Genomic DNA, 66,299 nt, shown 5'->3' with positions numbered 1-66,299 from the left:
TCCTCCCTCTCTCTCTCCCTCTCCCTCCCCTCTCCCTCCCTCTCCCTCCCTCTCCCTCCCTCTCCCTCCCTCTCCTCCCTCTCCCTCCCTCTCCCTCCCTCTCCCTCTCTTCTCTCTCTCTCTCATCTCTCTCTCTCTCTCTCTCTCTCCCTCTCCCTCTCCTCTCCCTCTCCTCTCTCTCTGGGCCGGAGTTTGGCCTAGTGGTAGCGTGCTTGCCTAGCATGCACGAAGACCCAGGTTCGATTCCTCAGTACCACATACATAGAAAAAAGCCGGTAGAGCTCTAGACTTGAGAAAGTCCAAGGACAGTGCTCAGGCCTGAGCTCAAGCCCAGGACGGGCAAAAAATAAAATAAAATAAATAAAAATAACCATCTCTAAAACGGACCTGCATTTTGAAATCGCTGGTTCTGGGGCATGGTGTGTAAAAGAAGGTTCCCTAAGCAGACACTGCCAGGAAAATAGAAGCACACTTTTCCCATGGCCACAGCCACCACCATCTTGTCTTTAGGGTTTCTAGGTTTCCATAGGCAAATATATCAGTTGATCCTCAGCGTCCCTCAGCATAGGCTCATTGAGAATCTGCACATGTGCACATGCCACGCGTGCGCGCGCACACACAGAGCTGTCACCCAAAGCTAAGACCAAAGATTTTGTCTTTTGTATACTTAAAATACATACACTATTTAAAGACAATTTTTAAGTAGAATAAAAAATACATACAGAAAAAGGTAATATTTGAGAGTCAGGTGAAACAAACTGCTGAGCTAGGCACTGCTTTTTGTAAAAACAGAGGCAAAGAGCATCAGCTGAGGGAGTCCTCAGTCCCCCAAAAAGGCGAGATTGGCCCAGCAGTCCTCTCGAGAGGGAGAGAAACCATGCTACGGCAGAGGCGTCTGGGAGAGGCCTGCTTGTAGGTCATCCAGACAAGGGGCGCTATCAGTCATTTTGACTGGAGGGCCTGGTCCTGTTCTGCCGCCAGGGGACCTCCCAGGAGAGAGCCTGGAAGCTTGATGGAAATGATTTGCCTTGGCTAGAAGACCTCTGGTTGGCCACTCTTTACCATTCTAATAAGGCCAGGACCTAGGGACAGAGATGAAAACCTTTTTCCTTCTTTTCTTTTACATTATTTTTTTAGCAAAGGAGATTCTGAGATGGAATGATTCAGACTGTAGAGTTACTATGCGAGGGGAGCGAACACATGTCAGTCCTTCATAGAAGAGCTTTATTTCTATAGCACCTGAGGTAAATGACATGACATCACCATGTGGGTGGCAGGGGAAGAAAGCATCCTGACACACACACACACCACACGAAGCAAGTGCAGAGTTAAGGCCTTTCTTACTGCTTTCTCCCTTCCTCTGTTCCACTACTTTTCATATTCTCTCTCCCCCCCCCTCTGTCTCTGTCTCTCTGTCTCTCTGTGTCTCTCTATGTCTCTCTCTGTCGCTCTCATCTCTCCTCTCTCTCTCTCTCTCTCTCTGTCTCTTTCTCGCCTCACCTCTCCATGCATGTACACATGTGCACACATACTGGGACTTGAACTCAGGGCCTAAGCACTGTCCCTTATCCCTTAGTTTGTGCTCAGAGCTAGTGCCTACTACTTGACCCACAATTCTACTTCCAGTTTTCTGGGGGCTAATTGATGGTAAGAATCTCATGGACTTCCTGCGTGGGCTGGCTTCAAACCGGGATCCTCAGATCTCAACCTCCTGAGTAGCTGGGATTACAGGCATGAGCCTACCAGAGCCCAGCTGCTTCACCATCTCTTAAAACAAACATGCAAATTAGCCAAGAACCTAGTTCTGAGTCTAAGACCAAAAAGCAAAAACAAAAAAATTAGAGGGAGGATGTAGGTGAGGAGAAAGGCATCAAAAATGTCTTAGTGAGGGGGGTGGGGGAGAGAAATAGGGACAAAAACACGAGAAGGAGTATCAATGTGTGAGAAGTAATACATCTACTATCTAGAGAGTATAACTGTAACCCCTCTATACATTACAATAAAAATAATAATAATAAAGATGGAAAGAAAAAAATATCTTAGTGGAAGATTCTCAGGAAGCCATAAAAATGTTTGGAAATGTTAATGGTAAAGAGAAATGCAGATTTACCTTGAACCAAGTTCTATCAACCCTGGCCCTCAGCTTCACTCTGTGAAATGGGGATAGTAACCGTGCAACCTCCTACAGTTGTTTGAGACAGAAATGATCTGAGATACATAAACATACATGTGTCACACTCCCATATATGAAACACAGTTAGCCCTGGACAGATGGTAGGTGCCATTATTGTTACAGTATGACTACAGCAGGTTCAAAAAAAGGAAAATGCACCAAAATATTAGCCATGGTTAGATAATACAATTGATAATGACTTTCATATTTTCCTCTTACTTTTAGGCAGGTACTCTACCTGCAGCCCTTTTAGCTCTGGGTATTTTTGAGATTCCTGCCCAGGCCAGAGATGGCAGGTGGGTGCCATCACGTGTAGCTTCTTCTGTGAACACAGGTTCTCATAGACTTACCTGCCTGGGCGAGCATGGAACCTCAATCCTCCTATTCTGAATCTTCTAACTGGTTAAGATTTTAAGTGTAAGCCACCTATACTTCCAAGTTTTTATTAAATGTTTGTCTTTTTTTTTTCTGATCTTGAGGCTTGAACTCTGAGCCTGAGCACTCTCCCTGACTCTTGTATTCAAGGCTAGTGTTCTACCACTTCAACCACACCTCTACCTCTGGGGTTTTTGTTAGTTAGTTAGTTAGAGATTGAGACTCAGGGACACGTTTGCCTAGCCTGACTTCAAATGGTGATCCTCAAATCTCAGCTTCCGGGTAAGCGAGAAATACAGACAGGTATGAGCCACCCGCACCTGGCTTGTATGCCAATTTTAAAACCTTAGTTGGAGTTAATTATAAATAAAGAGCCCCTAAAACATTGCTTTTGATCCTGACAGGGTCATACCTGAAAGAATGGCATAGAGAATCCCAGACAAGATCGGGAGCCAGAAGTGCAGCTGCTGGACTCTGAGCACAGCTGGTTTCCCAGGGAATCTGACCTGTGCCTCAAGGTCATCTCTCTTCCCTGGGATGGATGGACTTGTGTGGGCTGAATATCAGAAAGAGCCCTAGAGAGTGACAAAGTTACCAGACTTCAGCCCTCTCAGTCACCCATTCTGTCCAGGGTCCAAACAGACTTTTCCTTCTCTATTGGACAATATCTGTGACTCAGTTCCTGTCCTCAGTAGTGGCAGAGAATTAGAAAAATAGTCCAGAGGGCGCTGGAGGCAAAGTCTCCATGAAGGAAAGTGATGGTAAAAGAAATCCTGAAAAGCAAGAGCTTGCACCCCAGCTCTCCCTCCCAGACCTCCTTGCAGGGCAGAGGGCCTGCTGCTCTGTTTACACACCTGGGCTCCGTACAGGGGAGGGGGCAGGGCTGACCATTTGTGGGACCATTGCTGCTTCCAGGCTGCACTGCTACAGGCAAGTCTTCAAAGACATTCCAGAAGCCGACCATACGCCCTGTCATCACTTCATAACGCCGGTAGCCTTCCTATAACAAACAGGATGAAATAACTCCACCTCGCCAGGAGGGAGCCAGAGTTTCTCCCATCAGCCACCAGGATGGCTGCTGACTTGAAACACCAGCTCTGACTCATACAGACAACAAATGTCCTGCGTAGTTAACTCAGGGGTAAGAGAACCCTGCTCCCTGATTTCCACAAAGTATGAAGGGAGGAATGGGTGCAGTCACAGATGACCTAGCATTATTCTCTTGTTGAACAGAAAAGAGTATCATGTTTGAAAATATCAACCTTGGGCTTGGGAGGTTGGAATTAAACCAGAGGCAGGAAGTTCATCTACTTACTTCACCCCCCCCCCCCCGGGGTCTAGCATGAATCAAACGTTTTCCTCAATTGTGTTACAATACTGGGGATAGAGAAACCTGTTCACATTCTCACTAGAAACCCAGCTGAGTGATTGAGCCAGACCCAACAAGTAAAACGGTCACAAATACAACGTGATTCATTCCTCAAATCACAGCACTGATGAGAGTTCTCCGTCAAGCCTGTGAAGTATGCGTGTGTAGACATCTTCGTAAACATACTCAAACCCATCAGAAGTTACCATCTATCAGGCAGCCAAACACGGAGCAAAGAAAGCAGAATGCTCAGAAGCACGATATTCTATCGTGCATGTACTCAACAGAGCGGCCAATGTCAATCACGCACACGCTGGCATCAAACTGAGGCCCCCAAACTGGATCTTAGACAAGTTTGGTTTTTCTTTGGTTTTACACTCAGGGCCTCACAACTGCCACTTAAGTCACATCTCTAGCCTCCCCCCTCCCTTTTTGTCCTTTTTTTTTTTTTTTTTTGATCAGTTGTGTGTATTGAACTCAGCAGGGTCTGGGTGTTGTCCCTGTGTTTTGTGTTCAAGGCTAGCGCTCTACCACTTTTAGCCACAGCTCTACTTCCAGTTTTCTCATGGTTAACTGGAGATAAGAGTCTTGCAGACTTTTCTACTGTGGTTGGGCTTTGAACCACCATCCTCAGATCTCAGTGTCCTGAGTAACTAGGATTATAGGCATAAGCCACCAGTGCCATTTCCAACCCTTTCTTGTTCTCATTATTTTTAGAATAGGATCTCTCACTTTTGCCCAGGCTAACCTGGATTGTGATCTGCCTATTTATGTTTCCTGAGAAGCTGGGATGACAGATGCATGCCACTACACAGAACTTTTTATTGGTTGCAATGAAGTTTTCCTAACTTTTTGCCTGGGGTAGCATCAAACTGAGATTCTCCTGAATTCTCCTGGAATTATAGGTGTGAGCCACCATTTCCAGTTTACACACGTTAGCTTGTGGGCTTCTGTTATCTCATTTGTAAAATGTGATACTACTCAGGCCTGTCTCATAGGTTTGTCAAGAGGAACAAGTGAGGTAATATTTGTAAAACACTCAGGAGAGTATCGAGAAAGTACTGCACAACAAATATAAATATACACGAAATAAATAAAACACTATCTCTTCCTCTCTCTCTCTCTCTCTCTCTTTCTCTCTCTCTCTCTCTCTCTCTCTCTCTCTCTCTCTCTCTCTCTCTCTCTCTCTCTCTCTCTCTCTCTCTCTCTCTCTCTCTCTTCCTCCTTCTCTCCCTCCCTGTCTTTGCCTTTGCCAGTCCTAGGGCTTGAACTCAGGGCCTAGGTGCTGTCCCTGAGCTTTTATGTTCAAGGCTAGAGCTTTTTGGTAGTTAATTGGAGATAAGAGTGTCACAGATTTTCCCACCTATGCTGGCTTTGAACCCCAATCAGCAATCTCAGTCCTTTGAGTAGCTAGGATTACAGGCTTGAGACACCAATGCCTAGCAAAGCTCTCATCAAGAACTCCACTTGGCTTTCTCTTTGTCCACTCACTGTTCTTCTCTGATAGACTCATGACCAGTAAGCCAAGAAGCACCTACATTCGGGGTCTTAACAACATCCCCCCCCGTCTGTCTGCCATTCCTCCCTGGTCCAGGGCAGACCCTGTTAAGCAGGCTCACAAGTATTGTGAGCAGCTTCACAATACTTGTCCAAATAGAGCCCCTGGCCGTGACTACTAATCAGGTCTAGGGTGTCCCTGACCCAAATCTAGCTTTACCGTGGGCCTCAGGTTGTTTGGCCGGTTGGGTACTGAGGTGGCCTTCCGAGTACTCCACTGCCTCCTTCCCCCTCACCCGCCCCTGTTAGGAATCGCTGTCAGCAGGGGATCCTGGAAGTGGAGAGGCTCAGTGGACAGTGCCTCCTCCAGCTCTGGTGCAGGGTTGACACACCCTAGGTGCTCTCATCACCCTCCCAGCTACACCACGCTGCTGAAACCGAGGGAGGGCTTTCTCTGTGCCCCCCAGCTTCACCCCTGCCCCTGGCTGCTCCCCTCTGACTCAGCCTTCACCCCCATCATGCCTCCTTCTCTACCACCCCTCAACGATCTCCCACCTCAGAGTTTGCCTCCTCTCCCTGTCTCCCTTCTCTATTTCTCCCCCTCTGATTGTGCCTCCTCAGCCAACTCTTGCTCCGCCTTGAACAGCTATCCTGGTCATTCCTGAGTCCACCACTGTATGCCCCTGTTGCCATTTCACTCTTCAGACACAGCCGATGCCTTGGCCCAGCCAACTGGCCCCTGACCCACAGCCCTCGTCATCCAGGGTGACTCTTCCTGGGGGCAGCGGTGAGCAGGAGGCAAATCCCTAACCAGCTTCTGGCCAGGCCAGCGACTCTCCCAGCTCCTTTGCTCTTCTTCTGTTTCCACGTTTCCACTACAGAGGCCTCTCCCGGTTCAGGGAAGAAGCCGTGAGCCCAGGCCACAGGGAGAGTGAAGGGCTCAGCTCTGAAATTCCCACCAGCCTCAGCTCATTCTGCGCTATGACGCCACATCTTTTAATTGCTCCAAATAAATATCGTGGGTAATTTGAAGAAAGCCATCTGTGGTGGCTTCCTGGGCTACCCAGTGTTATTGCCAGGGAGTGCTTCGGGGTATTGTTTGCTGAGAAAGGTGTGACATAAATTGAAACTCCTTCGGCTCAGAGCTGAGTCCAGAAAGTCCATGCAGTGAGAAGCATTTCTCACCGTGTACAAACTGAGAATTGCCTACAAAATTAAATTTTCTGATTAAAATCTGCATTCTTAGACCTCCCACAGTTGCCAGCATTTTGCTGACAGAAGCCACTATGCGTAATGGCAGCCTGAGAAGGCTGTGGTCATGGGTGGTAAACTGGCTTGGCTCACAGGCATACGAACGCTGACTGGTTCCTCATGTGTACATGGCATTCTCCATGCAAATCACACACAGCCAAGGTGAAGCATGTGTGCAGTGACCTGCGGGTCTCGGGTCCCAGTGCTGGGCAAGCAGAAATATGCCGGTAAAGACCGAAGCAAGCCAGTGCGTGATCATCTGCTGTATTTTCATTTATAACACTATTTTCCTCCACAAAAGCATTGTTCTTTGAGAGAGGAAGGAAGATAAAGGAAAGGATGAAATCTGGAAGGAATTCAAATTGACCCCTCCCACTACATCCAGCATGCCTACAGCTTTTCTTTGTAGGAACTTACTTGCTGTACCCCCCTCTCCTTTACAGCCCACCTCCAAGACCAGTTCTGAAGTCAGGCCAATAAAAATCCACAAACACCTCTGCACAGCCTTCCTGACAGAGGAGTCCAACCTAATTGCTTCATTTCACAAATGCAGAATCTGAAACCAAAAACCCAAGTCTTTTGTTTTATTTAGTTTTGCTTGGCATTTGTTTTTTGTCCTCAGCACACCAAAGACTGCCGTTTCACCTTTCATTCTGTCCAACTTTCTGATTACAAGTAAATACCAAAAACCAACATCAGCCAGAAGGACATACATATCTTTCTTCTTTTTTTTTTATCACTGTCTAACCATTAGAATAGATTGTCTTTCTATTTCATTTTGTAAATCACTTTGTTGCTTGGATAATACAAAATAGCTTTGACTTACAAAGAAAGGCACAGAGAGGGGAAAGATAAAAAAAAAAAAGGGAAAATTTTAGCAAATTGATTGATCTGTAGCAGGATGGCTGGTATTTTGATAAATAAAATGAAGCCAAATGAACAATCCATCTAAATACAATGACTCTTGCTCAGTCTTTTTTTCTAGAAAAGAACACCAATTTTCTAGAAAAGAACACCAAGGCTGCAGGCAAAGCCGGTGTGTTGGGCAGAAGACACAAAGATAGGGAAGGTGGGGACGAGGTCTACAAGTTCAAAGGCGTAGACCACTTGACAGGCAGCAAAGCAAAAGAGACCGGATCACACCCACACCTCCCCGCCCAGGACTCACAATGTCTGCTTGCAGCTCCTTTCCCCAAAAGTCACTCCCAAGTATTCATATGCACCAACCTCAGCAGGTCTTACCTATGAAGACCCGCCCCCCCCAACACACATATACCAAACAAACAGAAAGTGCCTCCATGAGAAAAGTCAGAGCCAAGAGTGATAGCAGACAATCCCAGCAGGCAATCCCAGGAGAATCATGAGTTTGAGGCTAACTAACTTAGGCTACACAGGAAGACTCAGTCTCAAAGTATGAAAGGGCTGGGATGTAGCTCAGTGGAAGAACACTTAACTGAGCATGTGAAAGACCTTGAGTTGAGTCCCCAGCATCACACACACACACACACACACACACACTCACACACTCACACACTCACACACGCACACACACACACTCATCAATAATGGAACAAACACAATGGGAAATTATTCTGAGCTTACTGGACTAGCTGAACCATCCACTCTGTGCTAATACCCAGCAAACGTGCTCACTTGGCTATGGGACAAGAGGACATGCCAGACTAATGGTATCGTCACTATTATCCCCTTAGCACCAGCAAGCCTCCACACCCGGAATCGCGAACTAAAGGGCAAATAGTAGGCCCTGCCCTGACATAGGTAGAGACTGGGACATTGGTAGAGATTCCCAAAGGGCATAAAAATACATGAAATTCCATAACAATTCCACTAGGCTGCAAACTGGGTTAAATCCCTACCCTCCTCTTCGTCTGTCTCTCTTTCAAGCCCCCCCTCCCCACACTTGGGCAGTCTGCATGTTCTCCCAGGTGCTCCCAAGGGAGCACCTTCTGCGCTGCACCGAGGTGAGAAGAAGTCCCTGCTGTAAATAACAAAGAATAACTAATACCACCACAATTTCCAAGAGATCCCAGAAGTAGAGCCTTCCTCCCAGCTCTGCCCAGGAAATGCCTCTGGTCTCAAGGCATATAGTTGGCCAGTACTAACTCAATTTCCCCTTGCATCTCCAAGGACAAAGGCCGATCCCAGCCCTTGATGAGGAAATCATTTCCCATCACTGATCTTGAAGGCTCCCCTTGGATCAAGCAAATAGGCTGGAGCTTCACTTTCCTCACCAGAGCCAGGCTGGGTGAGCAGCGCCCATCATTCACCAAGCAGAAAGAATCCAATGGGCTTGGCCTGCCATATTCACCCTTCATGTTTCCTTTCACTTCCTGACCTTCCCATTTTTCTCTTGGTATGATGTATCTTTTCTCCGTCGTCTACACATCTTTTCCCTAAGGTCTGGCACTTATTGTTGGGTTGGCAGACACCAGAGGGCAACATAATCTCACCTTCTTGCTAGTTCTTCCATTGCACCAGTAGAGGGACGAGTTTGAGAGAACATGTATAAAGACACAGGAATGATTTTGAAATATGGAGTAAATCAGTGCCACAGAACAGCTCTCAAAAGCATGCAGTGCCGAGGCATTCTGTTCCCATTAGTAAATAATCTGTTATGAAACTGTTTAAACACATATTAACTCATCAGAGTGCTACACTGACAAAGCTTCTGTCTAGACTGTGTTTTTCCATCTGAGCACCTGTAATGCCTATAATCCTAGCTGCTTATGAGGCTGAGATCTGAGGACCCTGCTTCAAAACTATTCCAAGCAAGAAAAGCAGTATCTCCGATTAACTACCATCAAGCCAGAAGTGAAGCTGTGACTCAAGAGCTAGAGTACTATCCTTGAGCAATAAAAGACAGTGTCTAGTCTCTGAGTTCAAGCCCCCAGTACACACACACACGCACACACACACACACACACACACACACACACACACACACACACACACACACACACAGAATTTCTCCTATGTGATACCTAAGGTTATATTCACAGAAGTGTCTTGTTCTTCAAGGCAAGATTCTCCACCCTCACTCATCATTGAGACTTTGGAGATCTGATTCTCATTTTGGTTCAGAAATCATTGGTAAGGCCTTTAGTCATGAGTGTCTGCTTTGGGCTGCACAGTGCTTTCAGCTGGGTCCATGCTTTAAGGGCACATATGGACTGATTTGGATAAGAGGCTGAGAGCACCAGAACTGATAAACCACGCATAGCCCTGGGGTGGTAAGAGCCCAAGTTGCCCCACTCAAACATGGTTGGGACCAGCTGAGAGCAAGCTTCACCACTCCCTCCCATTCTGCCAAGCACACCATGGAAAGTAGAGAAGGTTCTTTTGGGGAAAAATATTTGCAAGGGAATGACTCCAAAATTAAATTTATGCCACTGAGTTGACATTTATCCAATAATCATCCTGACCAAGTAAACATTGAAACTTCTAACAAGTAGACAACACAGAGCTAAGCAAACTGCTCAGCCATGGCAATTTGCTTTGACTGTTTGGACCTAATTACCTGGCCTGGAGATTTTCTGCTTGGTATCCCCAGTATTTGAACTATTTCCAAAGCCAGAGTTTTGGAAGCCAGAAGTGGTCTTTGTAAGATCCTAAGAGCCTGTGGTTCTCGCCTTCAGATGGAGTTTTATCCTAGATGCTGGATTTATCCAAATACCTTTTCCATTTTTTCATCAACCCCTTTCTCTGACTGATGACCATAAATGTGGATTCTTATCATCCTGAGGTCCAGAAGGAGACTTGAGCATTCCCATGAATGCTCATTTGAAACTGGGGCAGAATTCTTTCTTCTTTTTTTTTTTTTTTGCCAGTCCTGGGGCTTGAACTCATGGCCTGAGCAATGTCCTTGGGCTTTCTCAAGGCTAGAGCTCTACCACATGAGCCACAGTACCACTTACATACATAGAAAAAGCTGCGATACCAAGGAATAGAACCCGGGTCTTCATGCATGCTAGGCAAGCACTCCACCACTAGGCCAAACTCCTGACCCTGGGCCAGAATTCTTGATGTTCATATTTGTGACTCTGGAGCATGGACCCCAGACTTGCATTAAATTCTCAAAGGACTGCAAACCTTTATTGTCCCTTCATGGTGACAGGATGGAAGTTCCCAATGAGTGTGCCAGAATGGTACGCAGAGATGTGTGAGCTTCTGACCACAGCTCTGGGAGACTGAGCAGGGGCAGGAATGGCCATAGCTGGGCTTCAGAGCGGGTACATTCTGGTAACTACTCCCATAATTCTGCAAATCAATCCCATTCACTGCTGTCTTTAATACAAAACAAAACAAAAAAAACCCTTCTTTTCTCCTCTTCCTTTTTTTTTTGTCTTGTGGTTTGAACTCAGGGTCAGGATACTGCCCCTGGGCTTTGTGCTCAAGGCTGGCATTCTACCACTTAAGCCAGCTCTACTTCTGGTTTTTTTTGTGGTAGTTAGAATCTCATGACTTTCCTGCCCAGGCTGGCTTCAGACTGTGATCCTCAGATCTCAGCCTCCCAAGTAGCTACTAGTGCCTGATTCTTCCTTTCTTCTTACTTGACCTCTCTGATCGTAGACAAAGCTCTGATCTGAATCTTCTAGTCAATGCTTCATCTCAAAAATGTCTCACGTCTGGGAAGAGGCTGTAGCTTGGTGATTGCGTGTGTGTCCCGGCCTCTAGGAGGACTAAGCATAGTCACTCACAGGTGCTGCAGCATTAGCCATCTGTGTAAGATCAGGAAAGTGGGTTTTGGGCCTGCCTTGTGGGGGGGAGGGGCAGGACTTGTGAAAGCTGTCACTGCCCTGTAGCCCCAGGGGTTTGCAGAGTTTACTTTGCTACCAAAGAAAAGTCACAGCCCACGAAGAAATCCTTCCTTAGCATCTATCACTACTGACTCTTAACATCATAGATGAAAGTTTAGATTTGTTCCAACGGCAAATCCTTTAGGGAAAAAGTCAACTAGTGCCTGAAAATCACTCGCATTTGTTTAAAAAAACATTTTTTCAAGTCCTGGGGCTTGAACTCAGGGCCTAGGCACTCTCCTTGGACACTTTTTTTTCTCAAGGCCAGCACTCTGCTCCTAGAGCCACTTCCGGCTTTTTCTGGGGATGTGGTTCTGGGGAATTGAACCAGGACTTCATGCATGCTAAGTGAACATCCAACCATCAGGCCACGCTCCAGACCCCAAAAACATTTTTGTTAAATCATAATCTGCATTTAGAAAAAAAAAAAAAGCCTGCATGACAGGATCCCTGGACTAAACAATTTATACATACATATAAAATTTTATTACCTGTTCATTTTAGAAAATAAAATTATATATAGCTATGCAAATTGCAAAGAATTTCAATCTTGTTTCAATTTCAATCAGGTGCTGGTGGCTTATACTAGCTATCCAGGTTCAAAGCCAGGCCAGATAGAAAAATCTGAGAGACTCTTATCTCCAATTAACCAGCCAAAAGCCAGAAGTGGAGCTGTAGCTCAAGTGATAGTGCCAACCTTGAGGGGAAAAAAAACCAAGTGAAAGCGTAAGGCCCTGAGTTAAAGCCTCATACTAGCACAAATAAACAAAAATACAAATAACTTGCTGAATTTACAGAAAATGAGATCTGAACTATCCTTTGCATCCATGTGGTAATAATCCATCATTGCTGGTTAGAGTTCATGACTTCACAGTTGATCCTACCCAGGACCAACTTTCAACAGCCAGATGACTACATTTGGAGTAGAGGGAAATAAAGAGAGATTTGCAGCACAAACGAATGAACATAAAAAATGACGCACTCCCATTCACAGACCACAAAGTCAACATCTTGCTCATGCCTTAAATACACAGCTTTACCTTGATGAATATGTCCAGACCCTAGTTATCAAAGGCCTGAAAATTTATATATTACAGCAATGACTGCAAATATTTCTGATTGGGGCAACAGCAGCCATTTGAAAGAAAATCCTGTTTGCTTGAACTACCTGTTTGCATACAGGGTAGGCATTTCTTTCTTTTGTTTACTCCAGTTAAAAAGTACAATGTTTTCAACATCTTTGCATTTCCCTTTCAATTGATCTAACTCGGAAAGCTGCTCTCCTATGTATTCCTGTTGTTTGACCCTGTCAGAGTAGATCAGAAGCACTTTCCAGAGCTGCTGTTGGCATGGGTCATTGCAGAACACTTGCTGGCACGTGCAAGGTCCTAGATTCCGTCTCTAGCATTGAAAACAAAACAAAAAAACCCAGAGGACTATTTACTGACACTAACCCAGTGAAATTTTGGTTTGTTTGATTTTTGAAGCAGGCTGGTCTTGAGTTTGAGATCCTCCTGCCTCAGCTTCTTGAGTGCTAGGATTTAGGCATGTTCCACCATGCCTGGTTTTAAGGTTTCATTTGTGTTGTTGTTATTGTTAGTACTAGGATATGAATTGAGGGCTTTGCTGTGCTTGCTAAGGAAACAATTTACCAAGTGAGCCGCCAGAGTTTTTTCAGTTATTTTTCAGATTGGGTCTTGCTTCCCCCTTCCCCAGGCCAGGCCGGGATCAAAATCCTCCTACCCAGGGAAAGACCACAGGCACAGGAGACCACACCTAGCTTATTGATTGAAATGAGGTCTTGCCCAGTTTTTGCCCAGGCTCGCTTCAAACTGTGATTCTTGACCCATTGTGCTGGCTTAATCTGATCCTGACATAGTTTTCAAAGCTTCCTGAGTATCATCATGCCACCCTTTCCACACAACCATCTTATGAGGAGGCGGGCAGGGAAGAATGTAAAGCTACCGCTGTGGTCTGAGACCCAGCATCATGGAGTTCTACTCAGCTCCTGCTGACAGCCATTTATCTTCTAATACAGTTTCTCTCTTAAAATCTAGACACGCAATAAGAAAACTGAGCAGAGAAACAATTCCATGCATCAAATAGCTGAGTGCATTCCGGGACTCAGGCAGTGTCCAAACCCCAATTGTATCTTGCTGTTCCTGGGTCGAGTGATGTGCGTCGTGCCTCCTCTACAAAGCTTCTCTTAGCTTGGGCACCAGTGGCTCTCAAGAGGCTGAGATCTGAGGCTTAAGGCTCAAAACCAGCCCTGGTCACTTACTAGTCCATGAAAATTCATTTCCAATTAAATAGCCAAATACTGGGCTGTAGTCATGGCTCAAGTGGTAGAATGCCAGCCGTGAGCACCCAAGCTAAGCACAGTCCCATACTAATATGCAAAAATAAGTAAAAGGCCCTCCTCAGTCCACCTTCTCCCCGTTGTTCTTGGGTACCCCACTGAAACCCACATAACTTTCTATTGTCATGCCCATCACATTTGAACTGTGCATACTCATTGTCTTCTATGTTCATTCATGTCCTGGCTGTGGAACAAACTGAAGAGCAGAACAGAGCCTGCTTCCTGCCAGGCCACTCCCCAGCAGCTACTATTCACAATCACTTCTGCCGAAGAAGTACTCAATAAGGGCCGGGAGTTTGACCTAGTGGTTAAAGTGCTTGCCTAGCATGCACGAAGACCTGGGTTCGATTCCTTGATACCACATACATAGAAAAGCTGGTAGTGGTGCTGTGGCTCAAGTGGTAGAGCTCTAGCCTTGAGAAAGTCTAAGGACAATGCTCAGGCCCTGAGCTCAAGCCCAGACAGGAAAAAAAAAAAAAAAAGTTCTCAATAAATACCAACTGAAAGAATACTGATGTGGCTGCCCAACAATGTGGATTATGTAAAACCACTTAGTGGGGGTGGGGGTGGTAAGGAGTGGATTTTCTGGTATGTATATAATATCACAAAATAATTAAAAACATCAATCCCTCTTCAGTCAGTCTCCATATCCAAGCGAGCATCTTCTAGAGCAACTCATCATCCGGGCTCTGGCCCTCAGCCTGCTCCTTGTCCCTGCTCTCCCTTACACCATGCAGCTCTCAGATGTGGACCCCAGCCAGCTGACGCGGGCCTGGCGCCTCACCTCCCTCATTTCTACACCTTGAGTCTTTCTTCCTCTGGAAGCCTATGCTTGTGCCCAAATTCGCCCACCAAACTCCAATGCTCCCCCTAGAAAAACAGGTGAACAAGAAGGATGATTCCCCCATCCCCTGCTAAATAAACTTCATCTCCATCTGTTGATCGGACTCTAGTCTTCATAGTGTGCCAGCATCTATGCTAAGCACTTTGCTAGTCATCTTATTTAATCGCACAACAATAAAGCTAGTTTGTTCTTGTTGCCATTATCCTTGTTATAAAAGAAAAATTTGACAATGATGGCTTCCCCCTATAATCTTAGCTATTCAAGAGGCTGAGATTTGAGGATCGCAGTTCAAAGCCAGCTCAGGTAGGAATGTCCTTGAGACTCTTATCTTCACCAAAAATGCTGGAAGTCAAGCTGTGATTCAAATGGTAAAGCACCAGCTCTGAGCAAAAAAGCGAAGGGACTGTGTGCCCAGGCCTTTAGCACCAGCACACACAAAAAAAGGAAGCGGGGGTGGGGGGGGGTGGGGGGGAGGAGCGGCGCATGGGAAGGGATGGAAAGAAAGAAAGGGGAGGGGAGGAGAGGGGAGAGGAGAGGAGAAGAGAGGAGAGGAGAGAAGAGAGAAGCTTAAAGAGGCTCATCATTTTCATCAGTTTGCCCAAGGTCCCAAAGCCACGAAGGTGCAAAGTGTAGATTCACAAGAGGATGTGCCTTTGATTCACAACCTGTATTCAGCTACAATACAATGACAGACCAGAAGAAATCATCTGTAAACACAAGTCCTCCTGACACTGTCTTCATTTTCCCCCTCACTGATGTTGAAGTTAATGTTTAAGGGAAAAGAGAAAATGCTACAATCTAATGAAAAAGGGGTCACAAAAGAGCAGATGTAAACTATAAGCCCCAATCCAGGTAGAAACAGGAAGTCCCCAAGTGAGTGGTCATAATAGCCCACTCTAGGAAATTCTGAGAGCAGAGGCTCAAAGAAGACCATTGCCGAGTTTTGAACAACAGCTCCATTGGCCTGTTAGCTTTAAACCCCAGCATCCAAGTTGTGATCTTAGGAAAGCTTGTTAAGCGAGTTGGCGCAGGAAAGCAGCTAGGACAATCAAATTCTGGTCTTTCGCAGACATAGACCAGTAGGGCCAGGCTGCCTCTCCAGCAAGCAGGCAGCACATAGGTGTTTAATTTGGAAGTTGATAGCTGCCTAAATTTGGAGCTCTCCCGTAGGTGCACAAAGAGTCCTCAGTGACGGCTGGCAGAAATCCTTAGAAAAACAAAACAATCCTCTGGGTTGTTGAACTCACAAGGACTACTTTCACTCCCCACCGCACTGTCACTGAAGAGGCTGTTTTGATTTGAATTACAGGGGTCCGTGTGGACTGCCTGCAGTCCAAATGTGCATGTGACAATGGTGACAATAGACACTCCTTTGCTGGCTGTCCGGTGTTATTTTAGACACGGTTGGACAGATGGGCTCTGTTCCGAGTGGGGAAAGGCCCCGCTTCTTTGGAGAGGAAATTTTTTTACAAGCTTGTCATCTCTCTGCACACAAAGTGGCCCCCATCTCCTTACCAGAGTGGAAGCTGAACGGAGGAAGATTGATTCTGAATATGGGAACATCTCCCCCCCCCATCCCACCCCCACCCCCAGCATCCTCTTCCCAAGTCTCAGAGCCTGGGTTTAATTTCGGGGAGTTTGGCTGTGCCGGACCCCCTGCGAAGTCCAGGCTGCTAGCATGTGTAGCACATGTGCTTGCAGCCAGCAGCTGTTGGAACGTAGTAAATCCATTCACATACTGACATACCCCAAAGACTAATTCAGGCTTAGTGAGGAAACCCAGCGTCTGACAAGCAGAAACAACTGAATTACATTTGGAGGGGTGAGGAAGTGGCACCCGAGATGGGCTTGGTCTCACCATTTGGTTTGGCCTGGGGAATCCTGGCAAGCTCACTGTGGGAGGTCGCCCAGATGTCATCCTTGCCATCCACCAGCTCTGAGTCTGATGACAGGAAGAGCCGGACAGGTGTTTGGGAGGGAGGAAGAGGTGTAGGAGATGGTAGTTCTGACTATGCTGGATGTGAGTGAAAACCCAAAAACCTGAAGAGAGAGGCAGCTTCATCTGTGGTTAGCTATATGGGCTTTGGAATCAGACAAAACTGTGTTCTGATCCTGGCTCTACCACTGTTTCTATGACCAAGCTATATAGCTCATGCCTCTGTTTCCTGCTCTGTAAAATGGGCACAGAAACAGGATTCCCACCTAATGGGGCTACTTCAGGAATAAATAAGAACATCACATAAAGTACTCTGCACATGAATGGATAAAGCCTGGCTGACAATGGACTATGAATGATAGGTATTAATGAGACCAATGAATTTTGTTTCTTTGATTCTGTCAGTTGCAGGACTTGACCTTGGGTCCTTGGCGCTGTCCCTGAGCTTTTTTGCTCAAGGTTAGTGCTCTACCACTTTTAACCACAGTGCCACTTCTAGTTTTCTGGTAGTTTAGTGGAGCTAAGAGTCCTATGGACTTTCCTGTCCAGGCTGGCTTTGAACCGCAATCCTCAGATCTCAGCTCCTGAGTAGCTAGCATGTGTTACAAATGTGTGACCCATTAGTGCCTGGCCACCCCAGGGAATTTTAAATGAGGGAAAAGGTACTTTCTTATTCACTATGCTGATAGACATTACAGTAATCAGCCTAGCTCCTAAGATGGTGTGCAATCAGATGAAACGCAGGATGAGTAAGTTCAAAAGGTGTATTGTACAGCATGGTAACTGTAGTTCATACAGGATGTTTTCTTAGACACTCACGAGAGGAGTTCATTCATAAGTATCTCACTACAAAAACTGATACGTATGTGAAATAACATACACCTTTAATTCGTTTAACACAGCCAGTCAGCATATGTACACACCCCAAAATATGCTGGGCAACACAGACAATTTTTGCTTGTCAATTAAAAATAATTAAGACTTTAAAAATGCATACCACTCACTACCTAAACCATACTCTTCTCCTCCTCTCTAAAGCGGAGGCACCTTTGATCAGATGGGAACCATTCTTCTAGCTCTAGCTGGAAAGTGTTACTGGGACCCAAGTGAGCTCCATTCTGCAGCCCTCCCCGCTTCATGTGGACACCAGTAGGAGCATGTCCCCGTGGACTTTCTGTAAGACAAGAAGGCATCAAAATGCGTTATGCCCTTCAGCCACTGGGTTTGGGGTGTTTCAACTCCAGAATTTACTGGACTGGGCATCCTAAGATTATTCACTAGGAACAGATACTGTGTATTACACCAGCACAAAGAGCTTCCATTCCATTTGGACGCTTTGAGTCCTCCACCAATCCAAACCCACCAGTGCCCCCACCTCCTTCCAGGAGATAGCAGGGTTACCACACCCAGAATTTCATGGCTGTAGCACCTTATAAACAAGCTGACCAAATGAAAAATGAATTATCCACAACTAATAACCAGTAGTAAAGCGGAGCGAATATGGATCTGATTACGCGAAACAGGAAAAGTTGAAAATTCCCACATGCTTCATGAATGACTCCGCACAGCCCCCTCCTGCGGACAGCCCCGGTGGGCTATCGCCACTTCCCCCACCCCCTCCGGGGCCACAGGCGTTTCCACTCTTCTCACCTTCTCCCAGACCCCCTTTAGGCCTAAATATTGCTCTGGTGTTTCCTGTGAAATTCATCATTTCTGGGGTTTGAAATCCATATTATTTGCTGTCTTGTCAATATCAGAGTTGGAACTCATAGCCCTTACAGCTTACTTGCTCAGCTGGCTCTCTACTCCTAGAGCCATGCCTCCAACCTAGCTTTTTGCTGCTTAGTTTGGAGATGCGGTCTGATAGATTTTTCTGCTGGTGCTGGCTACGAATCTCAATTTTGACTATCAATCCCGAGTAGTTGGATTAAAAGCATGAGCCACTAGTGCCGGACTCCATACTTTTTTTTTTCTTTATGACAAAAACAGAGAGAACATTGATGTCTTTTTTTTTTTTTTTTTTCAGTCCTGGGCTTGAGCTCAGGGCCTGAGCACTGTCCTTGGACTTTCTCAAGGTTAGAGCTCTACCACTTGAGCCTCAGCACCACTCCCGGCTTTTTTCTGTGTATGTGGTACCGAGGAATCGAACCCGGGTCTTCATGCATGCTAGGCAAGCACTTTAACCACTAGGCCAAACTCCCGGCCCCATTGATGTCTTTTTGGTCCTCTCTGTCTCCCAGTGTTGCAATACATTTCCAGTGCCTGCTTGCTTGGCAGCGTCCCTGTCTCCACAGTCCCCTGCCTCGCATGGCTCTGCTGTGGCACATTAGGGAGAATGTGAGGACACATCTACAGATCTCCTTTGGGCCTTCCTCCTTCCATGAATTCTAACCCCACTGACTATCCACACCAATCACCACCAAGCTGTTTGAAGATGTAGGACAGAGGAAACTCTGAGGGTTGCAGTTTTCTGACACCATCATGAGAGCTGCCTTCAAGAATTGAAAGCAAGAGAATTATTGAAATATATCTCACTGATGTATTATTTATTGTCCCTTGGGTGAGCACAGGAAGTACCAAGCAGAGGGAGGTATGGACAGATGACTCTGTGGTCACTGGAAAATTCTCAAGTTTCTACCTAAGACCCTAATTTATGCCACAAGCAGGGGAACCAAAAATGGGAAAGGAACAAAACGTTCTTTAGATGAAAGGCAGGCTGAAGAGAAGGCCAGGGAGGGAGAAAAGGAGTGGGGGAGGGGGGAAGGGGGAGGACAGGAAGTGGGAGGCACCTGGAGGCCTGTGAAGGAGGGAAGCTGAGGGCCCCGCGGGAAAGGGGAGTCTGCCTTGGGAAGGAAGCAGATCTGCTGTCAGAATCCAGGATCAAGAAAAATCTGTCCAGGCTACAGGAATATAAAGCCCAGCAGCCGAAAGAAACAGAGGCCTGGAGCAGCCAGGAAAATGGATTCTTAACTCCTGGGCAGGGGCCCAGCAAGGCAGCACAAAGCACAGAAGGCCCCAGGGTTGTCCACCAGCCCAGGAACCACCCACCATGGCGAAAACCAAACAAGACGCACTGGGCAAGAGAAATGGGCACAAACCTCACCATGTGTGCCACTACTATGTGCCTGATGTCCCCCAAATAAGGCAGAAGCGACAACTTCTCCATCCAGACCAGAGAAGGCTTCTTCCCGCGAGCTGATTTCTAGTGCCTGGCATCCCCTATTTGGGAAAGTCTTTAAGCCTTGATATTCAAGGGGCGGGTCTACACAGTGCCAGCAGCCATGAGCACGACAAACTTGATTTGACAGTCTTGGGTGACGCTCATTCGTACTTTCCTTGCTGTACACCCAGCCTCTTACTGGTTCACAAGTGTAAGAGGCACCGGGCAAGGTTCCTGCCCCGACAACCTCACAGGTGTGTCTGCAAGGCACAGCTCCTCGTGGGAACTGGGCAAGGGTGAGGACTGTTCTCTCCACAGATACTTGTGCTTTTCTACTCATCCTTCTCTTCCTCTTCCCTTCTCCTTCCTCCCTCCCTCCCTCCCTCCCTCCCTTCCTTCCTTCCTTCCTTCCTTCCTTCCTTCCTTCCTTCCTTCTTTCCTTCCTTCTTTCCTTCCTGCCTTCCTTCCTTCCTTCGCTATTAGTGCTAAAACTCAGGGCTTTGTGTTCTCCCTATAGTTTCTTAGCTGGTTCAAAGCCAGCTCACACAGGAAACTCATGAGACTCTTATGTCCAGTGACCACAAAAAACCTGGAAGTGGCAAAGTGCCAGCTTTGGGTGAAAAAGCTAAGAGACAATACATAGCCCTGAGAAAGAGTGGGGTAGGGAAGGAAGGGGCAGTGGGGAAGAGGGAGGGAGAAGGAAGGAGAGAGAGAGAGAGAGAGAGAGAGAGAGAGAGAGAGAGAGAGAGAGAGAGAGAGAGAGAGAGAGAGAGACACTGCAGAAGTAGAGAAGGGGGAAGGTGATGAGAGAAGGAAATCATTTGTTTCTAAAGGCTGAGGGCAGCAGCAGCTGCTTCTTATAAACCACTGTGTTTAATACAGGTCATCTGTGGGGAGGTTATTTGCTGTAGATTTTGTGTTGATAAAGACGCTGAAGCTCTGAAATAGCAAGTGTCTTGTCCAAAGCCCTGGTCTACTGTCTCTGGAACTCATGGTTTATGCACAAGTCCTACTCCTTGACCTATATATAAAACCACAAAGCTATGAGGCAACTATTCAAGACCCTAAAGAACAGCCATTTTCCATGTTGACAATGTTTTAGTTAGTGACAAACAGTATTACAACAGTGGGCCTATAAAGCTATGTCCCCTAATGACAGCATCTTTATGTAAGTATTCTGTGAAGTTAGCATGATAAAGATGAACAATGTTTCTTATAACATGTCTCCACCTGGGGCTGGGAGTTTGGCCTAGTGGTAGAGTGCTTGCGTAGCATGCATGAAGACCCGGGTTCAATTCCTCGGTACTCCACATACATAGCAAAAAGCCGGAAGTGGTGCTGAGGCTCAAGTGGTAGAGTGCTAGCCTTGAGAAAGTCCAAGGACAGTGCTCAAGGTCTAAGCCCCAGCCCAGGACTGGCAAAAAAAAAAAAAAAAACATGTCTCCACTATTCAATAGAATAATTGCAAATAACATTTTTGCCTATTTGAAAGCATATATGATAGAATTTGTCTTAAAAAAAAAAACCTTAGCCAGGTGCTGGTGGCTCATGCCTGTAATCCTAGCTACTCAGATGTGAAGATGGAGGTTTTGAAGCCAATTCTGGCAAGAAATTCCAGGACTTCTTATCTTCAATTAGCTAGCAACCAGCTGCCAAAAAGCTGGAAGTAGAGTTGTGGCTCAAGTGGTAGAGCACTAACCTTGAGCAGAAAAGCTTAGGGACAGTGCCCAGGCCCTGTGTTCAAGACCCTTGACTGGCATGGATATGGTACCAGGTGTGCCCGCATGAAAATCACACTGCCACCACTTCTTAGTGACTTGGTTTCCCTATCTGTAAAATGTGAATGAAAAATAGAATTACCTCATAGAGTAGTTGTGAGAAATAGATAATATAAAATATGAAATTTTCAGCCACGCACCAGTGGTTTGTGTCTGTAATCCTAGCTACTCAGGAGGCTGAGATTTAAGGATCACGGTTCCAAGCCAGTCTGGCAAGAAAGGACTTCTTATCTCCAATTAGCTAGCAAAAAACCAGAAGTGCAGGTGTGGTTCAAGTGGTAGAGCACCAACCTTGAGGTTACTTAGGGACAGCACCCAATACCACAGAGCGAGGAACATTTCCTAGCAGCAGTCACTCAGCAGGCACTAACTGAGCAAATGGCTACCGCGCCACAGACTTTGCTTCTCATTTAAGACTTTGCTATGAGCAGCACCCCCTGACGTTGTACAAGTGTGCTTGCCATTCCTTTGCCAATGACAGAGCCTAAAACCCACCTCCAATAGCTCTGCCCCTTCCCAGCATTCCCAAGCACACTGTAAGCACTCCATCAACATGAAGAATCGACATGGTCTCACCGTTCATCTGGATGCAAGCCTCCCTAGCTGAACTGAGAGTTCCTTGTGCTTGGCTGGAGTCTTGTTTCTCTTGGCATGCCTTGAGCTGTTCCCCAGCTCACACAGAAGATGGGTCCGACTGGGATGCAATGTTGCCAAAGTGAGTTTGAAATACCAATCAGGCAGACCAACTTCAGGATATAGAAAATAACCTTGACTAGATCCAAGTGAGGTCAAGTTCCCCCAAGTATAGAGCTTGGCACACCTCTGTCGAGGTAACAGGGGCCTCTGAAGAGTTCTGGCGTTAACACGCATCCCCTGGTGTCACTGAGGCAACAGAATGACAGCAATTATCTAAGTTGGGCTTTGTTTGATATGTGAGAGTCAAAACCAGGGAATGTGGCCCAGTTTCTCTTTTGAAATTGTTCCCTTCGTTATATTTGAATCTCAGGACTCTCTGCTTTGTTTCAAACTAAATATCAAAAGTCTTCTCTCCTCTCATCTCCCTGACAGTTCTTCAATATACTGTATTAAAAACTCTCTGAGGACAAAAAAAAAGACTTTCAAGTGATGTTTAGGACCTTGCCACCCCTCGCCTTTCTTCATTTCTGAATCTCTTGGATGGCTCAGAACATAAAGGGGGAAAAGGGGGGAAAATACCAAAACATGTGGATATGGTGTTACTTAGAAAAGCCGTTCTGTTTCGTAGTGAAACAATGCACACAGTGATGGTGAACAGTTGCCATATCATTTATACCTCATGCCACTGGGTTGCTCAACTTATCTGCACAAACTCGATAATAAACAGTATGTGTAATTCTGGGTGCAACAATGAAATAAAATGACTTGAAGTGAGGCGCTGGTGGCTCATGCCTGTAATCCTAGTTATTCAGGAGGCTCAAATCTGAGAATCATAGTTTGAAGCCAGCCTGGACAGGAAAGTCTCACAGACTCATCTCTAATGAACCATCAAAAAACTGGAAATGGAAATATGACTCAAGTGGTAGAGTGTTAGCCTTCAGCAAAAAAAAAAAAAAAAAAGTTAAGGGATGGGGCCCAGAGTTTGGCCTAGTGGTAAAGGGCTTGGCTATCATACACGAAGACCTGGGTTCACTTTCTCGGTACTACAGGACTGGCAAAAAAAAAAAAAAAAAAAAAGGAAAAAAAGTTAAACAATATGAATTAAATTCATGTCCTATAGCTTCTGAGTGCATGTGTGCCAATACTGGGGCTTGAACTCAGGGTCTGAGCTCTGTCCTTGGGCTTTCTCAAGGCTAGAGCTCTACCACTTGAGCCACAGCACCATTTCTGGCTTTTTCTGTGTAGATGGTACCAAGGAATTGAACCTGGGTCTTTGTGCATGCTAGGTAAGCACTCTACCACCAGGCCAAACTCCCGGCCCCTTGTTTTCCTTTGTGTCATAAACTTAAGACATAATTTGAGACTAGTCTACCAGGGTTATTTAAAGCTTCTCTCATATACATTTATTCAGTTACTTAATTAATTCTTAATATAACTAGCTACTCAGGAGGTGGAGATTTGAGGATTTCACTTCAAAACCAGCCTGGGTAGGATAATCCATGAAACCCTAAGCTCTGATTATCCACCAAAAAACTAGAAGTGGAGCTGTGGCTCCAAGAGCTCAGAAATAGTGTGTAGGCTCTGAGTTCTAGCCTTACTACCACCAAAAAAAAAAAAAGAAAGAAAGAAAGAAAGGAAAAGGAAAAGAAAAACAATGTCTTCCTAGCCTTATTGTCAGAATTCCTAGCCTCAGCATTGCCGGCTTTCTGGCTGGACAGTTGTTGGTAGGGTAGGCTCAACCTTGTAGAGTGCAACACCTCTGGCCTCTTCCCAAGGGAGAGGCCTCTGGCAGAGAGGTCAGTGCCACCTCCACCCCCACTGTGACAACTGAAAGGGTCTCTAAAGATAGGAGAAAGGTCATTAGTTGCCAAGAATTGGTGAGGAGACAAGATGAGTAGGAAAAGGACATAGGCTATTTATGCTGAATGATGTTGATAAGACCTTCAGAAATGTAGGACACTAACAACTTGCCGTCCTGTCAACTGTGGACTCTGACTGATAATGATATGTTTGTGTGGGTGCACAGAATGTTATAAATGAGCCACCTGGGGGGGGGGAATCTAGAGAGCTGGGGAAGCTGGGGGAGGGGAGGGATCGTGGGAAATACCTATGCATTATGCTAAATGTTACCTTGTACTTGAACATGTAAATTTTAGTTTGAATCTGAATGTGTATATATTTGTATGTATTTCCATGCATGTAGGGGTTTTTCTGTGTTGAGATCGAACCTAGAACCTTATATATAGAGCTCTACTACTGGGCTTAGCCTTAGCTCTGGGATTTTTGAGATGACAATTCTGTATGTAGCCCAGACTGTCCTCGAGCTTCCCATCTTCCTGCATCAGCTTCCCCAGGTCTGGATTACAGATGTTGACCACCAACCCAGCTAATATTTGTTTGCTTGCTTGTTTGGATGGTTGGTCATGGGGTTTGAATTTGGGGCCTTGGTGCTGGCCCTGAGCTCTTTTGCTCAAGGCTAGTGCTCTACCACTCTAAACCAGTGCCACTTCCAGTTTTCTGGTAGTTGATTTGAATAAGAGTCTCATAGATATTCCTGCCTGGGCTGTCTTTGAATTGTGACCCTTAGATCTCAGCCTACTCAGTAGCCAGGATGATATGTGCGAGCCACCAGCTATTTTCTTTTTTTTTGCCAGTCTTGGGGCTTGAACTCAGGGCCTGAGAACTGTCTTTGGGCTTTTTCACCCTCAAGGCTAGACACTTGAGCCACAGCAACAATTCCAGCTTTTTTTTTTTTTTCATATATGTGGTACCCAGGAATTGAACCCTGGGTCTTTGTGCATGCTAGGCAAGCACTCTACCACTAGGGGTTTGTTTTGTTTTGTTTTGTTTTGTCAGTCATGGGGCTTGAACTCTAGGCCTGGGCACTGTCTCTGAGCTCTTCAGTTCAAGGCTACCACCCGTATGACTTTAGTGCCTGGGCTGGCTTTGAATCATGATCCTTAGATCTCAGCCTCCTGAGTAGCTAGGATTACAGTTGAGAGCCACCATGCCCGGACTAAATGATTACTTTTAAGGAAAATCTTGCCAAATGTCCTGAGGGAGGGGATAAATATTTTTTAAAAAATCCCGTATTAGCCATTTTTTTTTTTTTTTGCCAGTCCTGGACCATGAACTCAGGGCCTGAGCACTGTCCTTGGGCTTTCTCAAGGCTAGAGCTCTACCACTTGAGCCACAGCAACACTTCCCGCCTTTTTTTATGTATGTGGTACCAAGGAATCAATCCCGGGTCCTCGTGCATCTAGGCAAGCACTCTACCACTAGGCCAAACTCCCGGCCCCATATTAGCCATTTTTAAATGTATATAGTTCAGTGAGGTTGAGTATACTTAGGACATTGAACATCTCTTGCTACCCTCCATCTCTTCAACCTTTTTATTACCCTAAATTGAAACTTTGTACCCACTGAACAAGTTTCCCATTTCCCCATTCCTCTACCCCTGACAGCCACCATTCTAGTTTCTGATTTGGGTTTCTCTAAGTCATTCATTTGCCTTTTTTCTTTGTTCTTTTTGGCAATTCTACAGCTTAAACTCAGGGCCTGGGCATTATCCCTGGCTTTCTGAAGGCGAGCACTCTACCACTTGAACCTCAGCACCACTTCCAGCTTTTTTCTGTAAATGTGATACCAAGGAATTGAACCCAGGGCTTTGTGCCTGCTAAGCAAGCACTCTACTGCTGGGCTACACTCCTGGCCTTGGGGTCCCTGACTGTTTGCTTTATTTCACTCACACAATGTCCTCTAGGTTCAGCTATGTTGTAGCATGGGTCACAAGGCTTTTCCTTGTAAAAGCTGAGTAATGCTGCAGTCTCAATTCACACCACACCAATTTTGTTGACCCATTCATTTGCTAATGGACACTCAGATAGGCTTCCATTTTAGGGCTACTATGTTTGAAGTGTTTCTCTTAAACTGGATTTTTTTTTGTCTTTTATTTTTGGTACTAGAGATGAAAACCAGGACATTGCACTTGCAAGGCAAGAACTTGTTGCACTTGTTGCAAGGCAACAAATAAACATCCCCGAGCACGACGACTGTGCATAATATAAGAATGCAAATATCTGCTTCAGCCCTTGCTTTGAATGTTTGTGAGTATACATATGTTTGGAGTATATACTTAGCAATGGGATTGCCAAACACTTTGGAATGTGTTTGTTTTCCAATCACTTTTTTTTAACCATAAAACACATGATATTGCAGTGAATCATTCCACTAGCGGTAGGCGAGAGCGGCCAGCTGGCTGTTCAGGGCTCTCACAGTCCTCAGCCACATGATCTGGGCAAATAATATCTCAAGAATGAAATAGAGTAATTGGATAACATAGTATATAGAACATTGCCACCACTGAAGAAGATTCTGTGCACAAGTGAAGGTGGCACTGAGAAATCATTCTAGTTCTCAACATTTAAAAAGTTTCCACTCTAGGGCCAGAAGTTTGACCTAGTGGTACAGTGCTTACCTAGCATGCACGAAAATGAGGGTTCGATTCCTCAGTACCACATACAGAAGTAGTACTGTGGCTCAAGTGACAGAGCACTAGCCTTGAGGAAAAAGCCCAAGAACAGTGCTCAAGCACTGAGTTCAAGCCCCAGGACTGGAAAAAAAAAAAAAGAAGTTTCCGCTCTGATAACCTCCTACACGATACCTTCTAAAGTATTACTGGAGACATAACTGCATGTAAACTTAGTTGTGTCCATTAACAGATAGGATATTACCTGCCTCGGTTTGTCTATTATGGACAAATATATTTCCAAGGTCTTTCTGCTTCCTCACCAAGGGCACTGTACTATAGAAAATAGCCCCAGCCACAATTCCTTCAAAGATCTATGTAGCTTTCCCAGGACATCTTTTAGGAACAGGGGTGTGTGTGTGTGTGTGTGTGTGTACCAGTCCTGGGCTTGAACACTGGCCTGGGTGCTGTCCCTGAGTTCTTTTTGCTCAATGCTAGCACCCTACCACTTGAACCACAGTTTCTTTTCTGGCTTTTCAGGTAATTAATAAGAGTCTCATAGATTTTCCTACCTAGGCTGGCTTCAAACTGTGTTCTTCAGACCTCAACCTTCTGAGTAGCTAGAATTACAAACGTAAGCTACCATTGCCCTGGATTTTTCACACACACACACACACACACACACACACACACACACACACACACAATTGCTGGTATACTGTAAAGAATATATGATTTTACCAACAATTCACAAAATAATTTAGGATGGTAAAAAGCACCAAAGAAGAAATTTTAGGCTAGAGCCCCCAGTGGTGGAGAACTCCTCACGTTCTCTGGAGCAAAGGCTGAAATGCAGAAAGGAAGGAGGACGTTTGCAAGTTTCTGAAGCTTTGGGGGTTTTCACACAGCGAGGATGCCCATATTGTGTGATCAGATCAAGTGAAATCATCTGTCAGCCTGTCTGTTCACATAGTTATGCTATTCATAGAAAGTGTACCTCTTCCCATATAAAACGCCATATGCCTCTTCTCTTACCTAATTAGGTTCAGGTTTGCTGGGGTCCTGGGGACCTATACTGTTTTTCCGGGTCTGTGGAAGGAAGGGAAGTAATGCCAGTGATTCCGGGGCTATTTCCAGACCTTCTGTAGAAGATCCTGCCAGGATATCAAGAGCAATATGGAACCATAATAATTAACCATAATAATGAACGAACATGAACGTGTATGAGGCTTGCATTCAGGGCCTGGGTACTGTCCCTTAGCTTTTTGCTCAAGTCTGGTGCTCTACTATTTAAGCCGCAGCTCCAATTCTGCCTTTTTGACAACTAATCAGATAAGAGTCTCACAGACTTTCCTGCTCAGGCTGGCTTCAAACCCAGATCCTCAGATCTCAGTCTCTGCCCCTGTGCCACACTTTGGCTCTTTCTCTTTCTCTTTCATACAACATTCCTCTGTGATTTCATTCCATCTTGTGAGTTTTAGGAACTAAAAAAGCATAATATTCAGTTCATGCCTGTAATCCTAGCTACTCAGGAGGCTGAGATATGAGGATCAGAGTTAGAAGCCAGCCTGGGCAGAAAAGTATCTATGAGATTCTTGTCTCCAATTAACCACCAGAAAACTAGAAGTGGCTCTGTGGCTCAAAGTGGTAGAGTGCTAGCTAACCTTGAGTGGAAAAGCTCAGGGATAGTAGTCAGGCCCTGAGTTCAACAACAACAACAACAACAAGTGGGGGGTGGGGAGCATAAGGTTATTAATTAGTATTAGTGGTTCATGCCTATAAGTAACTAGTTACTCAGGAGGTTGAAGTCCAGACAAACTGAAGTTTGAAGCCATCGAGGCAGAAAAAAAATCTATGAGCTTTTTTTTTTTTATCTCCAATTGCCAAGCAAAAAGCTGGAAGTGGAGTTATGGTTCAAGTGATAAAGCACTAGCTTGGAGCAAAGTTGCCAAGCAAAAGCACAAGGCTCTCAGTTTAGTACCAGCTTGCATACACCTACATAACACACACACACACACACACACACACACAATATATGTGTGTATGCGTTTTTGTGTAGATGAAGGAAATACAAACATTTTTTTTTTTTTTTGGCAGTCCTGGGCTTAAGCTCAGGGCCTGAGCACTGTCCTTGGACTTTCTCAAGGCTAGAGCTCTACCACTTGAGCTTCAGCACCACTTCTGGTTTTTTCTATATATGTGGTACCAAGGAATCGAACCCGGGTCTTCGTGCATGCTAGGCAAGCACTTTAACCACTAGGCCAAACTCCCGGCCCCAATACAAACATTTTTATAAATTGTTTTGTACTTAACCATTTCAAAGAAGAGAGGAGAGGGGAGGAAACATTGCAGCCGACAGTTGGGTCCAGAGACCAGGCAAGGAGCAAGCAGCTGTTTATGTAGTTGGTAGTGGACACTCCCTTCTCACTTCTGCCCTTCACCACTTCAGTGGAACCTGGATGCCCTTTCCAAAGGCGGAGCCAGTCACACAATCCCTCCCTAAAAGGAAATGCCAGCAAAATAACCTCTTCTTATTTCTTGAGAGGAAAAATGATTTCCTTTTACTGTTTAGTCTAATAAGCAGGAATCGGGGACCCTCTGGCTCCATCCTCTGTGTTGTGATGGGGGAGGGAAGGAATTGTGTAGGACTTTCAAACATCTAAAGCAAAATATATATATATATTTTTTAATCCCAAAAATTCAAAACTATAGTGTATAGCCACTACGAATTTCTTTATCTTGTGGCTCTTTCCATTTTTTAAATTTATTGTAAGGGTAATGAACAAGAAATTCATGGTTTTCCTTTGACTTCTTCTCTCAGTTGTAGGACTAATCAACACAAAGAATTTTTTTGAGGGGGGCCAGGTATCAGTGACTCACATCTGTAATCCTTGATACTCAGGATGCTGAGATCTGAGGATTATGGTTCAAAGCCAGCCAGGGCAGGAAAGTCTATGAGACTCTAAACTACTCAGAAAAAAAGCTGGAAGTGAGGCTGCGGCTCAAATGGCAGAGCACTAACCTTGAGCAAAAAGAAGCTTAGGGAGAGTGTCCAGGCCTTGCATTCAAGACTGCCCCCCCCAAAAAAAAGAATACTCTTTTAAAAAGAACAGAGGCTAGGGGCTGGGAGTTTGGCCTAGTGGTTAAAGTGCTTGCCTAGCATGCACGAAGACCCAGGTTCGATTCCTCGGTACCACATACATAGAAAAAAAAAGCCGAAAATGGTGCTGAGGCTCAAGTGGTAGAGCTCTAGCCTTGATAAAGTCCAAGGACAGTGCTCAGGCCCTGGGCTTAAGCCCAGGACTGGCAAAAAAAAAAAAAAAAAACAGAGGCTAGAGGTATATCCTGCTAGGAGAGGACTTGCCTAGGGGCCAGAGCTGGGAATACTCAATGAACTGAGCAACTCTCACAGAAAGAAGTCTATCTTAACTGAGTGTAATCCTTGCCTTTAATTCTTGCCAGAGGCCCGGTCCTGTCAGAACTGAGTAGGAGGTGGACTGCTTGCCTGACCAAGACAACTTGTCACGCCTTCTTGTGGTTTAGCACCCCTTACATTCACTGTTTCATTCTTGGCAGGTGCCCTGGAAAGTTTCTATGTAAAGTAACTGAAAGCAGAGATGCCAGAAGGCCTCTGGTTTAAAAAGGTAAGGCAGCCATACTCTGGGAAAATGGAACTAGGCTGGTATGGACCCCCTCTGCCCCTCTCTCCCCACTTAAAAGCCAGTAGAGAGGACCAAACTTTGGTTTACACCAAGAAGAAAGAAGAGCTACTCTGTCAGCTTAATGGGATTAAGCCTGTGGTTTCAGAAAGCATCCAGGAAAAGTCTAGAGAGAGTTGGGGAAAAATGTGATCCTGGGCTGGGATACCCAGCCCGCATGTGAAAGTCCCAAGAACCAAGCAAGAAACTGTGATTTGAGGCTAAGGAGGCCCTGTGCAGGCACATAATAGAGGGATGAGGAAAAGGAGGCCCTGGGCCCAGCAGTGAACACTGCTGGCAGAAGTAGAGATGGAAGCAGCTGGAGGCTTGACTTGGTTGGATGAAGCCCAGAACCTTGACTCAAAGGAGTTGTTTGAGTTTTAATACTCCCCCAGAACTGTGGAAGAGGAAAAAAGAAAAGGGGGAAAAAAGTCAGCAGTCTCAAGAGGAAGGAGTCTTTTATTTTAAAGGACTACCTCTTAGGCCTGGCCCTAATTTTCTGGGTTTGATTCCTAGTTTGGGAGAAGTTTTATGTCACCCATGAGAGTCTGCATTTTTGTGGGATTCAAATATTCCTTAATTAGGTGTTGTCTCTTTACAGAAAGAAAAGACGCCTTTTATTTCATTTTATTTTGCCATTTTAATTTACTCCCTTTCGTGTTTAATAACTAGGTAGGGAAATGTTAAACAGCTGCTGTAAAATATTACAAACCCTGTTCCCAGGGAACACTGGAAAGAAACTTTCCAGCACTATCTCCCATCCCAGATTATGGTGGCTGGGGAGTTCACAGGTCCCACGTTTGGTCAGCCAAAGATCAGGGTGCTCTTTCTCATTGTACACTGTGGTCTGCCCCCATTCTGTTCACCTCTTACTAGCTCTTTATGGTTGACCCTGGGGATGGGAGTAGGGGCTGGAGGTAGAGGTGATGTTTGAATGAAGGGTCGGGAGGCACTGGGTACTGGAATCATGCTTTCCTCAGTCATCTAATTTCCCTATTTTTTTTATTAAAGAAGTTATTAACATTGATTTTTATATCATATTTCAAATGACATGTTTAACAAACAAGTATGATCTCCCCATTTCTTATACATCACCATTCTAAGGAAGGTTCAGACTACTTTATCCCCACCAGAAAATTTACCATTGTGAAACTCAGGAAGTCAGACTTCTCCCCCACCCCCAAAAAAATCCACAACAAAGAAGTAGAAATGACCAAGAAAATGTTTGGCACTGCTCTCCAAGACTTTGGCTTCTTCCCTACATTTTCAGTTTTAGGAAAGAGGAAGCCCTGTCATGCTTCTACAACTCAAAATGTAGGGGGGCTTGTTCCCTACCTACTTTGGGGCCAGCCCGTCCACAAAGGGCTAGTAGTTGTCTGCAGATTGCAGGAGCTTCCCAAGGGATGGGATATAAACTCACAGGGCAGCCCAGGCACCCGCTTCCGTCCACCGAGCTGCGTATCATGCTTATGCACTCATTTCGCTGGCAAAAGAGCCCGTCATAAAATGTAATACTGACTATAAAACAAATCAGCGCTTTGAAACGACTTGCTTCAGATGTTTTCATAAATCCCTAATGGCTCAGGCACTGCCTGCTATTGATAATATTAATGTGTTAATAGTTCCTCCAAAGCAGGAGCGCTAGTGGACACACACACACACACACACACACACACAGATGGGAACACTATGAAACTGGAAGTCTATGATTCTGCTCTCCTTATATTTTAGCTGCACTTTGCTGGCCTTGGAAAGCCAGATCTAAGGCAGTTTGAGGCTAGCTGAGATAGAATATTGGAGACTCTAGCGCAAGTTAACCAGTACAATTTCAGACTGGTAGCATGATTCAAGTGGTAGAGTACTTGCAATAAGCAAGAATAAGAAGTGAGAGCACAAGACCTTGAGTTCAAACCCTGGAACTAGCACATATGCCCACTTAAAAACAAAACTGATAGAGAGAAAGAGATGGAGGAGTGATAAAAGGGGTGACTAGGATACTTGTGTGTGTGTGTGCGTGTGTAGGTGTCATAGCTAATGTAAGTTAATAAAAAAAGAAAGAAACTTTTTAAAGGAATTAAGACAAAGTGGTGGAAGCTGTCTTTTTATGTTGCCCATATTTTACTTTACATTTTCCATTGGGTTTGGGCTCAGGACCTCACGCATGCTGGGTGAGTGCTAATACCCTCAAGCCTTTTGTATTTTGGTTTTGGTTTTATACAGTCTCAGTTCCTTTTCTCAAGCCAACTTTAAACTTGAGATCCTCCTGCCTCTGCCTCCTGCAGTTGTGAGTACAGGCATGTAGCACTGTGCCTGCCTTTTGTCCTAACAGTTTCACTGCTGAGGGAAGGCACATGAGCAATGGATATTAGACTTCACAGCACCTCCCCATGCCCTCGCCCTTAACGCCATGACTTTGTCTCCTGTCTTCAAGAGAAGCCAGGGCGTGGCCTAGACCTGGGCCCAAGAAGTTTTTGTCTATTGGTTCTACAGACCTTCTTAGGGCCCAGGGAAACCTCCCCATTAAATTTCCCTTTGTAATGTGTTTTCTGAGCTTCCTTCCCAGCAGGCTTCACTCAGATTGGAAGATGCAGAAAATATATTTCACTGTCTACTTGGGAGCTATACATTAAAGTATTTTTAGGACATGGTATTTCTGAATACCATGTGGAATTCGTGGTCTGGAGGGCTGGGCCCCTGCAGTCTTCTGCTTTATAGGATAGATATAAAAGACCTACATCTAAAATTTGGAATGGCGAGGGTTATTAGCATGGGGAAGGGGAGCAGCAGTCAAATTGCAGTCTTTTTCCTGGATTTGCCTCATCTCTTGGTGCATCACTCCCAAAACATGCTTGCCTGGAGTGAACGATCTTGCCGCGCAAAGGTGTAAGAAGCAAGCCATCAGCACCACCAGAGTTAGCTCTTCCCTTTCAAAAGCACCAAGAAATTCAGAAATGGCAAAAGTAGTCAAACTTTGCCCTAAAAGGAGACAAATGTGTAGATCCTCCCTACATTCTCTTACGTGTTATTATCCAAAACCAGGCTGTCAAAAACATTGGGGTTTCCAAACACAGAAGGCTCATGCCTGTAGTCCCAGCTATTTTGAGAAAGCAATAGCTACTTAGAAAAGTTCAAGAGACCCCGTCTTAACTCCCAGTACACCTTTCAACCCAAGCTATGTGGGAGTCTGAGATTAGGAGGATGTAGTGTCAGCTTAGCCCAGGCAGAAAAGTCTTTAAGATTCTACCTTAATGGAGGGAAGCCAAACACAGCGGATCACAGGTCTCAAGTTAACGTTGGCTTGAACACTAATCTGGCAAGTATAAATTCCTGTGTCCAGACCCTAAAACTGCCAAAAAGAAAAGAACTCTTTATTGCAGTTTCTTGGCTTCAAATTTAGCAAGTGTTAATGCCAGATCTTCATTTCTGTGCCAGGTCAAGAAGAGGAAACCTGCAGGAGAGCTACAGACAAACGCGAGGCAGAGCCCTTCCTTGGAGAAGGGCTCACTCGGTGAGTTACGGTGCCCAGTGGTTTTCACAATGGCAAGAACTGGGGTCAAGTGAAAACAGTAGAACTGGAGGATCCCACCTAGCCTGCCAGAGTCCCATTGAACAGGCCTCCACTGGGCTAAGCAAGGTACCGGGAGAGATTGCCTACCCATGCACATGAAGAATCAGATCAGAGTCTGACCCATGGACAAAACATACCCAGGTTGAAGGTTCAAAGCCGTTAGTACTTGGAACTTGGGCAGCGATTCATAATCCAAACATTACTGAGAAAATGTTTTAATTAGTGTCCAGATTTTCTAATTCAACCACTTCATCAAATTCTCTGCCAGCTTGTAAAATGCTTCCCTGACTTGCTTCCTTTCTCTAAATGTTGCTGTTATTCAACAGTGTAGGAGGCAGGAGATGAGAGGAATAGAGCTGTACTAAATCTAGCTTGGTCCAGATATGTGAGTCCTGATTATTGGCAAAGTTGGATTTGGATTTTTCTGGTTTGGTTGGTTTGTTGTTGTTGCTTTTTGAAACAAGGTCTGACTATGAGGGCCAGGTTGTGCTCAAACTGGAGATGTATCTGACTCAGCCTCCTCAGTGCTGGATCACAGGCCTATCAGCAATATGCGATTAGCGCCTCACTAGTACAAGGTTGTATTTATAAACGTTTGGAAGTATGTACAGGATTGGCTGATTGAACGCACAATTACGCACCCACACTGCTGGAGTAGAAGTGTGTACAAACAGATTGAAAGGGATCTGTGCTCGCAAAGTTTGGGTTGGAGATGTTTTCAAGGGAAATTATGATTTGTTTTGTGTATGTCTATTGACTTTCTGGTTCATTTGTCTGTAAGACTGCGTATTTTAACTACTTTATCATGGGCTCATTCACTTGTCATGGGGAGGGTGGAGAGGAGAATGTAAAGTTGTAAAGTGCTTTTGGTATTTTTAAGTGTGTTTCTCCCAAATAATTGACTGTCTGGTTGAAGATTCTTGTCTGCTTGTCATTTCCTGCTTTTCTGGCCCTCTCAAGTTCTCAGCCTCAGTTGAGAGTAGCGGGACAGCCCAGCAGTCCTGTGGTATCTTCAGCATTCAAGTGGATGGGGAAAGCCTGTTTTGAAACAGGATCCCAGCTGCCCTCTGCTTCTTTCTCATTCTTGTATCTAGTAGGCAAACAATCCCTAAGACCCGGGGACAAGTGACCTGTGTCAACTTTGGAAAACAGAGGATGATTAAGAGGAATAGAATGAGTGTAGAGGGAGGAGGCCTGGGATAACATCCACTTCTAGGAGCTCAAAGTGTTGTCATGGGATTGGCTCACAAGACGGAAGGTCTTAAGAGTGTTCAGGGCAAGCAGGGCGCCTAGCAGTGACAGCATCATTTCCAGAGCACCACCAGCCTCTCAGACATGCCCAGACAAAGCTGGCAGAGCTGAGAAGCCTGGGGCCACACCTGCCCTAGCCCTATCCCAACCCTGTCCCACCACAGCATTGCCGACTCTGGCTGGGTTCACTGGAGTACACACTCTCCAAACACTGCTCAGTCTGAGGGAGAGCACAGAGTTAGGACAGCTGCCTGACACATCCCTGCCTTTGAGTGGAATTCCAGATCAGCCAGGCCAGGCCAAAAAGACAGTCTTCTAAACCCCGCGCAGTCATGGAGGATGCCTGAGCGAGTGTCGGATGGAATGGCTTCCCTTGGATCACACTGTCTTCCCACTCGTGGCCTGCATGTCCCCCGTCTTTTCTTAACTACACAAATGTTCACATTCTCCTGCTCCTCTGGGAACAACCAGCGCTCGTGCGCCCTCCTCCATTTCCTGAGCTAGGATCACCTACGGAAGTTGAGCATTTCCTATGCTGGAGGGACTTCTCCAAGTTGGATGCGGAAATCTAAGCAGGCTGGGGTTGGGGGCGGGCAAGGCCACAAGGACCCAGTGTCTCAGCGTCTGATCCTGGTAGCTGAAACTCCTGCATGTGCACAGAATTTGGCCTGCGCTGACGCGTGTGGGGGAAAGTGTTTATACTTTTCTCGTAGGGTTCTGCACGCTCAGGTTCTTTCTGGCCCGACTTTCAGCAAACACCTCCTCCCCGCACTTGCTAACCCCTGGTCGGGGCCCCAGCCCCTAAATGGAAGCATTTTTGCAGCCAGGACCCCCCCCCCCCCAGAGCTTCCTCTGCGCATACACCAGGCCCGCACCCCCCCCCCCGCTGCCATCCATCCCCTCTGCCCAGATGCTCACCCCCGCGCGCACACCCACCCACACGTACACACACGCCCGCCAGCACGCGTGCGTGAGCCTGGCCGTGATCTCTTCGTTGAACCCCTTCTTTCAGAGTTCCCTGGTCCTGCACCCCACACACGCCGCCCTTTGCCCGAAGCCAAGGAGCGCAGAGGCGGCAACCGGGATGTGCGCCCCACTTAGGGCTGCGTTCTGAGAAAGGTTGGGGCTGCAGGGCTGGCCTCGGGCCTGGGCCCTGTTTGTTTTCCTTTCGCCCCCTGAATGCTAGATGAAGACATAAAGATTACCCGGGCCGAATAATGCCGAGAGTCAACACTCCAGCAAACAAAAGCGCTTGCACAACTCATCAACCCCGCTGGGACCCAGCCGCGGGTTGGGGGAGAAAACGCGCTCTTCGCTGCTAATTACAAATAAATGATGATGTGCTCACTAAGTAATTGATTTAATGAAGTTCCTATGAAACTATTAAACCCGGGTGGAGGTCAGGCTGGAGGCGCCCCAGAGCGCCCATTGAGGGCTGTTTAACTCCACCGGGCTCCTCGGAAAGACATCGGGGCTAATAGGTGAAGTCGCAGCTGCGCGCGCTGACTTCCCCGAGCGCCCGGCCGGCCGCGGGCACCCTCGCGCCCTCCTCGTGTCGCGCCCTGTGCCCCGCCGCCCGCGCCCCGCGCCGGCTAGCTTACCCACGCCACTCCCAGCCCCGCTGCCAGCTCCCGAGGGCCTCTCCAAAGTGATCCCCGCTCTCCTTAAGAGCGGGAAGTTGCACGCTGAACTTGCGCGCACCGCCAGCCGCCAGCCGCCAGCCAGCACCGCGCCCACTCCTCCCGCCCAGCCCAGCCCTCCCCCGCCGCTCCGCAGCGCCTGCAGCCAGTGGGCCACGCAGGGTGCTGGCGCGCTCTTGGCAAGGTGCCTGGAGTCCAAGCGTGTGCCCAGGGCACTAGCTGGGCAGGGCTGGGCTGGGGGGGGGGGACTTGTGGGGGGAGTGTATACATATGTTTGGTTGCGCGCGTGCGTACTTTCTGAGCCAGAAGGCCAACTTTCTGCATCTTCTGCCTTGGCCTGGAGCCTGTCTGGGGTGGGGTTGGGGCGCAGAGGCGGGGAGCAGTAGTAAAGTCAGGAGCAAAGGAGAAGTGGAAAGGTACAAAAAGAAGATCACCTGGGAAGTTGGTTGGGCCTGGGAGGTCCAGTCCAAGCTTTGCTGAGATGACCTTCTCCTCCACCCAGAACCCCACAGACATTTCCCTGCCCTGCCCTAGCGACGCCCAGGTCCCAAGGGTTGGAGATACTAGGCTAGTATCTCCAGTTGACAGGAACTCATGCTCCCCTTCCCCCACCATAGACACCACCCCCTCACTGCCTTTAGGGCCAGGTCTCTACAGGAAGGTAGGAGCTATTTCTCCCACAAGGCCCTTGGTGAGAAAGTGAGTCTCCCGGGCCAGGAATTTGGCCTAGTGGTTAAAGTGCTTGCCTAGCATGCATGAAGACCCGGGTTCCATTCCTTGGTACCACATACATAGAAAAAAGCCGGAAGTGGTGCTGAGGCTCAAGTGGTAGAGATCTATGGAGCCTTGAGAAAGTCCAAGGACATTGCTCAGGCCCTGAGCTCAAGCCCAGGACTGGCAAAAAAAAAAAAAAAAAAAAAAAAAAAAAAGTGAGTCTCCCTCATCCAGCAGGCCAGACAGAGCCTTGAGGGGATGCATCCAAGATGGAGAATCACACACTACAAATAGATTCACAGTTTAGCGATAATAAACTCCTCTGTCCACCAGTAAGGGGTTAAGTCACTCTCATCCACAGAGGAAAACACATTTGACTGCCTACACACACACACACACACACACACACACACACACACACACACACACACACACCTGCCAGGGGCCTTGGGTAAAGAGGAGGAAGACCACACCAGGAGACCAGGGCACCCATGGGGCTTCAGACTTCAGAAATCAATCTGCCATGATGCCCTCAGCTACTGCTGTGCCCAGACAAGATTTGTCTCTCCTCATTGAGAATTGATAGTTAACCGAGTTTCTTAAGGCATGCATGTATTTCATTGATGCCACACTCAGTTGGCAGTAAGTATCGCTCCTTTTTTTTTTTTAATGTTAGGAATTTCCAATTGCTGAAACCAATTTCTATTTGATTTTGAACCAAACAGCTGGAATGGGGGGAGGGGAAAGGATATTTTTGGTGTGATTGTGGACAGAACTCTACATCTGCCTGGGTCTTTGGTTTCATCGAAGGTCTCAACCTTTCATTCCTTAAGGAATATTGACCCCCAAAAATCGATTTTTGAGCTTGTTTGAAGTATCATTTGGTGATCTGTAAAGTTGGGTCTGGTGATCCTAGGCTATGGTGTTTATGGTTTTGTTTTTTTTTTTGGTGGGGGGGGGAAAGTACATTTGTTTGTGATCTGTGTAGAAGACCCAGAAAGGAAAAAGCCAGTGAAAGAGCCTGTTTGCCGGCAAGCTTTTGTATTTCTTTACAGAACAAGTCCTTTAGTAAAATAACGTCCCGCCTGCCTGCCTAAGGGATTTAAATATATATATATATATATATACATACACATATATATATATTTTACACATATATTTTTTTAAACAGGGCTGGGGTTTAAATTTTCCCCACGCAAGACTGATAAAACAAGTCCCGCGTGGTCCTTGTTGACGAAGCAGGGGCCCTCCACCAGGCACCCCTCGCCGGAGGAGGCGCGCGGGCTGGCTCCCCACCCCCTCGGGGCGGCTGTCTCCCCTCCCCTCACCCAAGTCCTGGGTTTTTCTTTAACGCCTGCTGCTGACTGAGGCCAGGCTCTCTTCCGAACGAGCAGGATGGGCCCTTTCCTTCAGCCTGCAAATGAAAAGTGACATTTGCACTCGGCTGGGCCAAGGCGTGAGCAGAGCGCCAGGACGCAGGCCAATGACCGCGCGCGGCCGGGGCCTGCAGGCTCGGCGGCCTCCGACGCTGCCTTAATTAATACCATCTTAAATAGTCCCGCAGCCCCCGAAGACAAAGTTGAAGAAAGACTTTAGGGCTGAGTGCCCCTCGACAAGCTCTTTTTCCCTCGTGTCATTCAATATTTAATGCGCCCGCTTGTAATGCTACTACTGGTGTTCCTTTCTCAGCAAGGACATTATTTTTTCACGGTGCCCATAGCCAGGGAAAGCCCTTTAGGCAAAGAAAATCAAAATGTTTGTTGTTTTGGATGACTTATAACTCTTGTTTAACACAAGCACTTTCAGGGAAGTATAACAGGCGCAGCCTCTAAAGCAAACACCACAATCCATGTGACAGAGCAGGACACAAAAAGCACATTGTCTTGCGGACTGCCCCTTTCTCTGGTGCTGGATGGGGGCCTGTCTCCCCGTGAACACCACGTTGCCATTTCACTTTTGAACTATTGTTTTTGAGTTATGCCATGTGGTCAAAAGGAGCGAGAAGGGGGTTGTTTCCAGACTCCTAAGACAAACGAGTTGCCTTTTCAATGCAATCCCCCCGCGATCCTTGAAAACGGAGTTTAAATGTCACCTCCGCCTTTCTAATGGGCGCGCAGGGCTGGAGGCGACCCTTCAAAGAGCCTCCGTGATAAACGACCCTTATTAAATATGGCCCGAGCTGCTGGGAAAGAAGGGGGTTCCGCGCCGGGGTCTGCGCGCCCAAGAGCGCCCCGCTCTGGAGGAGCCCGGAGTGGAGAGGGAGCCGCCCGCCCGGGGTGGAGAGGGAGCCGGGGTGGGGAAATCGGGCCGGGAGGCGGGGGCGGTTGTAATACAACTTCTTATCGGCCGCCCCCAACGCGCCCGTGCGCCCCGTCCCCGGAGGCTCGGCGTGAAAGGTTGGTGCGTCTCCCCCCCCCCACCCCGCCCCCCGACTTCTTTTTGTCCACGGCCCAGTGGCGTCTGCAAGTCTGAGCTGCGAAGTTACTGATTTGCAGGCTGCACGGTAAGGCAGCCCATGTAAGTAATTTCTCCCGGCACCCCAGCAAAGGAGAACAAATCGCTGACAAAGGCGAGCGCGTTCGATTCAGCGGCGTCGTTAAGGCAACCCCAAAGTATTTCTCCTATAATAAGTTCCACTTCAAAGGGTTTCTCATTCAGCGGTGACTGCTTCGCACTTTTATGAAGTCCGGGCTTTTTCACTCGGAGGAATCATCTGTTTGGTTATTTTTCATCGTGTTTATTTTTCACTATTCACACAGTACTTGTATTAAATAAACAAAGAACAATCGCTCTGCAAATAAAAGTACTTAGGTGGGGAGTGAAAGAAGAGGACCTGGGGCTCCAGCACCCCTGCCCCTCTCCCCCCACACACACACCCTCTGACATTACCCACTCCCCACCCCCACTCGACTTTCTCCTCCTTCTTCCTTCTCTCCAGCTAGGAGGCTCTAGGAGAGAATCAACAAAAAGCAAAGCCATGCATGCACATGTGTATGTGCTTTACGATATGATCCGCGTGTGCGTGTTTCTGATGAGTGGAAAATGGACTGAACTAAACTTGGCCGGGAAGTAAAGTCACTGCAACTGTATCTTAATAGAGGGTCTGGAATCTTGGCGAAGCCGCTGCCAGCAGCTCCAGGCCCCTGTCCATTTGCCATAGCAATCCTGACGCTGTGCTCTGCGTGGATGTACCAGAAAAGCAGTAGTTTGAATTTCAAAGAACATTGTTTTGAGCTTCTCCCCCCCACACACACCTCACTGGGCACTTGCGTTGGAAGTGAATGTGTGCTCTGGAGTGTTTGTGCGTGTCCGTGGGTGTGGGGGTTCTGAGGGGTTTTGTTCAGCCAGGAAGTGTGCAGGTAACCCCAGGGGCTTTTTTTTTTCCACTGTGGTTCCTTTTCTTATTCCTCCATACCTAGGTTTATTGTTGTGAGGGCTTGTTGTGTTCTGGTACCTTCAGGGTGGAGGGGCACGGAGATGGTGAGGTGACAGAATGGAAAGCGTAGTAGTCTGAATTGTTCTGTTTGCCTTGTGATCAGACTTCCTCTAAGGTGATCACTGGGAAAACCAGATTCTCTCCTGCTTCCACTCCAGGGGTTTTATTTCCTAACCAGAGATTTAAAAAAAATAAATAAATAGTGTTGGTCAGCATCTCTATGTTTTATAGCCTAAAGATGATTGATAAATCAAGCCACAAACCACAACTGTCTCAAAGCTTCCCGTGTGAAACACATCGGTTTTAAGAATATAATACAAATATGCTTGTAGGTAGTTGGGCTTTACTTGCAAGGCCTATTGGGACCGTTTTCTTTTCTTTTTTTTTTCTTTAAGTCCACAATAGTGTGACACTTGTGTGGTCACCTCCAACTGAAGAGAGTATGATTTCTACCCTCAGGCTCCTTTTCAGTACCTGTGCTCTTAGGAGCATTCGCTTTACCAGAGCAACTGCACGGGGGAAATATATAACTTACAAATAATCATCTGTTTGAAGATTGTCCCTGCCTGGAAAACAATGGTAGAGGGTTTAGTGTTTGCTAGGGCCACGTTCGCCTAGGGAAGATGAAGTCTTTGATGATAGCCAACTTAGTGTCAATAAGTGGCTTTCTTTGAGACATATTCAGATGGGAACGTCTTGCTTGCCAATTGCCATAGAAATCTTAACACACCATGAAGATTGTCCAAGCGCCAAGCCTTCCGTTCTGGACTAAATTACTTTGAAGTGGCGCAGGACGAGCAGTGGTCAATTTTAACTCTATAGACTGGACAGAGAACGCTGGGAGTGGGAGATTGTGCGTTTTAAAGCAGAAAATAAGAAGGGGAAACTTGTTTTATACACTCTATACAAGGTTCTGCTCATTGTCAGATATCTTTTATCTTTTATATTTCCCATGAATGATTCATGTCTTGGTGGCTTTGTGTCACCCTCCTTTTCACAAGAAACTTCATTAGAGAGCTATAAGTTTTCCCATTGATTAGAGCCCTCATTTACGAGTGTCCACCCCCCTCCCCACTTCATGTGCTGGTTATTGTCATCTGGCTTAAAACAACTCTTGGCAACCTGTTTCACCTCTACTACATTTAATAAACCTGACTTCTAAAAGCCACTATAACCTTTTGGAGAAATGTGTGCTGACATTGTTTTTAACTACTTGCCTTGTATCAGTTTTGCACTAGCTAACCAAAACAAGCAAACACTTGGCCTGGTTAATGTGCCTAGCCAATTTCAGCAATTGAAGCCACTTGAATATTTTGTTGCCACAAATCTAATTTTCCTAAACACCTTCCCCTAAATGCTCAGTCTAAGTTCCTTCCATTCACTCATTTGCAAAATAAACCATTTCATTTTGATCTCCCTCGCGTGTACTGAGATACTTCGATGCCTACTTCCCAATTTCTCTAGTATCAACTCCTTAACAAGTTTGCTTCAACCTTCTTTGTCTGGAAGCTTCTCACTGTCCATCTTTTCTTAATTATGTTTTACTTTACTTAGGCACCAAAGATGGCTAACATTCTTTTTAGCTTTTTTTACTGATTAGAATCACTAAGCATATTATTAACTTCAACAAATGAATGCAATAACCCCTGAGATTTGTTCTTCTATAAATGCAACCCGTAGGGATTAGTCTTCATAAATACCTGGTACTTCTCTAGATTACAATGTAAGTTAAGCCAAGCTATAAAAATATTTTATTGCACGAGAAAAATCTAAGCGGTCAAAGGAGAACAAGCTAATGTTTACTACCTTAGCAACTGCTGTTGTAAAAGAATGACAGATATGCCACTACGTAAAATGTACCAATACATAGGAAGAATACCTTTATTACATTTGTTACTTCGTAATCATTCTTGCTTCCTTTCTATTGGAGGTACACTTCATTTTACGTGTATCAGGAACCAATAAATCTGTGGTAGAATTAACCTATGCATGGCAAAATACATAAAATACATAATCCTTTGTTTCATAATAAATAAACCTGTAGCATAATAAAGAATAGTGCAAACTACCATTGAAAAAGTTGTATAAATAAAACTCATCATACATCAGGAATTACTTTGTGTTACGAAGTTTAACGATACATAAATTATCCACCCAATATTCATACCTTATCTCTTTCAAGGTGAAAGGACTTTGAAAGCGAATAAGATAAACATCAAACTTTTAAAATGTAGCATTATTTTATATTCAAGTTTTAGGTCTTTTTCTTTATGAAGGAGGGTCTGCATGTTTCATATTTACTGCAACAATCTGAAGACAACATAGAAAGGCTTTCCAAGTGACAGCACCACGCACTGTACTAGTAATATTTCTATCAGAGCTCTACTTAATCTCATGAACACATGAAAAAGACATGCAGGAAGAGTTTTAGTTCTTCACATTACATTGTTCATTCAAGTAAGCTTAAAAATATATTTTCCCATTTTCTTTCCTATTGTTTTTAAATAAACCATGGGCCATAAACGACAATCTTTCACCAAAATTTATAATATAACTCTTTGGTGTGCTTTGAACTCTTCCAGGAAAACAAAAATGATGTCTAAAAATAAATTAATTCTGCTGTACAAATAAGTGTTCACATACAAGTTATTAACAATGACAAGACTACATCAACCACTCATAGTACACAAAACAAATTTCTACAAACCCTGGGGAGGGGGTATCTTCAGGGTCTCTGAGGATAAATTAGTGCTCTTTAGTATATTTGTATGATGCCTCTGACGGACTACATTTTGCACAGGAGATGTGTTGTACCAACCAAAAATAAATTGACTAAGAGTTATTGTCCTAGGTCCTTGACCTTTTCTTATCCTAGCTTGACAGCTCAGGCAAAGGTCACACATTCATCAGTGTTTGGTGGTAACTATAAACCTTTTAAAAATTTAAATATGTATAGCAACTCCCTCCCCTCTTTTAATGTAAATCATATACTCCATACTGTCATTGTAAAATAGAGGAGAATTCAGTGATCGGAGCACAGGTGGAAGAATATGCACTAAAATGGAGTTCCAGGCAACAAAAAATAAATTTTTAAAAAGGTTGATACAGTAGTATAAAAGAGGAGTTTGCCTGTTTAAAAAAAAAAAAAAGATATGACGCCATGTTCACATCTTCTTACACTTGACTGTGAATGTTGGCATCCCAAAAAACTCATGACCAAAAATAATCCATTATCCATGATGTTCTGACACTGGTAGGCAGCATTTTGAGATTTTTAAATTAAAAAACAAACAAACAAAAAAAAGCAACCAAAACACCAGAGAGGGAAAAGCAAGCACTTGAATTTCTAGTACATTATATAAGGTCACAGTTTCACAGTTGTCTATGCAGCAGCTGTTTTTCCTCTCCATTTTTCTGCTCAAACAATCACAGTAGCACAGTATATGGAGATATGTTAAGGTTGCTGCACTGCTTGTTTTTATGTCATACAAGGGTATTGAAGAAACAATCCTGTATAAAAATACTGCGTCAATGTGAGATCAGTAATAAAAACATGGAAATTAAGCAGTGTAAGTATTAGAACTGAAAGAGATTTTTACAAATACTTTTGGACACAGGCACAGTCCAGGATCTGTGGGCAATGCAGCAAGTGTGTGGTTTACAATCAAGAGGCCTTTGCACAAATGAGGGCCCAGCCCAAGAAGAAGGCTTAAAAGCAGCCCATGTTATGATGTCAAAGGCACCCAAGGGGCATTCTGGGAAAGGCAAAGGGCTAGTCAAGTTCTGACTTAATTTTTTTCCCTCCTGTACATATGTCTAGCATTGGTAGGGTGAGTATCGCTACCAATCTCCCATTCGTTTTCCTTGGCACAATTTGCTCTCTCCCACTCGTATCCCCCCGTAGTGTTCAAGTCCAGCTTGGTTGCTTTTTATTTCTTATAAGTGTTTTCTTTCTTTCTTCCCTTCTTTCTTTCTTTTTTGGAGGTACTGAAGATGGAACCCAGGGCCTCACACATGATAAGAAAGACTCTACCACTGAGCTACATCCCCAGTCCTGTTTGTTTTTTAAGGACAGAGGGAAAAAGCCCAACGATCTTAATTAAATTAATTAAATGTACAAACACCATAGGGTTTCATACTGAATAAATAGGGCTAATTAGACCCGGTGGCAAGTCTGAGTCATGAGTTTGTCTCAGGCTCAGCTTTGTCCCAAGTTAGAGTATGGTCCAAGGACTTGTATTTATTATTTCACTTATGTATACGATTAAAATCTAATGTAGCGTCCGCACAACTTCTGGGTTCCCATAGAGTTCCTCATCTTCAGACTCAGAGGTGGTTCCATTGCTGGAAGGTGTGTGAAGGTGGCTGGGGGCACCCGTGGCCTGACAAACGTACCACTCGTTGAGGTTGGTCACTTGAGGGGACAGAGTGCTGGAGCGACTCCTGGCTGGGTCCAGCACAGGTGACAAGGGAGCACCCACAGGAGTCCCCACTGTGGAGTAGGCGAGAGTTCCTGGGGAAGGTGGGGGGGACTTGCAGTGAATCTTCATGTGCTTCCGCAGGGAGCTCGGGTGGGTGTAGGACTTGTCACAGCCACGGATCTTACAGTAGTAGGGCTTATCACTGGTATGCACATGGGAATGTTTCTTTCGATCACTGCTATTGGCAAACTTCCTGTCACAGCCATCGAATTCACATTTGAAAGGCTTTTCCCCTGCAACAAAACACAGGAAAGATTAACAATAGCTTTCCAGACTTTTCTCTTGAGAGAAATCTTGGAGACAGAGGGCAATGCATTTTTACCATTTTCCTGAATAGCAACTCCCATCCTTAGACTCAGACCTATAACTATGTTCCATGCATCCACTGGCTTGGAGCCTTTCTTGGTCCTGAGTTAGAGGCACTAGATGCTAGCCTCTGGGGAGACACAGGGGTCAGAATGAAATTCCCACAAGTAGAGTAAGATCCAATACATGTGCCACTAAAGCCCACCTAGGACTCTGATTTCCTCCCTCTCTCCGCTAGGGTCTGAACATCCAAAAATACAAGCAGAAAATCCATCTTGTCAACACAAACGCTGATGAAATAATACTGTCAAAACCATGTGCAGAGGTAAGAATGTAAGGGAGAAAAAAGAAGAAAAACACTCATACTGAATTAACAGTGATGTTGAGTGCAGTAAAATGAAAATGATGGCAATTTTATTAGAGTATTCTTAGGATTTCACTGATGGAAAGAAGCAGCCAGAATGGGTTTCAATGTGGGCTTCAAAAAGGAAGGAAAGAAACCAAACACTAACAGTACTACTGTCTTTCAAAATAAAGGCACCTGTGAAACACACAATCCCACTGCAAGATTTTACAAGGCGGGCAGGGTGGAGAATAGACTGAGCCCCTCTGCATTCCATCAGCTTCCTCTGCAACTCACAGGACCATGAAGAACATGGCAGAACAGAATCTGAACAGGCATCAGTAAAACACAGAACCTCAGCAGAACCCACCATTGATCTATGCTCTGAGAAAACTTATTCTGACAGTTTTCTCCATTGCTTAATAATAAAAACATACAAAACAGAATAAGATAAGGTAAAATAATAACAAAAATACAGCATCTTTGGCTTATCCCATCTTTGAACTGGCCTAACCATCTCAGGTCATACAATGCCTTAAACACAAGGTCACTTGTCCACAAGTTTAAATGCTTAGTAAGACAACTAAAGAAATCCAGCCATACCACATCTTGCTGTTAAGAAAATAAGAATGTAAGACATCAGGTGAAAGTATTACTGAGTTTCCTCCCTCATCTGGGTAGATATGAATCTGACTAAGACATAATTGACTAAGTCAGCTCACACATGCTATTATATAATATGTCCCTTTTATACTCAGATACTTAAAAATCAACAGTGGTGGTGATGACATGCTAGACAAGGTATTTTGTGTAGATAACTTTTTAAAAAAGACTACTAAGAGATAAATTTCTGTGAATTTTCTCATTCCCTACAGATTCCATTGGAGCATTTTTTAAAAAAAAGATACCTGTTAAACTGTTTAAATGTCACTGTTTGTTAGCACATCTGAAAACACTTATTTTCCTACCTGTAAATATTTTAGCCCACATTAATATATGAACTAGAAGGAAAACTCAGTGATAATCACCAGTTTTGAAAATTTTTAGATGAGCTGAAACAAGTTTAATCTTCATAAAAATGAGTGGTTTGTTTTCATTTCTGCATTGCACTTTAAGTTGAGATAAGCCTAATTTAACATAGCATTAAAATATAGAACTAGCTTTCTCCAATGAAACTTAAGTGTTAGTATTCACTCTGTACATGTGAAATGTTGTTTGCAATTCTTATCTACATATCCCAGATTGTCTGCATGGGGGGGTGGGGAATACTGAACATTATTGTTTCCTCCACTACAAAAGAGAGAAAGCTAGCAAATAAGACCCTGTAAAGCAGGGAAAGGTGGAAACTAGGGGTTGGGGAAAGAACAAAATAAAAGTATGATAGAATGACCCACATGTTGTTTATGGGGCCTGTGGTGGGGCTGCCTAGCACATTCCCCATAGCACCAGTTGTTTACATCTCAGATACTGACAGGAGTATCTACAGAGTTTTGAACACTTGGTGCCATGAGGATACCGCCCAGTTCCTTCTGGAGTCTGGCCTTAGAGGCTGGTTATAAAGGGCAAGGGAGGGCACGTGGGTCAGGAAACAGGCCTTCGTGAGTGGCCTGGGGGGATTAGTCCTTTGATCAGTCTGTTCTGAGATCCAGCTAGCTCTCCAAAAGGGAGGGAGGGAGGGAGGGAAGCTGAAGGTGGAAGGAAGCTTTCTGGACATAATACCCAACGCATTTGCAGCCCAGGGCCGGGCCCAAAATGCCAGGTTGCCAGGTGTGAGCTTGACCCACACCCCTCCCAGGGGAACCCCACAGGCTTCACCAGGCCAACATTGCCACTGCCACGAGTGGGAGCGGAAAAGACAACCAACAGCGCGAGGTGGCACAAGAAATCCGACGGGCGCAGACCCCCCCTCCACCACACGGGCCCCAGCCGCCCACGCCGCCCTCCTGCCGGCGGTGGGGGGGGTCTCGGGGGCGGCAGGACTGCCAGGCTGCCCGGACAGCAGGCACCACGCGGGGGCAGCTGGCTCACCCCGGGCTCTCGCTGCCCGCTCCCGTGACCTTCCCTGGCCGGCCGCGAAGCGCTGGGCACCGAGGAAGCAGCCGGCCCGCCAGGCCCGGGCGTTTTGAGGAGGCCTCATGGGTTTCCCTTTAGGAAAAGCCATCACGGCAGATAGATCCAATTAAAGACAGGGATTCCAGGGAAACGCCGGGCTTCCGCCGGCCTGAAGGGCGTCGGTTCGCAGGAGCAAGGCCGCGAGAGCCCGCGGTCACCCGAGGCGGCTGGCCCCGCAGAGCCCCTACCGCCCCCGGGTGGCCGCGGGCGGGCTGCGTCGGCCCCTCGCCCCCCCCCCCCGGCTGCCGGCTCGCCGCCATCGCGCCGATAAATCAGTCAAGTGATTACTCAATGTAAACTCCAGTTCCTTAAGCATCCTCCGAGGAGTCATATTGTCCAACCTATAAATCCCGCCCGCGCCAGCGCTCGGCAGCGCCCCAGCACTGCGCGCTCGCGGGGTCCTAGGCCGCCCCGGGCCGCCCCAGCCTCCTTCACTGCGCCACGGTACCCCCCAAAAGCCAGGCACGGAACGTCATGGGAGGGCCCTCGCAGGGGGACAAGGCCGGCAGGCCTCAGCGATCGCGGGAGAAACCGCTGTCCCCCCAACTAGAACCGTCCTCAGCAGGACAGAGGGCACCTTTGCCAACACACTCGGGCGATTCGGACGTAGCCACCGCGTGACGGCACGTGCCGATGTGGAACTATAAGGTGGGAGGGCGCAAAGTGAGCGAGGCCACATTGGTGTCGCAGGAGTGTGTGCACCGGGGCTTGAGTGTGAGCTGGGGGGAAGGGCAGTGCACGCTGTGGTCCCGAGGCCCGAGCGTGCTGGGCCTCTCCGCTCGCCTGCTGAGCCCCTCCTGGGAGACACACAGACCCCTCGCCCCGGAAGGGCCACATCAAGCGGCCCCGATGCCGCAGCCGAACCCCACGTGCCCCTCTTTCAACCGCGGTGCCCAATGCACCACCGCGCGTGGGCCTGCGACCGGTGGGGAGACAGGCGGTCCCAGGGCGACCCCAGCCCCGGGCACCCTTTCCCCAAGGCCCTCCCCGACCTCCCGGGGCCAGGCGGATGGGGGCTGCCGACCGTCCTGGGCGCCTTCCTGCTCCTGCTTCTGCTGCTTCTGCTCCGGGTGACGGTGGCGGCGGCGGCTCGAGCGCGTGGCCGGTCCCGGCGGAGGGGCCGCGGGGGCGCTGGACACTCCACCGTGTGGGAAGCCAGCACCGGCAGGCCCCTGTGTATGCTATCGAATTACTTATTCATAAAAGAAAAAAAGGGGGGGGAGAGAGAAAAAAAAAAGAAGTCACATGTCCGGGTTACACGTATGCGAAGAGAAGCAGCAGAAGGAGGGAAAAATGAAGGCGAGCAGGAGGAGAAGCGGCGGCGGAAGCGGTGGCGGCGCAGGAGGCGGTGGCGGCGGCGGCGGCGCGGCCGGGGAGAGACACCCACCTGTATGAGTGCGCTTGTGGATCTTGAGGTTCTCGGAGCGCGCGAAGACCTTGCCGCAGCCCGGGAAGGGGCAGGGGAAGGGCTTCTCGCCCGTGTGCACGCGGATGTGGTTGATGAGCTTGTATTTGGCCTTGAAGGGCTTGCCCTCGCGCGGACAATCCTCCCAGAAGCAGACGTGGCTGCTCTGCTCCGGGCCGCCCACGTGCTCCACCGTGACGTGGTTCACCAGCTCGTGCATGGTGCCGAAAGTTTTGGAGCAGGGCTTGGCGCCGCCGGCCGGGGGCGGTGGCGGCGGGGGCGGCCCGGCCAGCTCGTCCGGGTCGATCCACTTGCAGATGAGCTCCTGCTTGATTGGCTGCCGCATGTAGCGCAGGAAGGCCCCGGCCGCCCCCGGGAGGTGGGGGTGGTGCTGGTGCGGGTGCGGCGCGGGCGCCGGCGGCGGCGCGTGGTGTTGCAGGTGGGGTCCCGGGCCAGCCGCCGCTGCAGCTGCAGCCGCAGCAAGGTTCAGGTTTAAGTTCACGGCTCCGTAGCCGTGCAGGGCGGCAGCTGCAGCCGCCGCCACCGCCCCGTAGTGCGCATCCCCCGAGCGCGGAGCGAAAGGTGGCTCGGCACGGCCGTAGAGCTCGGCCGCCGCCGCCGCCGCCGCCGCCGCCAGCCCCAGACGCATCTGGCCGTTGAGCGGGTGCGGGTGGCCGCCAGGAGCCCCCGGAGAGTCGTGCAGCGCGGGGAAGAGCGCCGGGCCACCACCGCCGCCGTCCGGGCCCGCGTAGGTGCCGCTGGCGGAGATGAACATGCCGGCCGAATGGGGAGGCGGGGCCGGGTGCTGGGGGGAGCTAGTGCCAGACCGCTGCTCCCCTCCGAGCGGGGCCCCGTGCATGGCCGCCGCGGGGGCCGTGGCGGAAAGGTCCCTCCGGAGGACGAAGTCCCTGCTGTGGCCTTTGCCGCTGCCGCCGCCGCCGCCACTGTTGGTGGTGGTGTAGCCCGAGAGGGCAGGAGGAGGGGGAGGGGGGAGGGGGGAGGGGGAGGGAGGAAGAGGAGGGGCTGGGGGCGGGGGCGCGGAGGGCCGCGCGCCACCGCTGCCCCCGCCGCCACCGCTGCCCCCGCCGCCGCCGCCGCCGCCGCCGCCGGGGTAGGTGTTGGCGCTGGGGTGCGCGATTGAGGCTGCGGTGCGGGCGGCGGCGTCTGGAGCCTCGGGCTGCACCAGGAGTGCCTGGGAGGCAGGGCCGAAGCTCTGGGCGCTCGCCTGGGCCATGTGCTCGGGTCCGAGCAGAGTGACGGCCACGCCGGGGTCAGCGCCCAGGTCCCGCGGGTGGAGGCGCGCGGCGGCGGCGGCGGCGCGGAGGTGGGAGTGGGCGGGCGGGCTGGCCAGCACCGGGAAGCCTGTCATATTCTGAAGCGCTTGGGCCTGAGCCGTTGCCAGATCCGCTAATCTCAGCGCTGGTGGGTTCCTCTTGCTCAAAGGGAGCTCCATCGTAACTAGACAATCAGGCCCATAGACCCTCTCTGGGGGGACTTTTTTCCCTCTGCCCGCCTTCAAAAACATGTATATATTAGGCTCTCTTTAACTTCTTTTGTCCTGGCCTCCTAACTCTCCTTTTCCGGTTCCCACTCTGTCCTCCAGCGATTGGCAGAGCGATCGCCACATTTGAGCTGCACAGTGGGACCGAGATTTTGGAAATGGCACGGGTGGGATTGGAGGGAGCCGCGTGATTGGCAGCAGTCTCGGCTGCCCGATTGGCTCCCGTTCGGGCCCTCGGCCCAGCGGGGAACCGCCCCCGTGCTCTCGACCGCCTGCGCTTTCACTTCGCGCCCCCTCCTCCCCTGGTGCTCTGCATCTCCGCCTCCCGGGGATGCCCAAGTTGCACTTGCACAAAGTTTGCGCTTGGCCTGCGCGCGCAGCACCCTGCACCGTGGTTGCGCCTCGCGGAGAGCGTCAACTAGCACGCGGTCCGAATGCACTGGGGGCCAGGGGCGGGAGAGCCCACCCGGAGTAAAGGGCAGGGCGGGGAGGGTGGGAGGCCCCAAGCTCCGAAACCACCGTGTGGTAGCTTGGCTCTCAGCTCCAATTTCTACTCTCTTCGAAGATCCCTGGACTGCTTGCGGAGTGTCGAGGGGGGACATCCTAGCAGTGATAATGCCAGCAACTTCTTACTTGGACACCCAGTGTTCGCAACACCCTGGGCTAAGACAGGAATAGAAGGAGGAATCTTAGTAAAGTCTATTGGTTGCAAAACCCTTTTGGTGATTTGGTGATTTGGTTCTGCAAAACATCAGGAGAAGTCAAAACAGATCTTTGTCCCCAGGATCCATCTTCCTTCGACTTTTTAGCTCATGGAGTCCCTTTCAACTTGGTTGAAAGGAATGGCTCAAAATGAAATCTCTCTCCTCATAGGTTCTAGATCTGCCACTGACAATTAGAGCTGCTGGAGGGGCGGGGCAGCAGAATTTGGGGCTCAGGGCTAACTCTGGCCTTTTGGAGACCGCATTTCTCCTAAAGGAAGCCCTCAAATAATTATCTTTAAGCAGCATTTCTTCTTACCTAGAACGCACTCCCCACATGTGCCTCGATTTCTTTGAAAGGATCACAAGTTATAGTTGACCCCCAAAATATTTAAAACCAAGAAACAACCTATTTACTCATAGTATAACCTTTCATCTTCTTAAAGCCAGATGTCTTTCTCTCCAAAAGCAAGTTTTTTTTAAGTGACCTTATCTCTTTCCATATGTTTGCTACCATATCAGTTTTAAAAAAAAAGAAATGGGAGAAGAAAAAAGTGAGACCTCCCAAAATACTTTTAGTTCCCCCAAAGCGTCATTTCAACTTTTTTAAAGAAAACATTTTAAAGTTTGTGATGTTCCAAAATTTTCAAAGTATGCATTTAAAAATTTTTGCTTTCTTCCCAAAATTATTTGTAGAACATCAATAATGAATAGATTATGACTTCCCCTACCCTTTAAGGGCTATGATAAAGCATGTTCCCAACTCCATTTACAATCCAAGTAAAGGTCGACCCCACAAAACCATCATGTAGTAACTGTCCTGGAGGAAATAAATATTTTCAAAAGAGTTGATTTGCTAGTGCCATTGGCATTACTATGAACAATGCTTCAGGAAGAGCTTCTCTTTGAACCTTATGAATGTTATTTCTCTTATAAAGCTGACAAGCACACAAAGACAATAATGCTATCAGATTTCTCAACTGGGTTTTTCTGTACATTTAAATAAAATTTGAAATATTCAGAAATTTTAAAAAAGCATGCGTAGAAACAATGAAAAATTTTAAATAAGCAGCAGAGACAAAACCTATATCTGTATTTGGAAATGACCAGTCCTTTCACAATTTTGTTTCAGACTTTAGACATCTTCAACCAACCACAATAGGGTCAATTGAGAACTATGCTATCTCCATGAGTGGTTTATAAAGGAAGCATCACATTGGAAATTACCACTATTCCTAAACATTTCAAATGGGTTTTCTTTATTTGAATTTCTTGGCAATCAGTGTCCATACTTGCAGTAATGGCAGCTTTGAGTTCAATCCTGCAGGTTATAAGCAAACACAAAACCCAAAAGGAATGAATAAAGAAAGAAGAAAATAAATACAACCTAGCCTATAATATAGACTGTTGAGCATTTTTATTGTGCAATAAAATGGGCACCTCCACCCCCTTCAAAATAGCTTTTCGTCAAAATTACAACTGCTTTGTTTTATTGAATTGCTGAAATTTAATGGTTTAATGGGTGGAGGCATGAAGGAAAGGCTGTAAAAATGTGAATAATGCTACAGCAGAGCCGTGCGGAATCTGGAACCCGCCTCCTTGTACAACTCTTGTTAAACACAGCGTGATATGTATCTGTCATCGATTTAATATGTCTTAATTCAAATATAGCTCCCTGATCAATTTCTTTTTATGGAAGCCTTAAAAAAGAAAAGACTTCTTAGGAAATAACAGAGATTTGGGCAGAGACTGGAAAGAGGGATATTTACAAAGTGACTGTAATGAATATTTGCGAATTTATGACTAAACCCAGACTCTAAAATGATAATTGACTCAGGTAAGTCGACTTGAGATGCTAATTCTTAAAAGAAAGGACTGGGAGCAAAATTTCAATCAACACCAATAAGGCTCCAATAAACCGCCTGCCAATTAAACCTGAGAATAGGCCTGGCTAGATGGTCCTCAGGAAGGCTTGCAGTGGATTTCCGGGATTGCTTTTCTTTATAAAAGAGCTTTTTATTTTGTAGACGCGCTTTTTGTTATTGTGATGACCTGCCTGACCCCAGGTGCGCTGTTTCTTTTTTCAAGCTATTTGGGAACCAAGTCAAACCCCCTTCAATCCCGCGTTTCTAAGAACCCAGGAACTGTCACACTTCCTAAATAAACACCAACCATTTCTAGGGCATTGAAGAAAATCATCGACTAATTTTAAAAACACGGGACTGCAAACGTCGTTATCCTCTTCTGTGGGGACTTAGCCGCAAGAGCTGGCGCTTGGCATCCAGGCCAGTGCCCCGAACTCTAGCCCTTCTCGGTACTGTGTGTGTGTGTGTGTGTGCGCGCGCGCGCGTGTGCGTGTGTGTGTGTGCGTGTGTCAGCAGGCAAGCCATGGAAATGCCCTTTTCTGGACTCAATAGAGGTTTGGGGGAGTCCTCCGTTTCCTGATAGCTCAGTTGCACCCCAAACCCAAATCTGCTTCCAGCCCCAAACAAAGGCGCCAGGAGGCTGGGAAGGTGAGAAGCTCAGTAAACTCCAGCTGGCCGGAACCCGGCCGCGGCGCCGCCCGCTCCTCAGCTGCCTTTTGAGGCCACAGGACCGGTTCTCCGGGGATGCTCGGCCGTGCGCTGGCGGCTCCCCGCCGTGGGGAGGAAGGGCTGGTCTCCCCAGCTCCGGGGTGCCCTCGGCCCCCGCACTGAACAGCCAAGTTTCCTGCAAAGGGTGTGGGCAATTAGTAGACTCTAAGGGACGGGAATTGGACATTTCCTGGCTTTTGAGTCTTTGTGTGATTGTTTTCTGCTGGAAGGGGGAGAAGGGCACTTGGGGAAGGTGGGGTGGACAAAAAAAAGGAGGTGGGGGACCCACCCGGCCGTCTTTTTATTGCCCCGAATTGCTTTACGACTCGCTGGTCCCGTGTGGTTGCTGAGGGGCGCACGGGCCGGGTGCCCGGCTGTTTTGGAAAGTCTGGTGCCATCTGGGTTGTGTTGGAAGCGGGTTCAAGGGCGAACCGAGCTCGAGCTCCCGGAGGAACAGAGACTCTTGAAGCTCGCCCCAAGGGCGCCCGTAGGTGCTCGACGTGGGCAGGGGTAGGAACTGCTAGCCTACACCGGGAAGGTCGTGCTGGTCCCTCTCTGTCACGAGCCACCATCCGGAGCCGGTGAAGCCACATTTTACCCGAGCTCTGTCAAGGCCGGAAGTGCTGAGGACTTGGAGTTCAAGAGCTTTTCTTTCAGGGGTTCCAGGAGTCTAGGCAGCCAGGTCTGAGTCCCCTCTCCTGTCCCCTCCCGTCCATCTGCACCCAGAAGGAAACAGATTCCCTTGCGCTCACCATTCGGCATCTGGATCGCAGGGGGCTTGTGGGGGGGAGGGTTTGACTGGGCCCAGAGGCCTTAGTACTCTCAATTACCTTCTGAGGGTCTCTGCGGATTTTCTTTGCACCTTCCCAAGCTCCTGTAGAAGTTTCAGGCTTTAAGGATATGTATGGGGCTACAAGTACTCAAAAATGTACTGGCTAAAATTTACTTCCGATTCCTGTTACACATACATTAACATAATGTGAATAAGGCAGCCATTATATCTCTAGTGCTGTGACTAGAAAGCTGGATTCCGAGGGTTTCTATTTTGCTGTTTGTATAGTCAAGAGGTGGACATGTCCTATGTCCACTTGACCTTTATGCCAAAAGGGTGTTGAAAAATTATACTCTTATTTCTCCAGTATTAAAGACCAAAGTGTATAAAAATCAGCCTGTGGTCAGACACACCCATCTGGTCCCCTATCGTTTTTACCCTCAGAGATAAAGATTGCTGGAGAAAGGCCTTTGACCTACATTTGGCCATAAGGATTGGTGATTTTTTTGAAAAAAACATGTATGTTCTAAAATATGTTTAGAAGGTCAGATTACTCACCACATCACTCTCATATGTGGTCAATGTAATATTTGTTTATATTGGCCTTAGGATAGGCCGTCCTCTTCATCTCTTTAGGATGTCTGAAAAGAAGCAAGTACAGGTTTGGCAGGGTTTTTTTTGTTTTGTTTTGTTTTTTAACTTCATTTTTTTGGGGGGGGAGGTAATTTCCCTTCCCTCAACATCCCTTTCAATATCTATACTTCAATATTTATAGAAGCTATGTAGATAAATCAAATACTGACATGTTGATGGATTTACTTGTGTAAGCAATATGGTTGACATATGGCATTGTTATTTATGAATGACAGCATAAATTGTATTACAAAGTCTATTGCAATAATACTGCAGTTTATTGGAAAGCTGCTGGTCTGTCAAAGGTTTTCAGCCTCCCTGAATGTACTTTGCCTGGGAATCCAAAGGATAACTAACAGTCCTCAGAATAATTAAATACATTAATGCAAGTGAATACCTCCTGGGTTTTTGTTTGTTTGCTTGTTTTGTTTTACAGCAATAGAAACACTCTCATCAGGAAAGAGGGGATGAAGTGAGGACAATTTCTTTTCCTTTTGCAAATCCACAACCACTGTCACAAATACAGAGGTGAGGGCAGAGGGTGGCTGATGCCAGTTTTTTTCCCCCTTTTTGACAAATACAAAAATATTTGCACCCCTATCTGGTTCAGAAATTACTGGTGAGTGTGTGTTTGATAGAAAGATCTTTGATAAGCCCAGCTGTAGAATGGTATGTTTTAACTGTAGGAAGAGGAATTCTTTTGCAGCTGGGAGAGAAGCTTAACTATGACACTTTGACTAACACACCATTCTTTAAAGTTACAACGTTGGCTGAGATTGTCACAATTACTGCTTCTTTTACATTAGATTTCTTTAAAATCCTGACAAGGAACTTTTGTTCTAGGTGAGCTTTGTATAAGGGGCTCTCCTACCACATATATGGTCCTCTGAGGGTCAGGGGGTCACCTGGCCTAACGGAGTGTTTGAGACTGCTGAATCAAATGTGACCTGCAAATTTATGAGCCTGTGGTATAGAGGATGGTGCTAGAATCCCACCACAACCTTTTCTCCCAACTCCTCCCTCATTTTCACCCCTTTTCTTGAAGAGGAAATTTTAAAACTGAAATACTGTTGTGATCAACTGCTTCTTTCCAGTTTAACAGTCAGTTTGGTTTTTGTTGTTGTTGTTGTTTTTGGCTTCACCTGCTCAGCTGTGTTTACTTGAATGTATGAGAGTATGGTCCACACATACATGCATTTATGTAGAAGCACAAAAATGCACCTTCTGAAAAAACAAACAAGAAAAACCTCCCAGAGAGGCCCACAAACGAACAAGAGGTGCTCCATGGATGGATGTTTGGAGTTTTGATGGAATTTCTTCTTTTTGCTTTGATTACCTCTAGGTGCAGAGAAATGATCACTGTTGGTGTGAACAGGGGCCCTGTTCTGCTCCAGCCCCAGACTCTAGATTTGCATCTTGCCTTGTGCAGTGCAAGGTCTATAATTTTTTTTCTCAAAGAACAATTTTAGAGAATTTACAAAAGGGAACATGTTTGCCAGATAGCAGTTGTGGTTCCAGTGAGTCTGACGCTGCTGCTGCAAACTGGCCTCTACAAATCAGTTGGAAAAGTGAATTCACTCAAGATGCAGAATACAATTTGGCCTCCTTTTTTCTCCCTATTCAGCAAGGAATCCAAGTCTATTTTCGAGGAAATAACTGAATATCTTTGCACCACTCGCTTTCTTTTCCCTCCTCCCTTGCCCTTCTCTGTCTCTTCCCTCTCCTTCCAAAAAAAAAAAAAAATGACAAGAAGGAAAAAGGTTTTGCAGTTTGCAGAGAAATAAAGCATTTCTGAGAGGGGATCGAGACGTGACTTTGAACTTGGCTCAGCTCCTCTGTGTCCTGCAGAGAGAGGAGAACTGGAGCGGGGAAAGAATAGCCAGGAGGGCCCAGCCCGCGGGGTCTCCAGCGGGAATGAAGGCGTCTGCCCCACCGCCTGGCAGCGCGAGGCCCCCGGAATCTAGCTCGAGCAAGCGCCCAGCAGCGCCATCCCCAAATGCAGGCGCTGCAAAGGAGGAATCAAAGGGAAAGCAGAGAATGGGTCAAAGAGGAGAAGGAGGGAGGGGTGAGAAAGTGGTAAAGGAGGAAAACTTGGAAGTCTGTTGGCTTCCAAAAAGGAAGGGAAGTGAGATCTTTGAATGTGCAGGACTGTTATTCTCACCACCAATTTCTAGGAAAATACTTTTTTTGAAATATTTTTTGGATAAGCCTTTCCTAGAATTTACCTTCATCGCCTCCCCCCCTAAAAAAAACACTGAAAACTAAACAAACGAGTGCAAAAGATTGTGAATCGGGCATATATTTTTCCCTTTTTTTTTTTTTTGATTCAAGGTAGCAGGGCACTCCTTTTTTTTCCTGAAGATCTGATCTCTTCCTCTCTTCCCTCTCCTCTGTCTTGAGGAATCCTGCTTAGCAACTGCTTTCCATTTCTTTTACACAAGAATAAGAGGCGTGGAAGGAGAAGCATTTCCATTTCCTCCTCCTAGGAAAGGCGAGAATCCAGGCAGGCTCTCACGCTTTCAGACCAGATGCCAGTCTCCCCACCCCCCCTTTCTTGTCCACCCCCCAACGGCTGCGGGAGCGGGGGACACAGGGCACCTTATGGAAGGGACTGCGGTCAGTTCCAACCGTGAGGGAGACTTAAAATGGGGGAGCTGCCGAGCTGGCTCGATAATCCAGATTCTGCCCATATTCCAGAGCAAGAGGCTTCTTCCCGCGTTTTTGTTCAACATCAAATTAGAAGTGCACGTTGATTCTAGTCCCTCACTTTAATTTGATTGCAACACGTTGAGTTTTGTAAGGTGGGGGGGGGGAAAAAGTTTTCCAGACCAAGCCAGGAAGAAGGACGTTGGGCTCTGGCTGCCCCGTCACACCTCGGCAGCCCCCGGCCGGCGGTTCCCTCCCCGGCTCCCTGGAGGCCGCCACCTCCGGGCCGTGGAGCCAGGACCGCCACGGTAGCCCAGCCGCAGGCCTGGCTGCAGCCGGGGCCCCGGGGCCTCGGGGCTGGCCGGGCGCCGCGCGGGATGCGGTTTCGTGGAGGGAGTTGCTGCTCCCAGAGTGGTAGTTACCTTCTGGAAGGTTTAAGTCTGGCGGCTTCTTCTCTCCCAGCCCCCGAGCCCGGCCTGCAGCCAGACCCCGGCTTGAGCTTAGCTGGGCGGCGGGACTCCCAGGTCCCAGCCCATCGTGGCCGCTCACAACAGCTACTGGGCATCCACCCGGAGGGTGACACTCTTTAAATGGTTTCCAAACAACCTCCTCCCTCGCGGGGGGCCGCTGCCCTGTGTTTACGGCTGTAATCGGAGCAGGACGCGAGCCGCGGGGGGAGCGGAGCGGGCCCCGCCGCAGGTGGGGGAGCCCCGGGGAGGGGGAGGAACGGCGAAGCCCGGCCGCGGCCAGGCCCCCCCCTTCACCCGTGGTCTCGGCACCCCAGCCGGTTTATCGGGGGGGGGCGCCCCCTGGGCCGCGGACCAGGTCCGCCCGGGGGCGCGCGGCTGGGGTTCTCGGTGTTGTTGGGGGTGTGGGATCGGATCCCTGGGGACTTGGTGGCCTCTGTGGACACAGGGTGCCATTCCGTTCCTGCTAAGGGCTCGGCGGAGGCTGACAGGGACCCCGCTCCCGGGTCCAGTGCAAGGCCGGCCGCGGCCCGGACCCCGAGGCTCCGCGGCAAAGGCGCAGCGAAACGCCGCGGGCCAGCAGGCCGGGCGTGCGGGGACGGTCGCCGGCCGTGCCCGCCGCCAAGAGCTCCCGGGGCGTCCGGGAGGAGGGGCAGGCTGGGTGTGGGGCGGGGGCGCCGGATTGACGAGGCTGCGGTGGCCAATGGCGGCGCCGGGAGGGCGGGCAGGGCGGGAGCCGCCGTTAAAGGGGCGGCGTGAGCGAGAGGCCCGGCCTGGAGCAGGAGGGAGGGGAGCCCGGGCGAGAGCTGGGGGGGACGCGGGGGTGGGAGAGGAAAAGGAGGAGACAAAAAAATAAAAGGCTGCGGCGGCAGCGCCCACCGAAATAAACAGGCGGTGGCGAATGCCGGCCGCCGCCCGGAGGGGGCATCTGCCGGGGCCGCAGGCTCGCCCGGGCCGCGGGCTCCGCTCTGCCCGCGCGGGCGCGGAACGTCCCGGACGGCCGCTCCGGGCCCAGCGGCCAGGCGCAGGGGTGGCGTGAGAGGGGGGCGGGGGGAAGAGCGAGAAAGCGAGAGATCACATTTTTTTTAAAATTTTATTGTTGTTATTGTTTTTCTCAACCCAGTCTCCCTCCCCTCCCCCTTCGTGCCTCCTCCCCTCCCACAGTCTCCTTCCTCCCCCCCCCACCCCCGATCTCTCCCGCCTCCTCCTCCGGCACAACTTAAAGAAAGAGGGAGCGGCGCGGCTGTTTCCTTCATCTGGGGGAATTCGCGGCCGCAGCAAGTTTACTACTCGAGGCGCCGCCAATGCCAAGCGCGGAGGACGTGGAGGGCTGAGCACCGCAGCTGCGGCGCCGAACAATACCCGCGGCGCGGGGCGGCGCGAGTAGGCTCTCCAGGGAGGGAGCGACCGCCCCGGCGCTCCGCGACCTGGGTGCCGGGTCTCCGGAGGCTCGCCTTCCCAGCGCCCCGGCGGTGGTCAGGTGGAGCCACGGGGGTGCTGGGCTCCCGCGCCCGGCTCCGGGAGTGGAGCTCGCCTCCGTTCTCTGCTCGCGTATCTTCCCGGCCGGCGCCCGGCCGCCGCCTTCGGGCACCGTGGCCCTACAGCTGCGGTGATTCCGTTCTCCGGGTGCCGCTCGGCGCGGCCGGGCCCCGGGTCCGCCTGGCGAGCGATCGACCGAGCGTGTGAGTGAGTGCGTGCGCCAGTGCGCGCAGGGGTGGGGGCCGCGGCGCTCGCCCCCCGGTGCCCCCCCTCTCCGCTCCGCTCCCCGCACCTCCCTCCCGCTCCCTCCTCCCCTGCCCGCCCTCCCCTGCCCTGCCCGCCCGCCCCCGCCGCAGCTCCTTTAATACACTTTGGTTCTGCGCCTGGCTTTGGACTCTTCTCCTCCACCTCCTCCTCCTCCTCCTCCTCCTCCTCCCGCGCCTCCGCCGCCGCCGCCTCCTCCTCTTCCTCTCCGCGTCCTCGCTCGGTGCCCGGCTGCCCGAGGCAGATCCAGGCGGCGGCGGAGGCGGAGGGCGCACGAGCGCGGCTCTCGGGACCGCAGCCACCGCTACCACCGCCGCCTGCGCCCCGGAGCCCGGCGGCCGCCCGCCTCACCTCACGGACCAGGAGAGGGAGCTGAGGCGGCGCGTTAGCGCGGGGCTCGCCGGGGTCGGCGGGGCGGGCGGGCGTGCTGGCCATGCTTCTGGACGCGGGGCCGCAGTTCCCGGCCATCGGGGTGGGCAGCTTCGCGCGCCACCATCACCATTCGGCCGCGGCGGCGGCGGCAGCCGCCGCCGAAATGCAAGACCGCGAACTGAGCCTGGCGGCCGCGCAGAACGGCTTCGTGGACTCGGCCGCCGCGCACATGGGGGCCTTCAAGCTGAACCCGGGCGCGCACGAACTGTCCCCGGGCCAGAGCTCGGCGTTCACGTCGCAGGGCCCCGGCGCCTACCCCGGCTCCGCGGCCGCCGCCGCCGCCGCCGCAGCTCTCGGGCCCCACGCCGCGCACGTTGGTTCCTACTCCGGGCCGCCTTTTAACTCCACCCGGGACTTCCTGTTCCGCAGCCGCGGCTTCGGGGACTCGGCGCCCGGCGGCGGGCAGCATGGGCTCTTCGGGCCGGGCGCCGGCGGCCTGCACCACGCGCACTCCGACGCGCAGGGCCACCTCCTCTTCCCCGGCCTCCCGGAGCAGCACGGGCCGCACGGCTCGCAGAATGTGCTCAACGGGCAGATGCGCCTGGGGCTGCCGGGCGAGGTGTTCGGCCGCTCGGAGCAGTACCGCCAAGTGGCCAGCCCGCGGACTGACCCCTACTCGGCGGCCCAACTCCACAACCAGTACGGCCCCATGAATATGAACATGGGTATGAACATGGCAGCGGCCGCAGCCCACCATCACCACCACCACCACCACCCCGGTGCCTTTTTCCGCTACATGCGGCAGCAGTGCATCAAGCAGGAGCTCATCTGCAAGTGGATCGACCCCGAGCAGCTGAGCAACCCCAAGAAGAGCTGCAACAAAACTTTCAGCACCATGCACGAGCTGGTGACCCACGTCTCGGTGGAGCACGTCGGCGGCCCGGAGCAGAGCAACCACGTCTGCTTCTGGGAGGAGTGTCCGCGCGAGGGCAAGCCCTTCAAGGCCAAATACAAACTGGTCAACCACATCCGCGTGCACACGGGTGAGAAGCCCTTCCCCTGCCCCTTCCCGGGCTGCGGCAAGGTCTTCGCGCGCTCCGAGAACCTCAAGATCCACAAAAGGACCCACACAGGTAACGCGGCCGGGGGCCGGGCCGAGGCGCCGCGGGGGACGCGGGGCGAGCTGTGTGCGAGTGGGGAGGAGTGCGTGTGTGTGCTCCGTGGGTGCGGACGCCGGGCGCCGAGAGCCGGCCGGGAGCCCGGACGGGAGAGGTTTTCGTGTGTGCCGGCGAGCCAGAGGCTTGTTTTTGTTGGAGGAGGAAAGAATATTATTGGGCTGGGTGGGTTTTTTTTTTTTTTTCCATCTGCGGAAATAGTTTTAAACGATCAGAGTCACACACAGCAGATGCATGCTTGGGGTGATGCAACTGCTTGGTTGGCTCAGCCTCTGTTAATAATTTCCAATCTGAAAAGAACGCACGAGATAAAAAAAAAAAAGAAAAGAAAAACAACCTTTCTAACTCGGTGCCTGGGAAGCGAGCCTAGCGAGGGCTTTGGCAGCTTGTGTGAATGTGCTTTTCTGCCCGGCGTGTATGGTCTGTGCTTGAGTAGTGGCTTGTGTGTGTTTTCCCACTCGTTCTCCTCCGGGTCCAAGCGCCCTTCCCGAGAGGGCTGGTTCCCATTAAATGAGTCTGGTGTGAGCCGAAGCTGTAAAGCGTTTCTCATTTTTTTTTAAGTGTTTTGAAGGCCAGTCTTGGGGTTAGTCGTGGGGACTTTGCGGCGGTTTCGCAGCAGCCTGTTGAGATGCTCTAATGGGCACCAGAGGGTTTGCGATTCCTAACTGGGACGCACACCCGGGTCGGCGAGAGCCCCAGGCTGCTCGGCCCCGAGGGGCGATGGCATCGCGTGAGAAGAGAGCCGCGCACCGACGCTCCTCCCGCTTCATAGATTATTCATCTAGGACCAGGTCTCAGCCAAAATCGTGCCAGACGATTTCCTAAAAGAAAGCCAAATGTTTTAGCAACTTCCCTCGTCAATATTTACTCCGAAGTGGGGATACGCCAGCGGCCTATTGTTCTCTTTTGGGTAGGGAGGGAGTGGAGGTGCGAGACAAGCTTTTAACAAGGTTTAAAATTTGAGAAATGTATTCGCATGAAATTGTTTGCTTTTGAGTTCTGTATCTGAGCGGATGTCTTTAAAAAAAAAACAATTTAGGTGCTAATGGAATTTAACGTTAAATGGTTCCCTTTCCAAGCGGAGCCTGTGTTTGAGTTCTCACACCTCTAAATGACTCCAAGCGTTTGGAATCCTGGCAACAGGATGCGGCATCGCCAGGAAATTAAACAGGGATATTTTCAAAGGTTTTTCTTATCCCAGCCCCCAGTCTTCAACATGTATTTCTCTTCCATTATTCGAAAGCTGCCTTTTTCTTTCATATTTATCCTTTTCTCCCAACTTTTTTTTAAAATTTAAATATTGGGACTTATACTGGAATTCTGGTTTAATCTAATTTGCCGAATTTTGGATGAAACATCCTGGCTCGGTTTTCTATCCACATTCCGGCCCCCAAACACCACACAGCAGCTCCAAATGTAATTGCCTGCTGGCCCCAAGCAGAGACAGATAGCAGCAGCGCGCAGCCTGTGTGATTCTGATAATGCCCCAAATATTTTGTCATAATAACAGCTTCTCCATGGCGAGCACCAACTTGTTAGAAGATGGAAAAATCCAAGAAGCCCTTCTTGGAAGGCCTGCCGGGCCGATGGAAGTTTACCCTATATTTGCTAGAAAGGTGTGAAGGCTGAACCTAAGCCAATTACTGAAAGGCACAGCCAGGTGTGTTAGTTGGTAGAGGGCGGTAGGAAAGAAAGCAGCGTTTTGGTTCTCCCCCGGGGGGGATCCGCCGGGCCAGGGCTTGCCCTCCCGCCCCGGGGTCCGCGGCTGGTGCCATGCGCCCCCAGCGCGGCTGTTTGCGTCCGTCCGCAGGAGAGAAGCCCTTCCAGTGCGAATTCGAGGGCTGCGACCGGCGCTTCGCCAACAGCAGCGACAGGAAGAAGCACATGCACGTCCACACCTCGGACAAGCCCTATCTCTGCAAGATGTGCGACAAGTCCTACACGCACCCCAGCTCGCTGCGGAAGCACATGAAGGTACCCCGCGGCCTCCGGAAGGGCGGGCCCTGGCCTCACAGCAGCTACACTCACACCCAGTCCCCTCTGCTCCCCCCTCCCGGCTTTTGTCTTGCAGGTCCATGAGTCCTCCCCGCAGGGCTCCGAGTCCTCCCCGGCCGCCAGCTCGGGCTACGAGTCCTCCACGCCCCCGGGCCTGGTGTCCCCGAGCGCCGAGCCCCAGAGCAGCTCCAACTTGTCCCCGGCGGCGGCAGCGGCAGCGGCGGCAGCAGCGGCGGCGGCGGCGGCGGCGGCCGCGGTGTCCGCCGTGCACCGGAGCGGAGGCTCCAGCAGCGCGGGCTCCGGAGGCGGCTCCGGCAGCGGTGGGGGCGGCGGAGGGGCGGGCGGCGGGGGCGGCAGCAGCTCTGGAGGGGGCAGCGGGACGGCCGGAGGCCACAGCGGCCTCTCCTCCAACTTCAATGAATGGTACGTGTGAGGGGCCGGTGCCCCTCTCTCTCCCTGTCCCTGTCCCCTCCTCGGCACACGCCGGGGTCGCCTTGTAATCGTGTTGCTAAAATTTGCAAGATCTGATTTTTATGATGATGAAACAAAAAATGATTTTACCAGCAGAAGGATTTTTAAAAGTTTTTTTTTAAGAAAAAAAAATTCTAGGCATGGAAAGCAGAATAGCCCTCTAGAGTCTCCGAAGCTGAAAATATAAAATAAGTTTTAAAAAAAAACCCACAAAAATATTGAACCAAACCGTCCTGTCAACCCCTATACCCCACTTTCCTTCCCATGTTCTTCCCAGCCCTCTGACAAACTGTACATAGCGGATTCATTCCTTCTCCGAGGTGATTTCTTGGTGTATAGAAGTTTGTCCATTTGTAAACTCCGGATTGCGTTTTTCCTCTCTTCCCCTTTCCCTTCCCCAAGTGATGGGCTTCTCTTTTCTTTTTTAGTTTTACCCGGTTTATTTTAAGTAATGTGGAAGAAAATGGTTTATTTTGTATTGTGGTATTGAATATTGTGTTCCTTTTTATGAGGCAACTTGATTGTAAACTTCATGCAACTATAGACTGGAAAAAAAAAAACCGTGCCAAAGTCTTCTCCCTTCTGTTTGTTCAACATGTGTCCCGTAGCACACACATACACACCACCAACGCTTGTGAATGTATTTTTCTGTTAGCTGGGTTTACATGTGATGTTTTAGTGCTTTTGCAAGTTCAATTTGTTAGTTCCTGTATGAACGATTGTGGAAGAAAAATAAACGTCGTGCCGTTAGCTTTTTCCGTAATAACACCCTTCCTTCTGTAAATACCCGTTACCATATTTATCCATTTGTAATTAAATTATGGTATTAACTTGCTACAGAGGAAACAATATTTATAAAGAATGTTTCTTAACTATAAATATGTACAATTGTGGGCATAAACTGTTTCAGATTTTTTATTTGAAGGTTTTAAGTGGTTTGATCATTTCTTGTGATTTGTTTTGAGAGTAATGCATACAGAAATATAATAAAATGTGTTGAAACTGCATGAACATACTATTTTTTTCTTAGAGTTATTACAGAAAATGAGAAGGAGACAGATTGGGGGTGGAGGAGGATTGGGGTTTATGGGAAGGTCTACCATCCATTGAGGGAGGAAGGTGTATGGTATGCATAGAAAAGAGGCTAGACTGCCCCTTTGGCTGAAAGTCTCAAAATTATCTCCTACATCCCTTTGTTTAGTAGCTGAGAATGAATTAAATTTTTGGAAAGCCCCTGTGAGGAATGGCGGCAGGAGCCTCCAGAGTTTCTAATGGCTCCATTATCTGAGGGAATGCCTTTCTTTCTTTCAGCTATTTGGACTGGATTTAAGAGCACTAAACATTTCCTTATTCTTTGTTTTCCCCCTTCCCTGCCCCCTTTCCTCTCCCTCCCTCTGAAAAGCTGAGGTACAGTTATTTTTAATTGCACGTTTAAAACTGAGCTGAGCACTTTGTTTTTGAACTTGGCCCAATGATTGTAGCTCATTTCTACCCGAAGTTTTTTTTTTTTCTTGAAATGTTCAGCAAAGATGTGCTCAAGACATCCTGCTTATCTTAAGCAAAGCAGCTCTGAACCAATAATCAAGTTTTTTTTATTACTTTCAAGAGAGAGTAATAAAAAGGGTGCATTTAA

General features: G+C 48.3%; 2 protein-coding genes and 1 long non-coding RNA gene across 5 annotated transcripts; 2 read left to right on the top strand and 1 right to left on the bottom strand.

The window, feature by feature from the left end:
* Positions 1-24,082: 24,082 nt before the first annotated feature.
* LOC150056726 (uncharacterized) lies at positions 24,083-35,004 on the top strand. 2 transcript variants are annotated; one of them, XR_016536972.1, is made up of 5 exons: positions 24,083-24,203; positions 26,161-26,301; positions 30,240-30,307; positions 33,794-33,869; positions 34,890-35,004. It is a non-coding gene; the product is annotated as an uncharacterized LOC150056726 (long non-coding RNA). The 2 variants fall into 2 exon arrangements; XR_016536971.1 differs by lacking the exon at positions 34,890-35,004 and having other exon boundaries at positions 33,794-34,206.
* Positions 35,005-42,738: 7,734 nt separating this feature from the next.
* Zic5 (Zic family zinc finger 5) lies at positions 42,739-51,307 on the bottom strand. Its single transcript, XM_090341925.1, has 2 exons — positions 49,600-51,307; positions 42,739-45,684 (listed from the first exon to the last, which is right to left on the bottom strand). The coding sequence occupies exons 1-2, from the start codon at positions 51,140-51,142 to the stop codon at positions 45,242-45,244; spliced, it is 1,986 nt and encodes a 661-aa protein (XP_090198051.1). The 5' UTR covers positions 51,143-51,307; the 3' UTR covers positions 42,739-45,241.
* Positions 51,308-59,755: 8,448 nt separating this feature from the next.
* On the top strand, positions 59,756-65,673 carry Zic2 (Zic family zinc finger 2). 2 transcript variants are annotated; one of them, XM_090341923.1, is made up of 3 exons: positions 59,756-62,158; positions 64,011-64,174; positions 64,272-65,673. In XM_090341923.1, the coding sequence occupies exons 1-3, from the start codon at positions 61,087-61,089 to the stop codon at positions 64,626-64,628; spliced, it is 1,593 nt and encodes a 530-aa protein (XP_090198049.1). In that variant the 5' UTR covers positions 59,756-61,086; the 3' UTR covers positions 64,629-65,673. The 2 variants fall into 2 exon arrangements, with proteins under 2 accessions (XP_090198049.1, XP_090198050.1); XM_090341924.1 differs by having other exon boundaries at positions 64,235-64,364.
* The last annotated feature ends 626 nt before the right edge of the window (positions 65,674-66,299 follow it).

Source organism: Megascapheus bottae, chromosome 11 (assembly GCF_031878675.1).
Source record: "Megascapheus bottae isolate mThoBot1 chromosome 11, mThoBot2.hap1, whole genome shotgun sequence".
Taxonomy (NCBI): Eukaryota; Metazoa; Chordata; class Mammalia; order Rodentia; family Geomyidae; genus Megascapheus; species Megascapheus bottae.
This window is presented reverse-complemented; position numbering and strand designations above follow the sequence as displayed.

Bases quoted from the DNA above. Each gene is read 5' to 3' on its own strand.
- Zic5 (XM_090341925.1), bottom strand. From the start codon at position 51,142: ATGTTTTTGAAGGCGGGCAGAGGGAAAAAAGTCCCCCCAGAGAGGGTC. The intron at 45,685-49,599 runs GTGGGTGTCTCT...GTTTTGTTGCAG, and splicing joins CCACAAGCGCACTCATACAG to GGGAAAAGCCTTTCAAATGT.
- Zic2 (XM_090341923.1), top strand. From the start codon at position 61,087: ATGCTTCTGGACGCGGGGCCGCAGTTCCCGGCCATCGGGGTGGGCAGC. The intron at 62,159-64,010 runs GTAACGCGGCCG...GTCCGTCCGCAG, and splicing joins CCACAAAAGGACCCACACAG to GAGAGAAGCCCTTCCAGTGC. The intron at 64,175-64,271 runs GTACCCCGCGGC...TTTGTCTTGCAG, and splicing joins CGCTGCGGAAGCACATGAAG to GTCCATGAGTCCTCCCCGCA.